This window comes from Lepus europaeus, chromosome 21, assembly GCF_033115175.1.
Source record: "Lepus europaeus isolate LE1 chromosome 21, mLepTim1.pri, whole genome shotgun sequence".
NCBI classification, from domain to species: Eukaryota; Metazoa; Chordata; class Mammalia; order Lagomorpha; family Leporidae; genus Lepus; species Lepus europaeus.
In genome coordinates, this window is record NC_084847.1 from 43,425,779 (window position 1) to 43,497,867 (window position 72,089).

The window sequence follows — 72,089 nt, forward strand, 5'->3', positions numbered from 1 at the left end:
CCCAGATACAAGGGACAGTTTCTTCAAAAAATGGTCCTGAGAAAACTGGACCTCCACATGCAAGCTATGAAAGATGTTCCATACCATACACCTTATACAAAATAACTAAAAATAGTTCAAGGAACACAATCCAATCTAAAACCCAATCTCATCAAAGTACTAGAAAATATTGGGGAAAACTGAAAGACATGGCATAGGCAAAGATTTCTGGGAAAAGACAGCAGAAGCACAAGCAATAGCAGCAGAAACAGAAACAGACAAATTGGATTCCATCAAGCTGAGAAGCTTCTGCACTACAGAACAAACACTCTCAGCAAAGTGAACAGGCAAACAAAAGAATGGGAGAAAATAATCTGCAAACTATGAAATGGATAAAAGTTTAATATCCAGAATCTACAAAGAGCTCAACAACAAAACAAAAAAACACAGTTAAGAAATGGGCATAGAATTTGAACAGGCATGTTTCAAGAGAGGAAATTCATATGGCCAACAGACACATGAAAAAAATGCTCAGGATCACTAGCCATCAAGGAAATGAGAATCAACATGACAATGAGGTTTCACCGCACCACAGTCAGAATGGCTCTCATACAGAAATCAGCAAACAATAAATGCTGCTGAGGACTTGGGGAATAAGGTACCCTGATCCACTGTTGGTGGGAATGCAGACTGGTAAAGCCATTGCAGAATACAGTATGGAAATACCTCAGGAAGCTGAAAATAAATCTACCACATGGCTCAGCAATCCCTCTCCTGGTGATTTACTCCTAGGAAATGAACTCAGCAGCAGATTCGAAAGGGTTATCTGTACCTCCACGTGTACTGCAGCTCAGTTCACAATAGCTAAGATATGGAATCAAACCTGATGTCCATGAACTGATGACTGGATAATGAAATTATGGCACACATACACTATGGAATACCATTCCTTCTGGAACACAGAAACGCTGTCTTTAGCAACAAAATAGATGTAACTTGAAACCAGTATATTTAGTGAAATAAGTCAGTCCCAAAAGGGCAACTAACGTATTTTTCCCTGATTTGTGGTAATTAAGAGAGTACCTAAATGTATTGTGCAGGAGAGAAAATGACATTTGGAGATAAGAAAGTTTCTTATAGTTGTTGTCTCACTTTAAAGACCAGTGTTATTTTCTTTATGCTGTTTGTTGAACAAACTTATTGAAGCATTAATCATATAAATATATAGTTAACTGAAAATAGATAATTATAAGAAGAGTGGTCACAAGAGTGAAGAAGAAGAAGGCTTGGAGTGTAGCATGGGAAGAAGTATCAGTTTGAATCTGTATATTAGAAATATGAGATTTACATACCTGATATAAAATTTTAAAAAAGTGCATAATCTTCTAACCAGACTAACAAAAATGATAAAAACTCCAGTAAATAAAATTACAGACATAATAACCAGCAGACATCATAACCAACATCACTGAAACACAAGGATTCAAAGAAACTGCTATTCTGTACTATATGCTAGCAAAATGGAAAACCAGGAAGAAATGGAGAAATCCCTGGATAACAAGTAGACCTGACCTATTAAGATTAAATCCAGAAGATATAGACATCCTAAAAAGACACATAAAAATCAATGACAACTAAAACACCCACCAGAAACCCTGCTAGAACTGATGGAATAACTAGGGCACAGGTTACAAATAAACATACCTTGGAACCCGCAGTCCTGTCCTCCAGCGGGAGCCCAGCCACCCGCTTCTCAGCTCAGCCACCGCCCGCCCCCACGGCCGCCCAGCCTGAGGACCTGAGTGTCTACACTGCTCCGAGGCGCCAGGACACCACCACCCCCCATCCCCCGAAGTCCCAGGCCTCTCACTGTTCCATAAGAAAAACTCACCTTCACTCCCGCACTCTCCGGGCCAGTACCACTGCCGAAAATGCCTCCGGAAGCCAACAATTCCAGCAGCCGACAACATGCCGCCACCGCCGGATACATCCTCTCCATCTCCACCAGGCCGACTGCGCAAGCGCCCTCCATCTAGGACCCGCCTCTTCCTCCCAGTAAGCACAGCGGCACCGGAAGCAGCAACAGCATCAATGAAGTAAGTGACAGCCCAGCGGCTCTGCTCACTAGGCTAATCCTCCGCCTTCGGCACTGTTACCACGGGTTCTAGTCCCGGTTGGGGTGCTGGATTCTGTCCCGGTTGCTCCTCTTCAAGTCCAGCTCTCTGTCTCTCTCTCTTCCTCTCTATAATTGTGACTGTCAAAAATAAATAAAATAAAATAAAATAAAAAGAAGTGGGTGACAGCTGTCTTGGCTTCAGGCTTGGCTAGCGGGCCTGTGTTGATCTCCAATGTGCTCCAGGTAGGTAACCTTTACCGATACAAAAAACAAAAAAATAAAAAACAAAACAAAACAAAACGTAGTTTACAAACAAATAAAAAGGATTCAAATGTAAAGTCTTACACTTTGTGAAATAAGCCTTTTCAAAAAAGACAAATACCGTATATTCTCCCTGATCACTGGTAACAGAGTACCTAAAAGGTGATCTATAGAAGTGATGTTGACACTTTGACGTACAATGATTTTAAAGAACCCTCCTCTTGCAGATATAAGGATTTTAAACAGCCCTTGTCTTGCCTGTAAAGGAACAGATATTTTTTATTCTTCCATAATGTTTGTTGAATTCTTTACTTAGTGTAGGGTTTATGTTATGAGTATAAAGTTGATTGAAAATAGATTTTTCTATAAAATAAGATGGAGGATGAAGAGGGATAGGGAGCATGAGTGGGTGGGTGGGACAGAGGGTAGGGTGGGAATAATTAATGTTTCTCAATTTGTATATATGAATGCATCAAGTTTGAATACTTTAAATCAAAAGTTTCTAGGTAAAAAAGAGAAGTAAATTTTTTAACAATTCGTTATGAGAGAGATAGCAAGAGGTAGTTCTCATCTACTGAGTCACTCCCCAAATGCCCACAAGATGGGAATGAAGCTGAGAAGTACAATCTTGATCCACATGCTTGACAGGAACTAATGCCTTGAGCCACCGACACCGCCCTCCAGGGTGTGTAACAGCAGAAGCTGGAGTCAGAGTCAAGAGCCAGAGCTGGGTATTGAACCCAGGTACTCCATGAAATACCTGGAATGTGAGCATCATAACTGGCATCTTTACTGCATCTTAACTCCCACTCTGAAATACATCTTCCTGATAGCCGTAGTTGCAGCACTGTTAATGTGTTGTCCTGAGGCTGCCCCAAATGGACAGCTGTCCCTTTTACCAGTTCCCATCTCTGCAACTTGCTGTCCATGGCTAACCCATGGCCAACCCCTGCCCAGAACCAAACCTTGTGTTTGCCCAGTGTGGTTCCCAGTGTCTCATTTGGTGGCATCTTATTGGTGATCATTCCTTCTCCCCATCTGCCACCTTGTGAAATAAATATATGTTAGCATTTCCCAAAGCAGTCTTGTCAGTGTTTTGATTCCTCCAGAATTCCGGGCTGGATGGGGAGTTGGGGAGATGCAGTGGGGAGGGGGGTGGCTTTATGGATTGGTCTTACAGAAAGCAAAAAGCCCTTGGAGGTTGGGGCTGAGACAAAGAGAATATTCCATGGAAGAAGCTTTTCCTGCAATGCAGGGTGGAACGTGGCACCTGACCCTGGATCACTGGCTCCTTGTTGACCTGGGTTAGGAGGGTCAGGTTGCTGTAGAGGTTGTCAGGAGGAGGAAGGCACTGACTGGAAATCACTGGCCAGCTGGTCCACCCCCTCCACTGCCCGCAGCAAACTCTGCATCTCGAGAGAGTGGAAGCAGGTGCCTCTTGGATGTCATGGACTGTGACTTTCAAGTAAATAAACAAATATGTTATAGATTTCTAAATTATTTATTTATTTATTTGAAAGAGTTACAGAGAAAGAAAGAGAGGCAGAGCGAGAGCGAGAGAGAGAGAGAGAGAGAGGTCTTCCATGTGCTGATTCACTACCCAATTGGCTGCAATGGCTGGAGCTGCACTGATTGGAAGCCAGGAACCAGGAGCCTCTTCTGGATCTTCCCATGCAGGTGCAGGGGCCCAAGGACTTGGGCCATCTTTCAGTGCCTTCCCAGGCCATAGCAGAGAGCTGGATTGGAAGTGGAGCAACCAGGTCTAGAACTGGTGCCCATATGGGATGATCGCTACTGCAGGTGGCGGCTTTACCTGCTACACCATTGCACCAACCCCAATAAATAAATCTTAAAAATAACTTGCCACATGGGCTGGCGCTGTGGCGTAGTAGGCTAAGACTCCACCTAGAGCTCCAGCATCCCATATGGGCTCAGTTCGTGTCCCGGCAGATCCACTTCCAATCTGGCTCTCTGCTATGGCCTGGGAAAGCAGTAAAAGATGGCCCAAGTGCATGGATCCTTGCATCCACGTGGGAGAAGCAGAAGAAGCTCCTGGCTCTTTCCTGGCTTCAGATCTGTCCAGTGATGGCTGTTGAGGCAATTTGGGGAGTGAACCAGCAGATGGAAGACCTTTCTCTCTGTCTCTCCCTCTCTGTGTCTGTAACTCTGTCTCTCAAATTTATAATAAAAAATAAAGATATTTATTATAAAAGCAGAGCAGGGCTGGGGAGAGAGAGATCTCCCTGTTGCTGGTTCACTTCTCAAATGCCTACAACAGCTGAACCTGTGCCAGGTTTCCTGTGCCAGGAAACTCAGTCTCAGCCTCCCATGTGGGTGGCAAGGACCTAAGTGCTTAAGCCATCTCTCCAGGGATATGGATTAGCAGGAGCCCGGAATCAGAAACAAATCAGGAACTTGAACCCAGGCACTCAGATATGGGGCAGAGGCATCATAAGTGGCAGCTTAACCACCGCATCAAAAAAAACATCCACCATGTCATTTGGGTGCTTTGAGAATCAGGGTCTACAAGCACATTGATTGGAAATGTTGCTGTTGGAGGAGTTTGTCCCCTTAACTATCAGTCTCCTGGGAATTGGAAAGGAAGCCCTGTGGGATCAGGGGAAGGTGGAGATGGGAGCCCATGGCCTCCAGAACAAGCAGAGAGTCCATTCAGTGTTCTTGCAGCTCCATTCTAACCCCAGTGGCTGCACCTGTGATGTGGACCTCAGAAAGGGTCCTGGAGTTAGGGAGCAGAGTCCCTGTTTAGGAGCACAGAGCAGGATGCTGTGGCTGGGTTTGCTTGTTTATGTGGGGCGGGAGGGGGTGCTGGTTTAGGGCCCTTGGGATGCTCTTTGCCTCTGGGCACCTGTATGTGGACACCTGCATGTGGGCACCTGTGCATCTCAGCACCAGCCCTTGGTCTCCAGTCCAGGAGCCTAGGCTGTGCATGCAGTCAGCACCCGCTGCCAGCAGCTTCCTCCCCAAGGCCATGGGGCTTTGGGAAGTCCGGCCAGAGCAGGAGGTCCCTATAAGGGTTGGCACCCTCCTTACTGTCTCAGGATCATGCCTGGGAGTCACCAGGGCCCAAGGCAGAGAAGAGGAATGGTTGAAGCAAGAGAGAGGGGAAGAGGAAAAAGTGCCCTGGGAGAGCTGCTGTGCCCGGGCCGTTTGGGAGAATTGGACGGTTCTAGCGACTCTCTCTCTCTGTGCGCAGACTGTCTGGGCAGCATCTCCAAGCATGGGGGAGAAGCTCACACTCCTTCCAAGGTTGGCAGTTGGCACCACCTGTGATTTTAGAAGTGACAGCTTTGCTTCCCGCCCATCACTGTCACCTTGGCCACAGGGCAGTTGGGACAGAGGAGGCTGGGCTCTGCCATTCTTTGCTCATCCCCTGTCCACTCTGGCTCTCCTCGGTGCCCCTATCTTGTAACCATTTCTTCTCTTTTGTCTAATTTTTTCCCTTCAATTTATATGGCAAAAAAAAAAAAAACCCACATCTGCTATTTCTGATGAATGTCCAAACTGTCAATTGCATGTATGTGAAGGTGTTATGTATCCTGTAGCATTTTATCTGGAGCCTCTGTCTTGTAGCCTGTGTCCTGTGGCCTATGTCATGTCTCCTATAGCCTGAGTCTTGTAGTCTATGGCCCATGTCCTGTGTCCTATGTCCTGTAGCATGTGTCTTGTGACTTCAAGACTTTATCCTGTGTCCTGTAGCCTGTGGCCATTGCCCTGCAGTCTTTGCCCTGTGTCCTGTGTCCTCTGTCCTATAGTCGGTATTCTGTGTCTTGTTTCCATTAGCCTGTGTCACATAGCCTCTGTCCTGTAGCCTGTGTTCTATGTCCTGTAGCCTGTGTTCTGTAGCCTCTGTCCTGTGTCCTGTAGCACATATCCTGTAACATCTGTCCAATAGCCTGTGGCATATTTCCTATAGCCTGTGCCCTGTGGCCTATGCCCTGTGTCCTATGTCTTGTACCCTGTGTTCTGCAGCCTGTGGGCTGTATCCTGTGGCCTGTAACATGTGTCCCATAGCCTGTGCCCTGTGTTCTGTATTGTGTGTCCTGTATCCTGTGTCCTGTGTTGTCCGGGATATGTCCTGTAGCCTGTGTCCTGTGCCCTGTGTCCTGTGTCCTGTAGCCTTTGGCATATGTCTTGTAGCCTGTGTATTATGTCCGGTAGTCTGTGACATAAGTCACACAACACAAGCTACAGGACATAGGCCACAGGCTACAGGACTCAAGAAACAGGACAGAAGACACAGGCTACAGGCTACAGGACACAGGACCCAGGACGTAGCAGAGACAACACAGGACACAGGATATAGGACACAGAATATGGAACACAGGACACAGGCTGGAGGACACAGGCTATGGGACACAGGTTACAGGACACAGGACAGAGGCGACGGGAGACAGGACACAGGCTACACAACATAGGACACAGGCCACAGGACAGTGGCTACAGGACACAGGCTACAGGACATTCTATCCTATAACCAGTGTCCAGTGTCTGGTTGCCTCTTTGCATCAGCCTGTGTTGTGCAGCCTGTGCCCTGTGTTTGTAGCCTGCTGCCTAGATACTGGCCATTGTAGCCATTTGGGGAGAGGACCAGCAGATGGAAGATCTTTCTATCTCTATCTCTCTCTGTCTGTAACTTTGCCTTTCAAATACATAAAATAAATCTAAAAAAAGTTCATGAAAAACGTGTATTATGGAAAATCTATTAATGAATATAAAAATATTTTTTTCTGAAAAAAAAAGTTTTCTTTTAACTCCATTTTCCTTGAACATTTTAAAGCACCTTGGAAGCTTAAGGGGCTTGAGGACAGGACATGATTTCTTCCAGGTCGCACAGAGAAATGGGGTCAGCTTGCGTCCTCCTGTTCCAACCTGCCCAGGCACCCATATGACAAAGGGCAGTGAGCACAAGGCACCACTCAGCGGCCACTGACATCTGCTCCTCACACCCAGACTCTCACCCCAGACACTCTGGTCAGTGGGAGGAGGGCACTCATTATTTCACTAAAATCCAATACATCCTGTCCATGTTGACCAGAGTACCTACCTACCACTAACTGTAAACAGAGCCTCTATTGCCTTTGAGACTCAAATTTTCCACCCCAAGAAATTAAAGAATTCACACAGAAAAACCAGAGCATTCTTAATGAAAACGAGCTGTTGCCTCACTACAGAAGCAGAAAATCCGACGACCAGAGCTTCAGACCATGAACAGCTTCCAGGGCATTTGCCATTCCATGAGCTGACGCCGGCAAGAAAACCAGCACGTCAGGATTATACAGTTCACTCCTGCTTCTCCCCAGGAGAGAAACTGAATTTCATTTAGGGAGCCTATGCTTGTGTCTTGATTGTCGATTCATGTTATAATCTCTGCCTCGTAATTGAGTTCCTTATACCATTTATATTTAATGTAATTAATGAAATAGCTGAGTTTAAATTAATCTCCTGGTTAGGTGTTTCCTATCTGTTCTATGCTCCTTTTTTCTTCTTTACCTGCCTACTTTTAGTCAGTTTCTTTTCCATGATTCCATTTTATTTCTTTTGTGGGTTAATTATACCCCTATTAATTTAAATTTCATGGCTTCTTTAGATTTCATGGTATATATTTTAAATTTATCACATTTATCTTCAAGTGACATTGTACCATATCAAATGGTGTATTTCCATTTCTCTCTCCCTACAGTTGTACTACAGTTGCCACACATTTAACTTTAAAAAGCTATAAACTCTATGCTACATTTTTAGTAATTGTGCTGTAAAAAAGTCATTTATCTTTTAAAGTGACTAAATAGTTTAAAAATATGTATACATTTAACCATGTAGCTTTCAATTCTCATGTTTTCATCTTTTGTGTTGATTCAAATACCCACTTAGTAACATCTTCTTTCTCCCTATGGGACTTTTTCTACTATTTCTGGTAGTGTGGATCTGCTGGTGATGAATTATTTCTGTGATTCTATGTCTGGAGTCTTTATTTCACTTTCACACTGGAAAGGTATGTTCACTGTGCAAAGAATTCTATGCTGACACTCCTTGTCTTTCAGTACTTCAAAAAATTTCTCAGTTCTCTTGTAGCAAATGTTGTTTCTGATGTTAAAACTACTGCCATTCTTTTCTTTTAAAAGATTTATGTATTTATTTGAAAGGCAGAGTTGCAGAGATAAAGAAGTGGGGGGGGGGTCTTTGATCCAGTAGTACACCTCCCAAAATGGACACAATGGCTGGAGCTGGGCCAATCCTAAGCCAGGAGCCAGGAATTTTTGGGGGTCTCCCAACCTGGGGATTTTACTTAAAGCACTAGAACAGCAAAGTAAATCTTAAGAAAGTGGAAGGAGGAAAAAGACACAAACTGAAATAAATCCAATGGAATAGAAAATATCACAACAGAAATTCAGTGAGACCAAAATACAATTCTTTGAAAACTCAGTGACACAGACAAAACAATTATGCACAGGAAACAAGGGAAAAAAGGGAACAGACTCAAGTGACTTCACAACAGAAACGACAGAGAGGACATGACTACCCACCTTACCAAAATAATAATCAGAAAACACTATGGAAAGCTAAGGCACCAAGAATTTGTTCAATGTCGATACTGTGTGGACTGATTCTCAGAAAGACACAAACCGCTAAAACTGAATACAGTAAAACAAAAAACCCTAAATACACTTATAATTTGAAAAGAGACTGCAGTAGCGGGATACAAACACACACACATGAAGAAAACTCCAGGACCAGACAGCTCCACCAGTGAAAACTCCCATTTAAAGGATAATTATAATCCGTTGTTTGTACACCCTTCCAAAAAGGAAATGCAGAGGAAAAGCCTTCCATTTTATTTCATCAGACCAGTGTTATCCCAACATCCTAACAAACACATCATAAAGAAAATGGCACATAAATATCCATCATGAATGTGTCACATGCCTCAACAAAATATTATCAAATGCAATCCGGAAGCACAACCAAAGCTTAGCACACTGTGCACAACTGAGAGTTACTCCGGGAATGCAAGGATGGCTACCATACAAAAGCAATATATCCCAAAACAGAATCAACATGGGAAAAGCCCACAAAGTATCCCAATAGACACAGAAAACCTAGTTCACAAAACCTTCATTACTTTGCGGTACTAAAAAAATAAAATCATCAAATTAGGAACAGAAGTCACACCTTGGCCTGACAAGGCTCTTTCATTAAAAACCCACAGAGCACTAACAGCACACCAAACAGGAGGAACCCGAAACTGTCCTCCTAGACCAGGACACAGACACACATTTTTGCTTTCGTCCCTCCAGACAACACTCTCAGAGGTCTAGAGCAGGGCGGCTAGGCCCTCAAAGAACAAACAGAGGGGAACGCGGGGCCATTCTGGGAGCAGACCAAGCCACCTCTGCTCTCGCACAGTTGCTCGCAACCTGGGGACCCGTCCAGACCGTCCACACAGCATGACCGTGACTCCACCTGTGCCTTCAGGACCCAAGGGCAACAGGCACGCCAGCATCCAAGACCCCCAGTGGGAAATCGCAACAGCTGCACTTTACTCACCTCCAAGGGCACCTGGGCTGCTTGCTGGACAGTGGCCTGCCAAGGCCGTTGCTTCCGGAAGGGGCCGAAGAAGAGAACCGCGCCTGGGAAATGGTGCGGCAGCCTCAGACATGCAGCTCTCCTGATGCCGCCTGACCCGGAGGCTGCTGGGTCTCCCTCGGGCTTGGCCAGCAGCATCGAGGACAGCTCCTCACTGCTTGTGCAGGCTCTCTCGGGCAGCAGCAGACGCTGTGCTGACTCCCACAAAAGCGCTAGCGGGGCAGTCTGGGCCAGGAGTGCGTGCAGATGCACATCTGGGTCACAGCGCCAGGCGCAGGTGCACTCCCCACTGGCCGTCACCATGGCGCCACGGGATGCATCTGTGCACTGCCACATCCAGCGTTTGTCTGATGCCCCAGGCCCGCTTCAGTCAGCTGCTTCTGCTCCAGGTGTGACCCAGCCAATGCAGTTTCAGGCCAAAGCTAGAAGCCCAAAACTCAAACCGGGTTTCCGCATGAGTGGCAGGGACCTAGGGAGCGCATTCACAGGAAGCTGGATCAGATGAAGAGGAGCCTGAACTCAAACCAGAAACTCCAGTATGGGATGCAGGCATCCCACTGCACCGGATGGCTGCAATTTCCATCTGTTAACCAACGTCTCCCTCAACACTCACTCATGTATCCATTTCAAACACAGCCCTATTTCCATCTGAAAAGGAAAGAGGCAGGGAAAAAAGGAAAAAAAAGGACATTTGGCTTTCTCTACCACACTTTCCCTGTGAACACATTCCCTATCCTGCCCCAGATGTTATCTCCCAGGATCTCTGTGGACAGGAGGGCCCTGCAAGGACAGCGATCCCAACAAGGAAATCTCCTCCAGCCACCAGAGTCACCTTCCCTGCCTCTATCCCCTGCTCCTCGGGCAGCCAGGTTCAGCCCATCGTGGAAAAAACCCAGCTGTGTGAGTCACTACAGCCATCCCAAGGGGCCTGGGCAAAATGCAGAGTACAGCTGGAAACAGCTGTCATGAGATCAACTACCACTGGGAGGGAAGTCAGAAAAAAAGGATGAATTCATTGTTTATTACCACATGAGCCCCTCTGGCCTCAGAAAAGCTGGTTTTCATTTTCCCTCTCCAATAAAAAGAGTCTTTTCCCATCTTACTTATAATTCTTCTAATGAACAAAGCAGCACGTTACTCACCATGGAAGACTCCCTGAGACTAGAATCCAACGGGGGACACCTCCCCCCACTCAGGCATCTCCTAAAACACAGAGGAGAAACAAAACTCCATCAGGAGAGGAAATAATTATTAGGAAGAAGCTATAAATGCAGATACCTCTAACTTGAATAAACTCTTAAAGAAAAAAACAGCACCAGGAAACATGAGGCGGCTGAGATCCAGCAGAGAGAGGTCCAGGGCAGACGTTCCTCTATGGTTCCTACGTGCCCATGACATCAGGAACACTCTGCATTTAAGGAAGACATGCACAACCAGCCTCAGGACTTCTAAGTCCTCCTCCCACGGGTCTCCCCACCCATCAACCCAAGAGGTCCTGAAGAAAACAGGGCTGAGGCCTGGTCCAGGTGCAGAACTGACATGAAGAGCAGATGCTTCTCCTAAACAGAAACGTCTGTGTCTGATGGGGATGAGAAGAGGGCTCTCCCGGCGCTTAGTGCAAACCAGCCTTGATTTCACGGCTCTGGCAGCAGGAGACACAGGGAAGTTGGCGCATTCTCCTCTGCTGCATGACACCCAAACGTCCATCAAGTCTGAGGCTCACACTTCAAATGATGCCATCAACACACCCTCCAGGTGCTAAGCCATGGGGTCTTTCAGTCAGCTCCGACACTGACACCGAGGCAGCAGTCCCTGCCCTTCAACTGTCCAGCCAACCACACAAGGGAGAGGATGAATGGCTGCTCCGGAGAGGTCTAGAAATATTTGCTGCACCGCCAGCAAGGACACACACCCCATTTCTCACGCAGAGCACTATGATTCCAAAGGGCTCCACACACTCCTTCCTCCTGAGTGTCATCTTCTCACAGCAGGATTGTGTTTATTTCTCCACCAGTACGAAGCAGCTAATATGACATCATGCTGCAAGACCTCGAGGCCGCTGCAGAGCCTGTGTGAGCTGGAAGGAAGTGAGGCAGGCAGGGAGTGGAGAGGAAAGTCTGAGCCAGCTTTGGGGCCAGAGGAGAGCTTCCCTTCACCTCTCAGGTTTAAGATTACACAATTAATGGGAATTTCATTTAAAAAGAATGCAAACGTTATTAAAACTTTTCCAGTTGCCTCAGCAGTCATTGTTTCTCATTTCTAAGTGTAAAACAAAAATCTAGAATTTTACAATGTATTCTCTTTTTTCACCAGCAAGATTATCAAGGTAACACCTTATACCATATTTTACACCATCAACTTTCAGTTAGTTGGGTTCAATTGCTGTACCAGCTGCCCAACTAAGTCAAATGCCCTGACAGAGTGTCTCTGGAACTTACACCTCCTGCCCAACCCATCTCACACAGAGCAGAACCTCCAAGAACACATCTTGTTCAGATTCCACTTCAAGTGCAGGGATGAGCTGGAGAGACTGGGAGAAATATGCATACAATGAGAAAGCAGTAAGAGCGAGCCACCCTCCAGAAATGGGGGGAGGGAAGGGGCTTTTCATCAAATCTGGACAGTCACCCCTCCCCCTAAAGCAGCCAAAGCCACAAGTCCTCTGTCCCCTTCTCCTGTGGTATGTACTTCTTTAAAAAAAGACAAAAAAGATCTATTTACTTATTTAAAAGTCAGAGTTACACAGAAAGAGAAGGAAAGACAGAGAGGGAGAGGTCTTCCATCCTCTGGTTCACTCCCCAGTTGGCCACAACAGCCAGAGCTGGGCTGATCTGAAGCCAGAAGTCAGGAGCTTCTTCCAGGTCCCCCACATGGATACAGGGGCCCAAGGACTTGGGCCATCTTCTACTGCTTTCCCAGACCATCGCAAAGAGCTGGGTCAGAAATAGAGCAGCCAGGTCTCGAACCGGCACCCACATGGGATGCCGGCACTGCAGCTGGTGGCTTTACCCGCTAAGCCACAGTGCTGGCCCTGGTTGTACTTCTGATGACCACAAAACTTCCTTTCCAATTAGTGCTCTGACAACCAAGACCAGGGTAACCAACAATGACATTCATCAGTCTAGTCATCTGTTTTTTTTTTTTAAGATTCATTTATTTGTTTGAAAGGCAGAGTGACAGAGAGGCACAGGCAGAGAGAAAAGTCTTCCATCCACTGGTTCACTTCCCAGATGGTCACAATGGCTGAAGCTGCACCAATCCGAAGCCAGGAGCTGCTTCTTTTTTCAATGTAGGTTCAGGGGCCCAAGCACTTGGGCCATCTTCTATAGCTTTCCCAGGGCATAGCAGAGAGCCGTATTGGAAGTGGAGCAGCTGGGACTAGAACTGGAGCCCATATGGGATGCCAGCACTGCAGGTGGCAACTACCCACTATGCCACAGATCCGGCCCCTAGTCATTTGTTTTCAAGAACAACTTGAGGAAGCCAACAGATGAGAATGTCCCAGATCATCTCTGGGGAAACCTGAGGTTGAAAACCTAATGGGTGCCAGCGCTGTGGCTCAACAGGCTAATCCTCCGCCTAGGGGCGCCAGCACACCAGGTTCTAGTGCAGTGGAGAATGGCCCAAGTGCTTGGGTCCCGCACCCCATGGGAGACCAGAAGAACCTGGCTCCTGCCTTTGGATCAGCGTGGTGCACTGGCAACAGCGCGCAGGCCATGGTGGCCATTGGAGGGTGAACCAACGGCAAAAAGGAAGACCTTTCTCTCTGTCTCTCTCACACTGTCCACTCTGCCTGTCAAAAAAAAGAAAGAAAACCTAATGGGGCAGGCACTTGGCACTGGCTTGAACAACTACATCCAAATCTCAGTGCCTAGGTTCAAGTTCCAGCTCCACTACTGATTCCAGTTTCCTGCTACCATGTCCTGTGAGAGGAAGCAGGTGGTGGCCCACGTAGCTGGGCCCTTCCACTCACAGGGACACAAGGAATAAGTTCCTGGTTTCTGACTTTGACCCAGCTCAGCCGCCCCAATCATTTTAGGAGTTGGGGAGTAAATCAATGGATAGGAGTGTTGATGTCTGTGTATCTTTTTCTCTGTCTGTGGCTATGTCTCTTTCAAACAAATAAAATAAATAAATATTTTTGAGTGAGAAGGGGTTTGTGGCAGGGCATTATCATCGACTAAAAGGTCAAAGTGTATTCAACTTCAATGCACTCATGATAGTAACTACAACACTGATTTTTCTTTTTGAGATAGAGTTACAGACAGAAAATGGGAGAGGGAGAGAGAGAGAGAGAGAGGTCTTCCATCCCTGGTTCTCTCCCCAAATGGCCACAACAGCTGGAGCTGGGACAGTCGGAAGCCAGGAGCCAGGAGCTTCATTCGGTCTCCACACAGGTGCAGGGGCCCAAGCACTTGGGCAATCTGCTGCTGCTTTCCAGGCCATAGCAGAGAGCCAGATTAGAAGTGGAACATCCGAGACTCGAACTGGCACCCATATGGGATGCCAGCACGGCAGGTGGCAGCTTTACCAGCTATGCCACAGCACCAGCCCCCACATGATTGATTTTTAAATGTTTTTTTCTTTTCAATCAAAACAAAACCAAAAAATCATAATTAGAGCTTAAGAGCAAAGTACAAATAGCTTTATAAAAATAAGTTATAAAGGGGCCATCACTGTGGCTTAGCAGGTAAATCCACCACCTGCATCCCATCAGGGTGCCAGTTCGAGTCCTGGCTGCTCCATTTCTGATCCATCTCTCTGTGATGGACTGGAATAGCAGTAGAAGATGGCCCAAGTGATTGGGCCCCTGCACCCACATGGGAGACCCAGAAGAAGCTCCTGGTTCCTGACTTCAGATGGGCCCAGTTCCAGCTGTTGCAGCCATTGAGGTAGTGAACCAGCAGATGGAAGCCCTCTCTTTCTCTTTCTCTGCCTCTTTGTAACTCAGCCTTTCGAATAAATCTTTTAAAAAAGTTATGAACATAATTGACAATTATACTTTAGAAGGACTTGCCTCAGGAGAATTTGGCTAACTACACATTCCTGGGGAGGTACTACTGCTAGAAGTCAAACATCCCAACTCAAGGTCACACAAAAGACAGGTACCCAATGACAGAAACTAGGTTTCATTAAGGCATAACTTATAAGAACTCTTGGCCGGTGCCACGGCTCACTAGGCTAATCCTCCGCCTGTGGCACCAGTACTCCAGGTTCTAGTCCCTGTTGGGGCACCGGTTCTGTCCCGGTCACTCCCCTCCCAGTCCAGCTCTCTGCTGTAGCCCAGGAAGGCAGTGGAGGATGGCACAAGTGCTTGGGCCCTGCACCTGCATGGGAGACCAGGAGGAAGCACGTGGCTCCTGGCTTCGGATCAGTGCAGCACGCTGGCCATAAGGGCCATTTGGGGGGTGAACCAAGGGAAGGAAGACCTTTCTCTCTCTCTCTCACTGTCTAACGCTGCCTGTCAAAAACAAAAGAACTTTTGTCTGAGATATAAAATATAGAGAAATACATTGTTAATTTTATATATTTAACATCCAAAAGCAGGAAATGCAAAAATTAGTCCTGTTTTTCTTAAGGTTTATTTCATTTATTTGAAAGCCAGAGTGACAGAGAGAGGGAGAGAGACAAAGAGAGAGATATCTTCCATTCGTTGGTTCATTCCCCAGATGGCTGCAGCTGCCAAGGCTGACCCACGCCAAACCCAGGAGCCAGGAGCCTCCTCTGAGTCTCCTACATGAGTGGCAAGGGCCCAAACACTTGGGCCATGTTCTGCTGCAGGTAGCTGGATCAGAAATGGAGCATCTGTGGCACAAACTAACACTGACCTGAGATGCTGGCAGTGAAAGCAGCAGCTTTATCTGCCTTGCCACAATGCCAGCCCCCAAAATTATGGTTGTTATAATAATGCTAAAATACACACACCTTAAGCCAAGAATGTTAGAGCTAGAAGGGACTGCTAGAAAATATATCAATTTAACAGTAAAAGAAGTAAAACTTTGGAAACTTAACTTTTGCATTTTCCCATTTGTGCTAATTCATATAACTACTCTAGTGTACTTAATTTTATTCTAAACATAAAAAAGAAGGAAACTGGGGTAAGTGGAAGAAGAAAAGGAGAAAAAGAGAAAACAGAAGGAAATGAGCAAAGTACCCAAAATGCTTTTATCTCCTTGATATGAAGGCATCCTTCTCGGGTCCTCAGAATTAGCTTCCTGTGCCCACCGTTACCCTTGGTTTTCCTTCTGTCCTCTAGGGTCTTACACATGAGAGTGTGTGTGTGTGTATGTGTGAGCCTGTGTGCCAGTGTGTGCCTATGTGTTCACATATGTGTGCCTGTGTGTACCATGCATGTGTCTGCAAGTGTCAGTGCCTGTATGTATGAGTGTGTGTGCAGTGTGTTCCTCTGTATATGCCATATGCATATGTGTGCCTGTGTGTCCACATATGTGCCTGTGTGAGTATGCACTGTGTGCATGCCTGTGTGTGTCATGAATATGCCTGTGAATGTGAGTGTATGTGAGTGTGCGCCTCTGTGTGTGCCATGTGCATGTGTGTGCCTGTGTGTCATATGTGTCCACATATGTGCCTATGTGAGTATGCACTGTGTGCATACCTGTGTGGTCATGTGTGTGCCTGTGAGTGTGCATGCCTGTGTATGCCATTAGTATGCCTGGGAGTGTGAGTATGTGCAGTGTGTGCAAGTATGGGTTCACAGTGCTGGCTTTTCTCTCCAGCCCCCTTTGTGCTTTTCCCCATCCTCCTTCCATGCCTCCTTCCTGCTTCTCCTCCTTCCCTCAACCTGCCTCTGCTCCACAAATCCTCACAACACAAAAGATACAAACAAGAAATTCTAGAACTGAAATTTCTTTACAATGCTACATATCTCTTATAACCCTTTCGATATGGAAAACTGACATTCTGAAAGGTTACATACATAATTTGCCCAAAGTTGCAAAACTAATAAATGACAGAATCAAAATAAAAATCCAAGGATTCCCATTAATGCACCGAAGGAACGCACAGAAAGTTATTTTTAAATCCCACGTGGGGAAGATCTTTCTCAGAAACAAGATGTAAAGGTTTTTGAATAAATACCTTACATATTTTATTGCGTTAAATATTTTCGTCTGGCCCAAATCAATCTCTCTCTCTCTCTCTCTCTCTCTCTCTCTTTCTCTCTCTCTCTCTCTCTCACACACACACACCAAACTCAAAACAAATGTCAAATTAAATGGGAAACTTTGCAACACAAATGACAAAAGCTAATTTCCTTAATTTATAAAGTGTTTACATAACAATAATGAAAACTTCTTTTAAATGTAATTTCATGATGAAACAAATTCAAATGAATTTTAGAGATTTTTTTAAATCCCTTTAAATTAAATAAATACAAATTAAAAGCCAACCTACCATTTTTTCATCTATACTGCTGAAAAGTCAAAGTAGTAACATACAGAAAAGTCATTCTAATTCACTGTTCCCTGAGTCTAAATCTCTGGGGCTGACTGGCCATATGCCTATCAAAAGATTCAACGTGCATCCACTTAGGAAGTCACCAATCCCACCTCTCAGACTGTGTCCTCCCATACTTGCCTCACATGCACAGGAACAAGCTGAGGTGTTCATAACAGCAAGACTGGAAACAACCTAAATGTCCAGTGACAGAAAACCTTTAAACAATCATTTTCCAAACAACAGAATACCTCACATGGAATATCATGCAGTCATTAAAAGAAGGAGGCTGATAGGCATAAACTGAAGAAAATGTCCCCCCAAAAGACTCATTTAGTGAAAAATACTGAAGCTTCTTTAATATAAAAGGGGATGTATATGTGGACTAAGATGCACACACGGAATTCCCCCAAACACAGAGGGACCACTAACAGTCCATCACACCAAAACTCCAGAGGAACCTTCAGACTCTTCTAGTTCTGAAAAGCTCTTATCTTAATAAGCCCCTCCCACCATGAAACTGCCTTAGCCTTCCTCAAGAATGCCCTTGACCTCGTGAACATTACACAATGAAGGTCTCTGTTCCTTCTGAACCCATCCTTCCTCCTACCAATTCATCAACTGGGACTTCTTTCTACACCCCAGCAACTCTGAATCTCTCTTCATGGTTTAATACTTCTTCCATTCCTGGTATCAACTCACTGTTCCCATGAACAAACCTTAGCCTTCCAAAGTCTGCCGGCCATAACTCCAAGTTGACATTCTTTGTGCTACCCAGTGATTCTTTTCTGATTCATTTCATTCATTATCTCAGCAAACATTTACTGAGTGACAACTGTGTACCAGGATCCTAAGTCAAAAAAGAGAAACCTGACACCTGGTCCCTGTCTTAAGAAATCTGCAGCTTAAGACAATTTTTCAAAATTTCATATGCCTGGGGGCTGGCACTGTGATGTAATAGGCTAAGCCTCCATCTGCGGTGCCAGCATCCCATATGGATACCAGTTCGTGTCCCGGTTGCTCTTCTTCCTATCCAGCTCTCTGCTATGGCTTGGGAAAGCAGTGGAAGACGGCCCCTGTACCCATAAGAGAGACCTGGAAGAAGAAGTTCCTGGATCCTGGCTTCAGATTGGCCCAGCTCCAGCCATTGCAGCCAACTGGGGAGTGAACCAGTGGATGGAAGAACTCTCTCTGTGTCTCTCCCTCTGTCTGTAACTCGGCTTATCAAATAAACAAGTACATCTTTTTTAAAATAATTTTTTTTAATTTCATATGCCTCTACAGCATATAAGCAGGAAAGAATCAGATGTAGGGAAGCAACCATCACATGTCTGGCTACAGCAACCAAATACAGGAAGGAACATAGACTGAAGGTGGTGGTCAAAGTAGGTACCAGTTTTGTATGCTGGCATTTTTGGGGTCTTATTTTTATTTTTATTTATTTTGCGGGTTTTATTTATTGGTAAGAATATATTTCTATATTTACATGCAATTTAAAATAAGCATTAAGAAAGAGGTGATGGGAGCCAGCATTGTGGCATAATGGGTAAAGTTACCACCTGGGACACTGGCATCTCATATGGGTACCAGTTTAGGTCCTGGCTGCTCCACTTACAATCCAGCTCCCTGCTAATGGCCTGGGAAAAGCAGTGGAAGAGGCCCAAGTGTCCGGTCCCTGCCACCCACATGGGAGACGTGGATGAAGCTCCTGGCTCCTGGCTCCAGGCTTTGGCGCCCCAGCCCCAGGCATTGCTAGATAAATCTTTTAAAAACGGAAGAGGGAATACCTAACGTCTATACTCTGAATGCTGCATAGCATGGTGCCTGACACATAAATGGTGCTCTGAAAATGGTCACTGAAGGAGAGAAGGGATGGATGCACAGTTCCACAAAGCAGAGTAGCGAGAAAAGAAACAACCATGCTCAACAGTTGATTACTGCCTTTACTCAACAGCGTTTTTAAAGTTCATGTTGGGCTTCTCACTACTGATATTTTGGACTTCACTTTGGGAGACCTTCCTGTGCATGTTAGGGTGTTAAAGCTGCAGGCCTGGCCTCTAGCTGGCCAGTAACACCTCCACTATTGTGAAAATCAAAAACTTCCCCCAGGGAACATGAATTGGCCTAGCAGCCAAGAGAAAGGTTACATCCAGGGGGCTCTAATTCCACCACAGGCTACAACTTGGATCCTGGGGCATCACCACCCAAATTCTTTTGATGTCAAGATCCCAAACCCACATCACAAGCTCCTATCCTTCATATTCTCCCACCCGAACCTGGATATCCAGCTAGCTGATGGCTCTTGGCCCTGAGTGGTGTGCACCTGACTGCCACCATGGGCTTCTAAGCACTCTTTGGCTAAGTTGAGAAAACACCAGGACCACCTCATCCCAAGCTGTCATTCAGCTGAGATTCAGAATCTGCTCCCTGCACTCTGGATGACTTCCTGTTATACTAAATCTGCAGCTACTTCTGAAACGTCTCTCCTTTCCTCAAGGAGTCAACAACACCTAAGCCACTGCCCTTCTTCTCCAAAGAGTTCCTCCGAGATAATCTCTATTCAATGTCCTTTCCTAAGACATCTTAGGTGCTTAATAAATATTTGTCAAATTTAGGAAGGAAAAAAACAGCATAGCTTATGACTAGGGAAAAAACAGCTCTACATTTCATTCTTATTCAATAATTTTTTCTTCAATTTTAAATAACCTTAAGGAAAGTCAACACCATCCTCTCTAGTTGCTCAAGGCTACCGGCACTGTTGCTGCAAAGAGATCCCCGGGATGACCATTAAAGTGTATTGAGATTTTAGAAGAAGGCATAAAACTGCAATGCTAATTGAACAAATGAACTGCAATGCTGACAACAAACGTGAGCCATTCTTAACTCCACAAGTCAATGAGATGCAGAAAAGGAAGGCAGCCACGTGACAGAGCACCAGGGCAACTGCACAGGCTAAGGACCTGCCCCGGCATGCAGCAGAGGCTCACCAACATCTCCTGAGGATCCGAACTGCTCTGCAGCAGAAGAAGCAGACCTCAAATAACGTAACCAGTAAAGGCAGCTGTGCAATAGCTTCAGAATCATGTGCTCCCTTTCCACCTAACCCTAGTGCCTTCCCTGGGTTCCAGTTTCTCGTCAGAAGAGAGAGGTAGGAGCCGGCACTGTGGTGTAGTGGGTGACGCCATCACCTGCAGTGCCAGCATCCCATATGGGCACCAGTTCCAGTCCTGGCTGTTCCACTTCCCATCCAACTCTCTGCTGTGGGCTGGGAAACAGTAGAAGATGGCTCAAGTCCTTGGGCCCCTGCATCCGCATGGGAGACCAGGAGGAGGCTCCTGGCTCCTGGCTCTGGATCGATGCAGCTCCGGCTGTTGCAGCCATTTGGGGAGTGAACCAGCAGATGACCTCTCCCACTCTCTCTGCCTCAGCCTCTCTATAATGCTGCTTTGCAAATAAATGAATAAATCTAAAAGAAAGAAAGGAAAGGAAGAAAGAAAAGAGAAGCAGTACTACGTTCCACTTCAAGACTAAGTCCCTGCTGAACCCAAGCACAGCAATTTCCACCAGCTTTTGTCTCACAGGGTAATTATGGAATAAGCAGCTTGGCAAAAGCTCTCGCAAAACAGCCAATCATTTCTCAAAATGTGTTCTAAAGTTTTTTCTTGATCTTTAGCTTATGGTAGCTTAGACGAGTATCTTAAAAGCATTTTTAGTCAGCCATTTTTGGTAAATTGTGAGCAAGATTATTTTAGCCAAAAAAGTATATTTCAATCCCTCTCTCCAAACTGAGAACAAGCATCTGACCAGGTTTATTTAGTTCAAGCTTTCCAGAGTAACATGTCTCTGGATGGTTTCTGAACATTAGGAGATCACAGCTGCAAAGAAAAAAGCTTTGCCCTTAAGCGGTATGAACGACCCAGCACGCTACTACACGGGAGGTGCAAGGGCTGGTGCTGGCCTGCACAGTGCCTTCCCCATCACTCTATGGAAGTAAAGCACTGAGCACACACAGCATTTTTTGAAAACCTCTGACAGACAAAACGTTGTTGAGAGCATTCCATGTTATGAAGGGCTGGGTATGTGCCCGCATGGTAGAGAGTGTTTCACACAGAGGTCGGTGTTATGGTGTAGTGGTAAAAGCTACTGTCTGTGACGCCAGCATCCTCTATGGGCATCAGATGGAGTTATGGCTGCTCCACTTCCAAATTAATTCCCACCTCATGCACCTGGGAAAAGCAGTGGATGATGGCCCAAGTACTTGGGCACCCACACACACGGTAGGAGACCTGGAAGAAGCTCCTGGCTCCTGGTTTTGACCTGGCCCAGCCCCAGCCAATGTAGCCATCTGGGGGAATGAACCAGCAGATGAAGATTCTCTCTCTCTGTCTCTCTCTCTCTCTCTCTTCCTCTCTCTCTCTCTCTGTGTGTGTGTGTGTGTGTGTGTGTGTGTCTCTCTTTCTCTCTCCCCCACCTGGTCTCTCTGTAACTGACTTTCAAATAAATAAATAATTTTTTAAAACGGAAGGAAGGAAAGAAGGAAGGAAGGAAAGGAGTTTCACACAAATCCAAATACAATAAGAAAACATATGTCATAAGAGTTTCCATTCAGCCTCACACCAGGAGTGCAAATAGGGAGAGGGGCTCTTCTAGGATGAAGACAGCTGAGAAAAGGAAGAAAAGTGCCTCCAGTGGGGTGCACAGGTGCACACAAGCACAAACGAAACAGCCTCCCTAGTGCAGGAGTCCCTGTTCTCTCCTGCTTCCAGTGCAATGCCTCACACCTCAGCAGGAGGATGCCCTTGGAGCAGTGGGGTAACCATTCACTATCACAGGGCAGCGTGGTGAACCATGGCACATGACTGCCAGGGCCTAGCTGCCTATGGGAACTATGCACCATGGGCACTCTGGGAAAATCCCCTGCCCTCACACCTTCTACCCCAGCCACCCTGGTCCACTCACAGTTCCTCTCCGGCTTTGCCCCATATACAGCGTTTTCATCTAAGCCCAGCTCCTGCCCTCATCCTCAACACACCTCCTGCAGCATGTCTGCCTCGGGCCCTCATCTATGCTGCCAAGAATCCCTCCATCCATCCACTGTAACCCACAGAAACACTGGGATCACCCCATCAGGGTGTACCAGTGCCTCTGTTTACCATCAGGGTAGCTCCTGGAATGAAAGCTTGCTCCTCAGCCCATATGTTTATAAAATTCAGGGCAGGTCTCTGGCACAGCGGTTAAGCTGCTTGGGACACTGACATCCCATATCCATCCCATATCCTGGTTTGAGTCCAGACTATTCTGTTTCTGATTCAACTGCCTGCTAATGCCTGAGAGGCAGCAGATGATGGCTCAATCACCTGGGATCCTACCACCTACATGGGAGACCTGGACTGAGTTCCAGGCTCCTGGTTTCCATCAGCCCAGCCTTAGCTGTTGTGTGTATTTGGGGCCTGAACTGGCAGGTGGAAGATCTCTGACTCTCTTTCGGTGTCTCTCTGCCTTTCAACTAAAAATGATAAATTTAAACACAATCAAAATAAGAAATTCCAATGTGAAAAAAAAAACGAAGCAACCCCATAGGGGACCTTTCTTAAGAAATCCACAGAGGTTTATGGTAATGGCTCTGACTTTTGTTTCTTCTGAACCCACTTCAAGATCTGAACTTGACCCTTTAAAATTGTTTGTTCTGAATGATTCATCCTGTATACAAACTCAACATTCATCATTTCTAATATTACTTTCCATTTTAAACCCCTTCATTTATCCACTCCTTTTCAGCATTTTCAGTTAGCAATAAATATAATTTTACATAGTTTATAAGTATATAAATACATACTATGTAGATATATAAATACATGAGTGATAAATAACTGCAAGCCCTAGAAACCCTCTCTACACTAATAAACAATGTGACAGACAACATTAAAATGATCATGCGCCACCACTAGCACTACATTTTGTCTCTGATAAGCAGAATTGGCACACCTTTGGTCCAACACATACCTTCATTCATTTCTATGAAAATAAGGCAGTTCAAGGATCATAAGCCCTGAAGTTATTCCTATGTAATTATTTTTACAACTTATTTTACTTATTGAAAAGGCAAACACACAAATCCCTCTATGGCTGGTTCACTACCCAGATGCCTTCAACAGGCATCTGGGTAGAACTCAGTCTAGCTCTCCCACATGGGTGGCAGGGACCCAACTACTTGAGGAAGCTGGAATCAGGAGCTGAACCAGGAATCAATCCCAGACACTCCAATATGGGATGCAAGCATCCCAAGCAGCATCTTAACCAGCATACCACACACCTACTCCCTTACATAGTTCTAATAATTTTATTTATAAAATAAACATGTAATGCAAAATCAAAAGGTATACAATCAAAATGAAGTCTACGCACCTATTCTTCCACCACTCAGTTCCCCTCGCCAGAGCAATCAAAGTTACTAGAGTTGGAGTTTTGCTTGACAGACAGCCTAGTATACAGACATACGCCCTTTTTTTCTTTAAGATTTGTTTATTTATTTGAAAGTCAGAGTTATAGAGAGAGAGGGACAGAGAGAGGTCTTCCATCAGCTGGTTCACTCCCCAAATGGTCACAACAGCCAGGGCTGGGCCAGACCAAAGCCAGGAGCCCAGAGCTTCATCCAGCGTCTCCCACATGGGTTCAGGGGCCCAGCACTTGGGCCATCTTCCCCTGCTTTCCCAGGTGCATTAGCAGAGATGGAAGTGAAGCAGCCAAGAAGTGAATGGGCACCCATATGGGATGCCAGGCATTGCAGGCGGTACCTTTACCTACTGTATGACACACTGGCCTCTCTCTTCATTACATAACTCGTAGCAAATCAAACACTTTTCTGCATACAGATTTTTACACTGACTACATTTGGAGAATACTCTGATCTGCTCATACAGACCAGAGCAGCCCCACTCCTCTTTAATGGCTACACGACACCCAGTGTGTGTAGTTACTTCAATGGCTACGTGACACCCAGTGTGTGTAGGTACTTCAATGGCTACGCGACATCCAGTGTGTGTAGGTACTAAAATGGCTACGCGATACCCAGTGTGTGTAGGTACTTCGTTTTACTGATGTGATTTCCTGCTGGAAAGCATTTTGGCTTTGTCCAACCTTCTATTAGTTCAAATGATGATGCAATGCATATTCTTACACCCATATGCAACAGCAACTGTAAGATAAAGTCTGAGCCATGGAACTGCTGGGTCAAACAATATGTTCATTTCACATTTTAACAGATACTGCTAAACAGTATTTTTCACTTATACAAGCAATATGAGAACCTACTTTTCTATTTAAGGCTCTTACCAATAAACTACACTATTAAATTTTCATTCTTTTTTTAAGATTTATTTATTCATTTAAAAGGCAGAGTTTACAAAGAGAGGGAGAGACAAAGAGAGACATCTATCTGCTGGTTCATTCCCCAAATGGCTGCAATGGCTGGAGCTGGGCTGATCCGAAGCCAGGAGCTTCTTCTAGATCTCCCACATAGGTGTAGGCGCAGGGGCCCATGGACTTGGGCCACCTTCTACTGCTTTTCCAGGCCATAGCAGGCAGCTGGAGCAAAAGCAGAGCAGCCAGCAGCCAGGACTCAAACAAGCTCCCCACAGGGATGCCAGTGTCACAGGCAGCAGCTTTACCTGCTATGCCACAATGCCGCCCTAAATTGTCATTCTAATGTATAGTTTTCCCTCAAATCTTTCCCAAAAAGCCTCAAATTCCACAAGAACACTAGTCGAACTCTGTAACTCCAGGGTTCAGCAATCCTATGTATTCAAATGTTGTTAGAAGAATGAATGACCAAGCAAAAGGTAAGGTTTATTTTGACTATCATAAACAAATATTCCTAAAACATTGGCCATTTTTCCCCTTTCAGAAGGGGAGGAAGAAAGCAAAGATGAATGGATTGATTCTTCTATAAAATTATGTCTCCTATAGGTATTAAAAGAACAGAAAGGGCAGGTTGTGATGCAGCAGGCTAAGCCACCACTTCGCTCGTCCACATCCGATCAGAGCCACCAGCTCAAGACCCAGCGATTCCACTTCCTATCCAGCTCCCTCCAATGAACCTGGGAAATAGCACGTGAAGATTCAAGTACTTGAGTTCTCACCCCCAAGAGGGAAACCAAGATGGAATTCCAGGCCCTTGGCTTGAGCCTGGCCCAGCCCTAAGTTGCAGGCCTTGGGGGAATGAACCAGTGCATGGGTGATATCTGTATCTATTTCTATTTCTCTCTCTCCCTCTCTCGCTGTGCCTTTCAAATTAATAAATATTTATGTATTTAAAAAAGAAAGAAAAGAAAACATCATCTGTATTCCTCAGGTCTGTACTTCTCATTCCCTACACTGATATTCATCCACTCCCACATGGCACTATTTCCCAAGGCCCATCTCTTCTAAGGTAAGAGCTACATCTCAAATGTGGGCTGCTTCCCTGGAGATGCTGACCAGATCTCCCCAACTGCCTTCAAAACACTCTGGGAGCCCTGAAGAACTGCAGAAACCTGCACCATTCCTGCTGTGAAGAACTCTAGCAATACAGCTCGTACACGTGCACACACACACACACACACCAGCTACCAGCCCAGATCAGTGGCTCTTATCAGAAACACGAGTAACTTGAGCCACTGGCTAACCCATCTCTTGACTGCTAGGACACGCACTTTCTGCTATTGGGTTGCACAAATGCCTGGAAACCTTACACCAGCTGTGAAGGAGAAAGCAATAGGTGAAGCGGCATGGCATATGGTGCCCCTGCCCTTCCATTCACTGCTTGGGGAATGAGTGCTAAACTGTGCAACTCAGGCCTACGCCACCCACTGGGAAGCCTGGGACCACAGCAATCCTGAAGTAAGATTAGGATTAAGCGGAATTCAATGTTCATCGAGAGTGGGGAGCCTGCCCCAAAGGCCTCATTCTCCCTCTTCAGAAACCCAGCTGGAATGCTTCATCTGCCACAATGTCCTCCTGGAGACAAAGGTTGGCTATAGAAGCCAACTCTGAAAAGCATAACTTTAACAATCAGGCCCAAGCTTGAAATACTTAATTCCATGTCTGAACCAGAATCCACTACCATCCAGTGAGCAAAAGAAAAATAGTCCTTGTTTGTGGAGCCGTAGCACTTACTTCCCATCCAGGCTCAGTCACGGACATCATACTCCACAGAAGTAGAGCACTCACTCAATCCTGGGACCTCCCACTAGCAGAGTGGCAGAGTGCAACTCATCAGATGGCTGACCTGGGAACCCCTATCAGGAATTAAACCCTCCTTTCTCACAATTCAACACCAAACTTGGTTCACTGACAGCCTCCCAAGAGCAGTGAGATTCGATCAGGACAAACCCAGGCACTTGAGATCTATCTGTCTGGCAGACAAGATGTCACACTGAATAAAATCATATTGCGGTTAGAATCCATGTGCACGCACTCCAGGCAGATCCTTAGCATCTTTACTAAAGCAATGACAAATAAGATCTTGGACCCACAATGAGCCCTACTAGTGCAAAAAGACCAAAGCAGCCAACTGGATAACTATCTTTTACTCAGAGATCTTTAAAAAGTACCAGCAGCCAAGGATTTACAGGGTATTCACGTAAACAACACAGATGCAGATTCCATGATTCCATAAAAATGCAGACTCATGCCACATGAGTCCTGTACCAATCAGACATCGTAACCACAGATTTTCAGATAAAATTATCTCAGTAGGACCAGAACAGCAACAGAGTCTGGACACCTGAATGAGCTGCTGCAGGTCTTGCTCAGGCCCCTGCACTTCTGCTGCACATGCTCAATGCTGCTTGGTCCCTGGCTTCTTGCTCCCACCTCTGATTATGTGATAAAAAGCTCACCAAGCACCTTAAGACTCATGAACATCTCTCGACCCTCACGGGCTGTGACTGAAACAGACTGGGAGAAGTGGTGGCAGAGGACACAGGGCTGCCAGGCCCCCACAGAAGCAGACCCATAGCCACTGGAAGGGTGGGAAGGACAAGGGCACAGTTGTGACTTCCCAGCTCCAGGACAGCCATGGGGCCTGGGGACTATGTAAACGCATTAGTCCAACATGGGCGCACTCAACACCTGTGTATTGAACGCCTACTGAGCATCAGCCCTCCTGGAATCCGTTTCGATGACCCTGTGAGGTAGAATCTATCATTGCCCCATTTTAACAGAAGAGGAACATGAGGTTGGAAACTCATCCTTCCACGACATCTCCCCCAGCTACCAAACCCTTAACCACCGGGAAATGTGGTGTGTTCCTCAGATTCATGGCACAAGTTGAAGGACAGAAACAATCAAGAAAGAAAAGCAATGTAAGTGCCCCGAGGTGGAAGAGAACTTGGCACCATCACAGAACTGAGAGGCCAGTATGGATAGGGCAGAAGAGGAAACTGCGTAAGGTCAGAATTCAGATAGGTCCCATGAGGACACTCCTGGTGGTGCCTTGGGACTCATTCTGCCCCACCAGCCTCACTTCTCTGCTCACAAGGACTCACTTCCTGATTAGGCAACACACGCACCATCATGCTGTGTCACCATGGGCAAGTCACTCAGCCTCTCTGAGCCCCAACTTCTGCATGTGAAAATGAGAATAATGTGTATGGAGCAAAAGCCTCACTGTAAAAAAATGGACTGCCTGTGACATTCACCAAGGTGGAACCCAGAGAGGTAGTCCTGCCCTTCATTTCCAAAATGAATTCCAAGACGACCATGTCATGGGGAGGTGGGAGGGTTCACAAAGAAAAATAACAAAACAGAGGGAATGGTGGCTGTAACTCAGTGAGAGAAGGCAGTAAAGTAACACAGCGGTGAACAAAGCACTTCTGCCTCCGGGTGCTGTGCGGGTTGGCTGGGGACTCCTCACTCACCCAGCACAGCCGTGACCCCGTGGCTGGTTAGTTAGCAATCACTGTTTTCTCCTATCTTTGGATGCCTGTGCGTGGTTCCAACTGTTCCCGCAGGGGCATGCCATCATGAGAAATGTCACCTCCCTGGGGCCTGTAAAGAACCCACTTTCCTAATCACCACAACCGCCACAAGATCAAGCATGGCAGAGAAGCACCTGTGCCAGCAAGTACAGCCCAGGTGCCTATTGCAACTGCCTGTGTGCTGCACTGATTCACAGGGCACTCAGCCCGTATCTCTGCTACTTTTTGCTCAGAGAAGGAACTGTAGGAACTGTCAAGAGGCGCCACACTCCTGCCCTCAGAGTCCCATCTCCAGATGGCCCAGTGGTGTTGGTGCTCAAGCAGAAAACTGGGCAACCCTGAAAGGTCGAGGCTTGGGCCTGACAGAGCCACACATGCCCAGGTGCTCCAGGACCCTCCCCGTGCCCAGCACGCACTCACCGCTCACAATCACCCATGCAGTGCAGCCCGGGAGTGGGAGTCTCTGCAGCTGCCATGTGGCCTGGGAGTCCACTGCTACGGGGGGACCCTGTGCCCAGCTCAAGCCAGTGGACACCTTCTCTCCAGCAGCAACAGTGGTGTGCCTGGAGCTTGAAGAAAGTTTTAAAGAGTCAGGAACAGGGCAGAGGAGCCGTATCCCAGCCTGGCCCCACTGTGTCTGGTGCTGCCCCACACATCCAAAGGTTCCCATGGGAGCACCCACCCCCCTCAGCCAAGCTGTGGCCCTCTCCCAGATGCAGTCCTGTGTGGGTTTGTCTCCAAGAAAGTGGCCAACCAAGGACCATGGGCACTTACAGGCCTGATAGCCAGGAGTTGCGGTCCCTTGGTCCGTCCCTCCTCACCTGGGGGACACAGGGAGTTGTACCCCTAGCTCACCACCTATGGGAGGCTGGCTTCTTGACAGGCCCAGCCCCCATGCTCAAAGACTGGAAACCTCCAGCTTCCCCAGGATGTCTGCATAGATCTTGCCTGGGGCCCTATCCTTTCTAGAGCAATTAGTAGACAAAACATGTAAGTTTCTCAAAAGAGGCTGCTTGGCCTCCCCTGGTGCATGTCCTGGATACATTGTTTCGAAAAGCTGAAATACAAGTCTTCCAAAATTCACCTTTGGTAAATTAAGAAACAGGTAAAGCTACTGCCATGTGGGCTTTGTTCATCAAGACTCTGAAAAGCAAAAACAAGGCTGCAGAAGCACTCAGAGTTGAGTTTGCCTGGTAAGCTCCCAAGCAGGAAATAAGGAGAGGCAAAAAGCCCTTCTTATTCATGCTTCAAAGCCCTGGAGAAACAGCAAATTCCATGTGCCTGTCTTCCTAACCCTTTGCCATTTATTCATTCTTCTTTTTTTTTTTTTTTGACAGGCAGAGTGGACAGTGAGAGAGACAGACAGAGAAAAGGTCTTGCTTTGCCATTGGTTCACCCTCCAATGGCCTCTGGGGCCGGCGCACTGCGCTTATCCGAAGCCAGGAGCCAGGTGCTTCGCCTGGTCTCCCATATGGGTGCAGGGCCCAAAGACCTGCGCTATCCTCCACTGCACTCCCGGGCCACCGCAGAGAGCTGGCCTGGAAGAGGGGCAACCGGGACAGAATCCAGCACCCCGACCGGGACTAGAACCTGGTGTGCTGGCACCGCAGGGGGAGGATTATTCTATTGAGCCAAGGCTTTGCACACTGTGCACAACTGAGAGTTACTCTGGAAATGCAAAATCAATCTATCACAGAACAGAACAAACATGGGGAAAGCCCACAAAGTATCCCTACAGACACAGAAAACCTATTCCACAAAAACTCCTGTGACTTTTGCGATACTAAAAAACAAATCACCAAATTAGGAACGGAAGCTACACCTCGGCCTGACAAGGCTCTTTCATTAAAAACCCACAGAGCACTAACATCACACCCAATGCCAGGAACCCGAAACTGTCCTCCTAGACCAGGACACAGACACACATTCTCACTCTCGTTCCTCCTGTCAACAGTCTCTGAGGTTAGAGCAGGGTGGCTGGGCCCTCAAAGTGCAAATAGACGGGAACATGGGGCCCTTCCAGGAGGAGACCGAGCCACCTCTGCTCTCGCACAGCTGCTCCCACACTGGGGACCCTTCCAGATCCTCCGCACAGCACGACCGACCACAACTCCACCCGCGCCTTCGGGACCCAAGAGCAACCGTCACGCGGGCAGCCAAGACCCCCAGTGGAAACCGCAAGAGCCGTGCGTCACTCACCTCCAAGGGGGCCCGGTCTGCTGGCGGCACAGAGGTCCGTGAAGGCCGTTGCTTCCTGAAGGGGCCGAAGAAGAGAACCGCACCTAGGAAACAGCGCGGCAGCCTCAGACATGCAGCCTCTCCTGATGCCGGCCTGACCCGGGGGCCGCTGGGTCTCCCTCAGGCTCGGCCAGCAGCGTCGAGGATGGCTCCTCTCACGCGTTGCACAGGCTCCCGGGCAGGAGCAGACACGGCACTGACTCCCAGCGGAGCACTGCCAGGCAGTAGGGGCCTGGCGTGCGGGTGCACTTCCGGGTCACAGCGCCAGATGCAGGCGCACTCCCCAAAGGCCATCACCATGGCACCCCAGGATGCATCTGCACATGCTGCATCCAGTGTCCGCAGCCCCAGGGCCGCTTCCAGTCCCGCCTCTCCAGGCGGTGACCCAGGGAAGCAGACGCTGATAGCGCACATTCTCTGGACCCCACCTCCATGCCTCTTGGGAGTCCTAATTGGAGCTCCTGCCTCCTGCCTCATGCCTCCTGCCTCCTGCCTCCTGCCTCCTGGGTTCTGCATGGCCCAGCGCTGGTCATTCATTGAAGCTGCTTGGGGAAAGAGGCAGTGCAGGGGGCATCGCCAGCACTCTCTCGCACTCTCGCTCTCTCTCTCTGAGGGATCCTCCATGTGGGTGTTCACCTTCGAGATGGCTACAAAGGCCGGGACTAGGACAGAAGCCAGGGGCTGAAGCAGAAGCCAGGGACTTTTCTGCTGATCCATTCTGGGTTCAGGGGCCTAAGTCCTTGGACCTGAGGGAGGGGCTCGGTGCTAGCAGGGGAATAGGTACCTGATGGAGGTCCCGGGGCCAGCAAGGTTGAATAGGGACCTGAGAGAGGTGCTGGGGGTCAGCAGGGTATGGGGACCTGAGGGAGAGGCTGAAGGCCAGCAGTGGAACGGGGTCCTGAGGGAGGGACCGGAGGCCAGCAGGGAACAGTGACCTGAGGGACGGGCTGGGGACCAGCAGGGGAAAAGGCACCTGAGGGAGGGGATTGGGGATAGCAGGGTACAGGGTCCTGAGGGACAGGCTGGGGGCCAGCAGGGGAACAGGGACCTGAGGTATGGGCTGGGGGCCAGAAGGGGGACAGTGACCTGAGAGAGGGGCCAGGGGCCAGCAGGGTACAGTGACCTGAAGAGGGGCTGGGGGCCAGCAGGGTATGGTGACCAGAGAGAGGTGCTGGGTGCCAGCAGGGTACAGAGACGTAAGGGAAGGCCTGGGGGCCAGCAGGGGAACGGGGAACTGAGGGAAGCGCTAGGGGCCAGCAGGGGAACAGGGACCTGTGGGAGGGGCTGGGGCCAAACAGGGGGAACATGGTCCTGAGAGAGGTGCTGGGGGCCAGCAGGGTTGAACACGGACCTGAGGGAGATGCTGGGGACCAGCAGGGTTAGAGGTCCTGAGGGAGGGGCCGGGGTCAGCAGTGGTGAACAGGGACCTGAGGGAGGGGCTGGGAGTCAGCAGGGAACAGGGACCTGAGGGAGGGGCTGGGGGACAGAAGGGTACAGGGTACTGTGGGAGGGTCCGGGGGCCAGCAGTGTTGAACAGAGACCTGAGGGAAGGGCTGGGAGTCAGCAGGGTATGGAGACCTGAGAAATGTGCTTCGGGCCAGCAGGGTACAGGCACCTGAGTGAGGTGCTGGGGACAGCAGGGTACGGGGACCTGAGGGAGGGGCTGGGGGCCAGCAGGGCAAGAGTCCTGAGGGAGGGCCTGGGGGCCAATAGTGTTGAACAGGGACCTGAGGGAACGGCTGGGGGTCAGCAGGTTACAGGGTCCTGAGGGAACGGCCGAGGTCATCAGGGGTGAACCGGGAACTGAGAGAGTGGCTGTGGGCTAGCAGGAACAAGGTGGCTGGGTGCTAGACTGGGAATAGGGAATTGAGGGAGGAGCCAGAGCCAGCAGAGTATGGGGTACTGAGGGAGGTGCTGGGGGCCAGCAGGGGTGAACAGGAACTTGAGTGTGGGGCTGGGGGTCAGAAGGGGAGAATAGGGACCTGAGGAAGGGGCTGAGGGCCATCAGGGGGACAGGGATCTGATGGAGGGGCAGGGGGCCAGCAGGGGTGAACAGAGACTGTAGGGTGGGTCTGGGGGCCAGCAGGAGAACAGTGACCTGAGAGAGGGGCCGGGGGCCAGCATGGGTGAACAGGGACTTGAGGGGAGGCCATGGGCCAGCAGGGGGAACAGGATTCTGAGGGAGGGGTTGGGTGCTAGCAGGGGAATAGGGACCTGAGGGAGGTGCCGGGGGCCAGCAAGGTTGAAGAGGGACCTGAGAGAGGTGCTGGGGGTCAGCAGGGTACGGGGACCTGAGAGAGGTGTTGAGGGCGAGCAGCATATGGGGATCTGAGGGAGAGGCTGAAGGTCAGCAGGGGAACGGGTTCCTGAGGGAGGGGCCGGGGTCCAGCAGGGAACAGTGACCTGAGGGAAGGGCTGGGGGCAGCAGGGGAACAGGGACCTGAGGGAGGGGCTGGGGGCCAGCAGGGTATGGGGTCCTGAGGGAGGGGCCAGGGGCCATCAGAGGTGAACAGGGACCTAAAGAAAAGGCGGGGGCCAGCGGGGTACAGGGTCCTGAGGGAGCGGCCGCGGGTCATCAGGGGTGAACAGGGAACTGAGAGAGTGGCTGGGGGCCAGCAGGAACAAGGACTTGAAGGAAGAGCCGGGGGCCAGCAGGAACAAGGAACTGAGAGAGGGGCTGGGAGCCAGCATGGGAATAGGGACCTGAGGGAGCAGCTGGGGCCTAACAGGAGTGAACAGGGACCAGAGACAAGTGCTGGGGGCCAGCAGAGTACGGGCACCAGAGGGAGGTGGTGGGGGCCAGTAGGGGTGAACACGGACCTGAGTGAGGGGCTGGGGGCCAGCAGGGAAATGGGGAATTGAGGGAGGGGCTGGGGGCCAGCAGGGGAACAGGGACCTGATGGAGAGGCCGTGCGCCAGCAGGGGAACAGATCCTGAAGGAGGGGATGGGGGCAAGCAGGGGAACAGGGACCTGAGTGAGGGGTCCAGGGCCAGCAGGGAACAGGGATTTGAGGGAGGGGCTGGGCACCAGCAGGGGAACATGGACGTGAGGGAGGGTCCAGGGGTCAGCGAGGGTGAACAAGGACCTGAGGGAGGTGCTGGGGCCAGCCGGGTATGGGGTCCTGAGGGAGGGGCTAGGGCCAGCAAGGTACAGGGTCCTGAATGAGGGGCAGGGGACCAGAAGGGTGAACAGGGACATGTGGGAGGGGCTGAGGGACAGCAAGAGAACAGGGAGCTGAGGGAGGGGCCGGAGACCAGCAGGGTAGGGGTACATGGTGGAGGCCTTGGGCCAGCAGGGTTGAACAGGGGCATGAAGGAGGGGCTGGGGGCCTGCAGCCTATGCGGAACTGAGGGAGGGGCTGGGGAAAAGGGAGTAAGGGGACCTGAGGGAGGTGCTGGGAGCCAACAGGATACGGGGACCTGAGGGAGGTTCTGGGGGCCAGAAGGGGTGAACAGGGACCGGAGGGGGGGCGTTGGGCCAGCAGGTGAACAGGGACCTAAGGGAGGGCACAGGGACCAGCTGGGGTGAACAGGGACATGAGAGAGGGGCCGGGGGACAGCAGGGGAATAGGGACCTGAGGGAGGGGTTGGGGGTCAGCAGGGTAAGGGGTCCTGAGGGAGGGCATGTAATTCAGCAGGTGAATGGGGACCTGAGGGAGGGGCTGGGAGCCAGCAGAGTCATAGGGACCTGAGGGAGGGGCGAGGGTGAGCAGGGTAAGGAGAACTGAGGGAGGGGCCACGGGCCAACAGGGAACAGGGACCTGCGGGAGTGTCTGGGGGTCAGCAGAGTACGGGGTCCTGAGGGAGGGGCTGGGGACCAGTAGCAGAACAGAGAAATGAGGGAGGCGCTGGGGGCCATCAGAGGTGAACAGGGACCTGAGGTAGGGGCTGGGAGTAAGCAGGGGCACAGGGACCTGAGGGAGGGGCTAGGGTCAGCCAGGAAAGGGGACCTGAGGGAGGGATCGGGGCCAGCAGGGAACAGGGACCTGAGGGAGGGTCTGGGGGGCAGCAGGGTACTGGTTCCTGAGGGAGTTTCCAGGGGTCAACGGGGATGAACAGGGAACTGAGAGAGAGGATGGGGTCAGCAGGAAGAAGGACCTGAGGGAGGATCCGTGGGCCAGCAGGGGAACAGGGGCCTGAGGAAGAGCTGTAGGCCAGCAGGGGTGAACACGGACCTGAGGGAGGGTCCGTGGGCCAGCAATGGTGAATAGGAACCTGAAGGAGAAGCCGGGGGCCAGCAGGGAACAGGGACCTGACTGAGGGGCTGGGGGCTAGTAGGGTACGGGGTCCTGAGGCAGTGGCCAGGGGCCAGCAGAGGTGAACAGGGACCTAAAGAAAGGGCTGGGGGCCAGCAGGAACAAGGACCTAATTTAGGAGCCGTAAGTCAGCAGGGAAACAGGGACCTGAGGGAGTGGCTGTGGGCCAGCACGGTACGGGGTCCTAAAGGAGGGGTTAGGGACCCGGAGGGGTGAACAGGTACCTGAGAGAGGTGCTGAGGGCCAGCAGGGTACGGGGACCTGAGAGAGAGGCTGTGGGCCAGCAGGGGTGAACAGGGACCTAGTTAGGGGTCGGGAGCCATCAGGGTCAACAGGGACCTTAGGGAAGGGCCGGAGCCAGCTTGGTACAGGGATCTTAGGGAGGGTCTGGGGGTCTGGAGGGGAACAGGGACCTGAGGAATGGGCTGGGGGCCAGTAGGGGAACATGGACCTGAGGGAGGGGCCTTGGGCCAGCAGGGGTGAATAGGAACCTGAGGGAGAAGCCGGGGGCCAGCAGGGAACAGGGACCTGACTGAGGGGCTGGGGGCTAGCGGGGTACGGGGTCCTGAGGGAGGGGTTAGGGACCCGGAGGGGTGAACAGGGACCTGAGAGAGGTGATGGGGGCCAGCAGGGTATGGGGAACTGAGGGAGGTGCTGGGGTCAGCAGGGTACATGGAATTGAGAATGGAGGTGGGGCCTAGCAGGATACGGGGACCTGAGAGATGGGCCAGGGACCAGTAGGGTACAGGGTCCTGAGGGAGTGGCCAGGGGCCAACAGGGGTGAGCAGGGACCTGAGGGAGGGGCTGCAGGACAGCAGGGTACCGGGACCTGAGAGAGATGCTGGGGGCAGGAAGGAATGGGGACCTGAGGGAGGGGCTGGGGGCCAGCAGGGGAACAGAGACCTGAGGGAAGGGCTGCAGGCCAGCAGGGTACTTGGACCTGAGAGAGATGCTGGGGGACAGCAGGGTACGGGACCTGAGAGAGAGGCTGTAGGCCAGCAGGGGTGAACAGGGATCTGAGTTAGGGGACGGTGGACATCATGGTTATCAGGGACATTATGGAGGGGCTGGGGGCCAGCTTGGTCCGGGGATCTGAGGGAGCGTCTGGGCGTCTTGAGGGGAACAGGGGCCTGAGGAAGGGGCTGGGGGCCAGCAGGGGAACGGGGACCTGACGGAGGGGCCGGGGGCAGCAGGTGTGAACAGTGAAGTAAGGGAGGGGCCTTGGGCCAGCAGGAGAACAGGGACCTGAGGGAGGGTCCGGGGACCAGCAGGGGTGAATAGCAACATGAGGGAGGAGCCGGGGGCCAGCAGGGAACAGGGACCTGACTGAGGGGCTGGGGGCTAGCAGGGTACGGGGTCCTGAGGGAGGGGCCGGGGGCCATCAGGGGTGAACAGGGACCTAAAGAAAGGGCTGGGGGCCAGCAGAAACAAGGACCTAAGCTAGGAGCCATCGGTCAGCAGGGGAACAGGGACCTGAGGGAGGGGTCCAGGGCTAGCAGGCGAACAGGGTTTTGAGGGAGGGGCTGGGCACCAGCAGGGGAACATGGACATGAGGGAGGGGCCAGGGGTCAGCGAGGGTGAACAAGGACCTGAGGGAGGTGCTGGGGCCAGCTGGGTATGGGGACCAGAGGGAGGGGCTAGGGCCAGCAAGGTACAGGGTCCTGAATGAGGGGCAGGGGGCCAGAAGTGTGAACAGGGACATGTGGGAGGGGCTGAGGGACAGCAAGAGAACAGGGAGCTGAGGGAGGGGCCGGAGACCAGCAGGGTAGGGGTACATGGAGGAGGGCTTGGGGCCAGCAGGGTTGAACAGGGGCATGAAGGAGGGGCTGGGGGCCAGCAGGGGAACACAGACCTGAGGGAAGGGCTGCATGCCAGCAGGGTACGGGGACCTGAGAGAGTTGCTGGGGGACAGCAGGGTACGGGACCTGAGAGAGAGGCTGTAGGCCAGCAGGGGTGAACAGGGATCTGAGTTAGGGGACGGAGGACAGCAGGGTTATCAGGGACATTATGGAGGGGCTGGGGGCCAGCTTGGTACAGGGATCTGAGGGAGCGTCTGGGCGTCTTGAGGGGAACAGGGGCCTGAGGAAGGGGCTGGGGGCCAGCAGGGGAACGGGGACCTGACGGAGGGGCCGGGGGCAGCTGGTGTGAACAGTGACATAAGGGAGGGACCGTGGGCCAGCAGGGGAACAGGGACCTGAGGGAGGGTCCGGGGGCCAGCAGTGGTGAATTGGAACATGAGGGAGGAGCCGGGGGCCAGCATGGAACAGGGACCTGACTGAGGGGCTGGGGGCTAGCAGGGTACGGGGTCCTGAGGGAGGGGCCAGGGGCCATCAGGGGTGAACAGGGAACTAAAGAAAGGGCTGGGGGCCAGCAGGAACAAGGACCTAAGCTAGGAGCCGTCGGTCAGCAGGGGAACAGGGACCTGAGGGAGGGGTCCAGGGCTAGCAGGCGAACAGGGTTTTGAGGGAGGGGCTGGGCACCAGCAGGGGAACATGGACATGAGGGAGGGGCCAGGGGTCAGCGAGGGTGAACAAGGACCTGAGGGAGGTGCTGGGGCCAGCCGGGTATGGGGACCTGAGGGAGGGGCTAGGGCCAGCAAGGTACAGGGTCCTGAATGAGGGGCAGGGGACCAGAAGGGTAAACAGGGACATGTGGGAGGGGCTGAGGGACAGCAAGAGAACAGGGAGCTGAGGGAGGGGCCGGAGACCAGCAGGGTAGGGGTACATGGAGGAGGGCTTGGGGCCAGCAGGGTTGAACAGGGGCATGAAGGAGGGGCTGGGGGCCTGCAGCCTATGCGGAACTGAGGGAGGGGCTGGGGAAAAGGGAGTAAGGGGACCTGATGGAGGTGCTGGGAGCCAACAGGATACGGGGACGTGAAGGAGGTTCTGGGGGCCAGAAGGGGTGAACAGGGACCGGAGGGGGGGCGTTGGGCCAGCAGGTGAACAGGGACCTGAGGGAGGGCACGGGGACCAGCTGGGGTGAACAGGGACATGAGAGAGGGGCCGGGGGACAGCAGGGGAATAGGGACCTGAGGGAGGGGTTGGGGGTCAGCAGGGTAAGGGGTCCTGAGGGAGGGGATGCGAGCCAGCAGATGATTGGGTACCTGAGGGAGGGGCTGGGAGCCAGCAGAGTCATAGGGACCTGAGGGAGGGGCGAGGGTGAGCAGGGTAAGGAGAACGGAGGGAGGGGCCACAGGCCAACAGGGAACAGGGACCTGAGGGAGGGTCCGGGGACCAGCAGTGGTGAATAGCAACATGAGGGAGAAGCCGGGGGCCAGCAGGGAACAGGGACCTGACTGAGGGGCTGGGGGCTAGCAGGGTACGGGGTCCTGAGGGAGGGGCCGGGGGCCATCAGGGGTGAACAGGGACCTAAAGAAAGGGCTGGGGGCCAGCAGGAACAAGGACCTAAGTTAGGAGCCGTCGGTCAGCAGGGGAACAGGGACCTGAGGGAGGGGCTGGGAGCAGCAGGGTACGGGCTCCTGAAGGAGGGGCCAGGGTCCAGGAGGGTTGAACAGGGACCTGAGAGAGGTGCTGGGGACAGCAGGGTACGGGGAACAGAGGGAGGTGCTGGGGGCCAGCAGGGTATGGGGAACTGAGAAAGGATCTGGGGGCCAGCAGGATACGGGGACCTGATAGATGGGCCGGGGACCAGTAGGGTTTGGGGATCTGAGGGAGGGGCCAGGGGACAACAGGGATGAACAGGAACCTGAGGGAGGGGCTGCAGGCCAGCAGGGTATGGGGACCTGAGAGAGATGCTGGGGGCAGCAAAGTATGGGGACCTGAGGGAGGGGCTGGGGGCCAGCAAGGGAACAGGGACTTGAGGGAGTGGCTAGGGGCAGCAGGGTCCAGGGTCCAGAGAGGGGCTGGGGGCCAGCAGGGATGAATAGGGGCCTGAGGGAAGGGCTGCGGTCCAGCAGGGCACTGGAATCTGAGAGAGCTACTGGGGGACAGCAGGGTATGGGGACCTGAGAGAGGGGCCAGGGGCTAGCAGGGGAACAGTAAACTGAGGGAGGGGCCGGGTGCAGCAGGGTACAGGGACCTGAGGGAGTTGCTGGGGGCCAGAAGGGTACAGGTACCTGTGTGAGGTTCTGGGGGCCAGCAGTTGAACAGGGAACTGAGGGAGGACCCGGGGGCCAGCGTGGGTGAACAGGGACCCGAGAAGTGGTTGGTGGCCATCAGGGTAACAGGGACCTGAGGGAGGGGCTGGAGGCCAGCAGGGGTGAAGTGGGACCTGAGGGAGGGGCTGGGGGCCAACAGGGTAAGGTGACCTGAGGGAGGGGTTGGGGGCCAGCAGGGAATAGGGACCTGAGGGAGGGGCTGGGGGCCAGTAGGGGAACATGGACCTGAGGGAGGGTCCGTGGGCCAGCAGGGGTGAATAGGAACCTGAGGGAGAAGCCGGGGGCCAGCAGGGAACAGGGACCTGACTGAGGGGCCGGGGGCTAGCAGGGTACGGGGTCCTGAGGGAGGGGCCAGGGGCCATCAGAGGTGAACAGGGACCTAAAGAAAGGGCTGGGGGCCAGCAGGAACAAGGACCTAAGTTAGGAGCCATAAGTCAGCAGGGAAACAGGGACCTGAGGGAGTGGCTGTGGGCCAGCAGGGTACGGGGTCCTAAAGGAGGGGTTAGGGACCCGGAGGGGTGAACAGGGACCTGAGAGAGGTGCTGGGGGCCAGCAGGGTACGAGGAACTGAGAGAGAGGCTGTAGGCCAGCAGGGGTGAACAGGGAATTGAGAATGGAGGTGGGGGCTAGCAGGACACGGGGACCTGAGAGATGGGCCAGGGATCAGTAGGGTACAGGGTCCTGAGGGAGTGGCCAGGGGCCAACAGGGGTGAGCAGGGACCTGAGGGAGGGGCTGCAGGACAGCAGGGTACCGGGACCTGAGAGAGATGCTGGGGGCAGGAAGGAATGGGGACCTGAGGGAGGGGCTGGGGGCCAGCAGGGGAACAGAGACCTGAGGGAAGGGCTGCAGGCCAGCAGGGTACTTGGACCTGAGAGAGATGCTGGGGGACAGCAGGGTACGGGACCTGAGAGAGAGGCTGTAGGCCAGCAGGGGTGAACAGGGATCTGAGTTAGGGGACGGTGGACATCATGGTTATCAGGGACATTATGGAGGGGCTGGGGGCCAGCTTGGTCCGGGGATCTGAGGGAGCGTCTGGGCGTCTTGAGGGGAACAGGGGCCTGAGGAAGGGGCTGGGGGCCAGCAGGGGAACGGGGACCTGACGGAGGGGCCGGGGGCAGCAGGTGTGAACAGTGAAGTAAGGGAGGGGCCTTGGGCCAGCAGGAGAACAGGGACCTGAGGGAGGGTCCGGGGACCAGCAGGGGTGAATAGCAACATGAGGGAGGAGCCGGGGGCCAGCATGGAACAGGGACCTGACTGAGGGGCTGGGGGCTAGCAGGGTACGGGGTCCTGAGGGAGGGGCCGGGGGCCATCAGGGGTGAACAGGGACCTAAAGAAAGGGCTGGGGGCCAGCAGGAACAAGGACCTAAGTTAGGAGCCGTCGGTCAGCAGGGGAACAGGGACCTGAGGGAGGGGCTGGGAGCAGCAGGGTACGGGCTCCCGAAGGAGGGTCCAGGGTCCAGGAGGGTTGAACAGGGACATGAGAGAGGTGCTGGGGACAGCAGTGTACGGGGAACAGAGGGAGGTGCTGGGGGCCAGCAGGGTACGGGGAACTGAGAAAGGATCTGGGGGCCAGCAGGATACGGGGACCTGATATAGATGGGCCGGGGACCACTAGGGTATGGGGATCTGAGGGAGGGGCCAGGGGACAACAGGGATGAACAGGAACCTGAGGGAGGGGCTGCAGGCCAGCAGGGTATGGGGACCTGAGAGAGATGCTGGGGGCAGCAAAGTATGGGGACCTGAGGGAGGGGCTGGGGGCCAGCAAGGGAACAGGGACTTGAGGGAGTGGCTAGGGGCAGCAGGGTACAGGGTCCAGAGAGGGGCTGGGGGCCAGCAGGGATGAATAGGGGCCTGAGGGAAGGGCTGCGGGCCAGCAGGGCACTGGAATCTGAGAGAGCTACTGGGGGACAGCAGGGTATGGGGACCTGAGAGAGGGGCCAGGGGCTAGCAGGGGAACAGTAAACTGAGGGAGGGGCCGGGTGCAGCAGGGTACAGGGACCTGAGGGAGTTGCTGGGGGCCAGAAGGGTACAGGTACCTGTGTGAGGTTCTGGGGGCCAGCAGTTGAACAGGGAACTGAGGGAGGACCCGGGGGCCAGCGTGGGTGAACAGGGACCCGAGAAGTGGTTGGTGGCCATCAGGGTAACAGGGACCTGAGGGAGGCGCTGGAGGCCAGCAGGGGTGAAGTGGGACCTGAGGGAGGGGCTGGGGGCCAACAGGGTAAGGTGACCTGAGGGAGGGGTTGGGGGCTAGCAGGGGAACAGGGACCTGAGGGAGGGGCTGGGGGATAGCAGGGGAACAGGGATCTGAGGGAGGGGCTGGGGGCCAGCAGGTTAAGGGGACCTGAGGAAGGGGCTGGGGCTAGCAGGGTATGGGGACCTGAGTGTGGGGCTGGGGCAGCAGGGTACAGGGAGCTGAGGGAGGGGCTGGGGGACAGCAAGGGTATGGAAACTGAGAGATGGGAGGGGGCCTGCAGGGGAACAGGGACCTGAGTTAGAGGCTTCGGGCCAGCAAGTTATGGGGTCCTGAGGGAGGTGCTGGTGGGCAGCAGGGGAACAGGGACCTGAGGGAGGGGCTGGGGCCAGAAGGGGTGAACAGGGATCTGAGGGAGGGCCTGGGGGCCAGCAGGTGTGAACAGGCACCTGAGGGAAGAGCTGGGGGCCAGCAGGGGTGAATAGGGAACTAAGGGAGGGTCCTGGGGCCAGCAGGGTACGGGGACCAGAGAGAGGTGCTGTGGGATAGCAGGATACGGGGACCTGAGGGAGGGTCTGGGGGCCAGCAGGGGAATGGGGACCTGAAGGAGGGGCTGGGGGCCAGTAGGTGAAGAGTGACCTGAGGAAGGGTCTGGGGCCAGCAGGGGAACAGAGACCTGAGGGAGGGACTGGGGTCAGAAGTGGTGAACAGGGACCCGAAGAAGGGGCTGGGGGCCAGCATGGGTGAACAGGGTCCTGAGGGAGGGGCTGGGGGCCAACTGTGTAAGGTGACCTGAGGGTGGGGTTGGGGGCTAGCAGGGGAAGTGCCTGACCTCAACCTTTGTCCTCCCGAAGACTGAGTGGCCAAGGCGCGGCCCCGCCCATCTCACCCCTCCCCGCCACCTCCAATCATCGCTGTGCCCCCCCCCAAAGGTGGTGCTGGGCTCCCGGCCCGTCCTGCTTGGGTGCCGGGGTGGGTTCCGGGGCAACCAGCGTGCGCCCCCAGCCTCCTCCGCCAGTGCTTTACATCTTGGAGCGTCAAACCCCCGGTACCCCCCAAGCCCGATGGGGACCACCATTTCCACTTACACCCTTCCACCCAGCGGTGCGCAGCCCGGGGTCCCAAGGAGCTGGGGGGGGGGGGGGTCGTGCGGACCCCTGCTCAGAGGGTGATGCCAGGGCTCTGGCGGGAGGGGGCGGGGCAGCGTCGGCAGTGGTGAGGGGGTCACACGCGTTTTTCAGCTGAGCTGTGACTAAAACACTAAGTGAGGGACCCGGACCCCATCCTCACCCTCACCCCTCCTGGCGAGGGAGGGGAAGCCGGCGAAGGCCGTGAGGTGTCTTAGGTCCTGTAAGCCCGGATGCGGGGGGCCCTCCTGTCCTCTGCAGACTTCTTCCCGCCAGGCAGAGAGGGGGTGGGGGGCCGTGTCCCCGCCCCTCCTCCCCCAGCGGCCCCCAGCCCGGCCTGGGCGAGCCCCCTCGTCCTGAGAAAGGCCCGAGACCCCGGCCCAGCTGGCGTGGTCCCTCTCCTAGTGGTGCATGGTGCTTGGCGCTGGAGAGTGCAGCCTGGCTCCTGGCACGGGACACCTGCAGGGCAAACCGGCCTCGCCTTCCCTGCCCAGCTCCTCTTACAGAACAAAAACAAACAAAAAAAGATACAAAAAATAAAATAAAAATAAAAAAGCAAAATAAAAAGAGCCCCAAACCTCCGTGTTTCCTGATTTGCAGGGATTTCTACCACTTGAGGTGCCTTGCCTTGGAGAGGGCTGCGTGCCCTCTCCAGTCCCAGCGCTGATGCCATTGACGCCGGCCGTGCAACGGATGTATTTATGTATGTAGAAGCACACGTACGCGTTCTGGAAGCTTCTTTCTCATAGGTCCCACGCGGTCACGTTTGATTCCCTCTCGGCCCTCCGCCCCCCCCAGCCTGTCGGGGAGCAGCCCCTCCCCCACCCATCCATCCCCCTGCGGGGGGAGGGATGCGGAGCGTCGCCAGCAGGAGTTGCCGCTATACCAGAACCGACTCTTGCTAAAGCTGTGCCTCACTCTCTGCTGACGCGGCTCAGCCTTCCTCCCCCCCCCCCATATGTCTATATAGTCAATCCAAATACGAATGCCAGTTTAAGTAATGGCTACTCTGCTTCCAATTCACCTTCTTGCTAATGCATCTGGGAAGACAGTGGAAGATGGTCCAAGTACTTGGGTCCTGGCACCCTTGCAGACCTAGATGGAGTTTCCGACTCCTGGCTTTGGCCTGGCCCAGACCTGGCTGTTGCCATTTGAGAAGTGAACCAGAGATAGAAGATTCTCTCTCTCCTCCCCCTTCCTCTCTCTCTCGCTCGCTCACTCTCTCGATCGCTTGCTCGCTCTGTGTGTGTTTCTTCCTCTCTGTCACTTGCCTTTCAAATAAATAAATAAATCTTAAAAAATAAACTCTATAGCCACTAGCAAACATTCCCACTTTCTCTTGCTCTCTCAGCTAACTATTCCCTCCCCACTTCCCAACCCTGACTCCCAGTCCCAAGAAGTCGCTTTTCTAGTTTGTGCCTCTCTATATTTCTCTCTGCTGGGCTTTTTACCTCTCCTAACTGTAATTATATTTCCTTTGGCCATATCCCACCTTTCCCCTCCCCACTGGCCACACAAGCCTCTGGTAATCACCATGCTATTCTATCCTCTACAAGATTGGATGTCTTAGATTTTACACCTTAGTGAAATCATGAAGTATTTGTCTTACCGTGTCTGCCATATTTTATTTAATGTAATATTTCCCAGGTTCATCCGTGCTGTTACAAAACTGGATTTCATTCATTTTATAGCTGAATAATATTCTATTGTGTATATGTATGACATTTTAATGATCTCTTCATCTGTTGATGGGCAGTTGACGGCATGTCTCAGTTATTGTGACTATTACAGCAATAAACACAGAGTGCAGATGTCTCTTTAACCTACTGGTTTCATTTCCTGGGCATATGTACACAGAAGTACAATGGCTGGACCATGTGGAAGTTCCATTTTTAATATTTTGAGGAACCTCTATACTGTTCATAAAGGCTTTTTTAATTTCCGATTTCACCAACAGTGTACAGGGTTCTCTTTTCTCCACATCCTTGCCAGCACATGCCATCTTTCGTCTTCTTGGTAATAGCCACTCCAATAGGAGTGAAATGATATCTCATTGCAGTTTTGATTTGCATTTCCATTATGATTAGTGAAGTTGATCATTTTCTCCGTATGTTTTGGCATTTTCTATGTCTTCCCTTAGTAAATGTTGGTTTAGGACTTTTGTCCATTTTTAAATTGGATTATTTGTTTTCTTGCTATTGAACTATTGGAGTAACTTGTGTAGTTCGTATGCTAACCCACTTGCAGAAGCATAAGTCACAAATATTTATTCATATTTGGTAAATTCTCTCTTCATTCTGTAGATTGTTTCTTTTGCTGTGCAGTAGCTTTTTATCTTGATGAAATCATTTTTGTCTTTTTTTGCTTTAATTGCCTTGCTTATCAGGTCATATCTAAAAAATCACTGACCAGACGAATGGCATAGAACTTCTCCATATGTTTTCTTCTACTAGTTTTATCATTTCTGGACTTAGATTAAAGTCTTCCATTCATTTTGGCTTAATGTCTGCAGTACTGGGAGCAAAGGATCTAATCTCATTCTTTGGAATGTGAATATCCATTTTCCCCAAGATATTTGATTAAAGAGAACATCATTTCTCCATGTGGATTTCTGGCACAATTGTTGAAAATGAGTTAACTAGAAATGCATGGTTTTACTTCTGGGCTATCCATTCTGTTCCATTTCTGTTTGTATTCATGTAAACACTATACTGCTTTTGGTTATTACTGCCTTGTAGTATATTTTGAAGCCAGGTAGACTGATGCTTTCAACTTTGTTCATTTTGTCCAGTACTTCTTTCACACTAGGGGTCTGCTGTGGTTCCTTGCAAATTTTATTCTTCCTTTTTATATTTATATGAAACATATCATTGATATTTTTATTGATATTGCATTGAATATATTGGGTGCTTTGAGTAGTATGGATATTTTAATGTATCAATTCTTTCAATCTATGAACACAGAGTATCTTTTTTTGTACATTCTTCAATTTCTTTTCATCACTGTTTTATAGTTGCAATGTAGAGATCTTTCACCTCATTGGTTAAATTTATTCACAAGTACTTTTTAAGTTATTGTGAATGGGATTTTTAATATTTCTTCATCAGATAGTCCACTGTTGGTGAACAGCAGTGTTACTCATTTTTGTTATTGATTTTGTATCTTGCAACTTTACTGAATTCATTCATTAGCTCTAACAGCTCTTGGTGGAATCTTTTCAGTTTTCTGTAATATGATCATGTTGGGAAAACAGGGACAATAAACTTCTTTCTGTTCAATGTGGATACCTCTTATTTCTTTCTCTTGCCTAATTTCTCTGGCTTTCACTTCTGGTGCAAAGTGATGAAATTAAAAGAAAAACTCAAATTTTCCCCATTCAGAATGATGTTGGCTGTGGATTTGTCATGTTTGTATGACTTTTATTATATTGAGATCCATTCTGTCTGTATTTAATTTCTTGAGAGTTTTTTTTGAAAGGATGTTGACATTTGTAACATGCTTTTTCTGTGTCTGTTGAAACAATTGTGTGTTTTTTTTTCCTTCATTCTGTTAATGTGATGTGTTACATTCATTGAGTTGTATGTGTTGAAATAATCTTGCATCCCTGGAGTGAATCTCACTTGATCATGGTGTATGATCATTTCAATGTGCCTCTGGATTCAGATTCTATGATTTCCGTTGTGTTTTATTCTTGTTGTGCCTTTGGTTTGGATATCATGGTAATGCCAGCCTCATAAAGTAAGTTTGGGGATATTCCATTCTCTTCCTTCTTTTTTAACAGTTTGAGAATTGAAATTAGTTTTCTTTTAAATATTTGATAGACTGGGAACTATGAAGTGACATAGGAGGCTAAGCTTCGCCTCACGGTGCTGGCATCCCATAAGGGCACCAGTTCCAGTCCCAGCTGCTCCACTTCTGATCCAGCTTCCTGCTAATGGCCTCAGAAAGCAGTGGCTCCTCACACATGTAGGGGACCCAGAGGAAGCTCCTGGCTCCTGGCTTCTGATCAGCGCAGCTCCAACCATTACAGCCATTTGGGAAGTGAACCAGCAGATGGAAGACTTTTTCTGTCTTTCCCTCTCTTTGTAACTCTGCCTCTCAAATAAACATATAAAAGTTTTTTTAAAAAATATATATTTCACAGACTCCTGGACTTTCTTGTATGGGAGACTTTTAATCACTATTTTCATGTCTCAACTCATTATTTATCTGTTTATTTTTCCTGTTTCTTCATAATTTGATCTTGGTAAGTTGTACATATCCAGGATTTCATCCATTTCTTCCGATTTAGCCAATTCATTAGCATTGATTGTTATAGTAGTTTTTTTTAATTTGACAGGTAGAGTTATAGGCAGTGAGAGAGAGAGAGACAGAGAGAAAGGTCTTCCTTGCATTGGTTCACTCCCAAATGGCCGCTACGGCCAGTGCTGCACTGATCTGAAGTCAGGAGCCAGGTGTTTCTTCCTGGTCTCCCATACAGGTGCAGGGGCCCAAACACTTGGGCCATCCTCCACTGCCCTCCTGGGCCACAGCAGAGAGCTGGACCAGAAAGGAGCAACTGGGACTAGAACCCGGCACCCATATGGGATGCCAGAGCCGCAGGCGGAGGATCAACCCAGTGAGCACGGCACCGGCCTATAGTAGTTTCTTATGATTCTTTATATTTCTGTCATATTAGAGGCAATGTCTCTGTTTTCATCTCTGATTTTATTAATTTGTGTCTTCTTTTTTTTTCTTAGTCTATCTAAAGTTTTGCCAATTGTTTCTTTTTTCAAAAAAATCTATTTTTTCTAGTGTTTATTTTTTTAATCATTTGTTTTTGTCGTGATCTTTATTATTCCTTTCCTTCTAATAATTTGGTTTGAGGTGTTTTTTTTACGATTTTACTTATTGAGAGTTAGAGTTACAGTCAGAGGAGAAAGAGAGGGAGAGAGAGAGAGAGAGAGAGAGAGAGAGAGAGAGAGAGAGAGAGATCCTCCATCTGCTGGTTCACTCCCCAGTTAGCCACAACAGCCAGAGCTGAGCTGATCCGAAGCCAGGAGCCAGAAGCTAGGAGCTTCCTCCAGGTCTTCCACATGGGTGCAGGGACCCACACACTTGGACCATCTTCAACTGCTTTCCCAGACCATAGTTGAGAGCTGGATCAGAAGAGGAGCATCTGGGACTTGAACCAGTACCCACATGGGATTTCAGCACTGCAGGCAAAGTTCTAGCCCACTATGCCACAGCACTGGCCCCAAGGCGATTTTTAAAAATATTTATTTATTTATTTATTGTAGTTACAGAAAGAGTAAGAGAGAGAGAGAGAGAGAGAGAGAGAGAGAGAGAGAGAGAGAGAGAGAATGGCCAGGGTTGGATCAGGCCAAAGTCAGGAGTCCATCCAGGTCTCCCACATGGGTGACAGGGGCCAAAGCACTAAAGTCATCTGCTGCTTTCCTAGATGCGTTAGCATGGAGTTGGATCAGAGGTGGAGCAACTGGGATTTGAACCAGTGCTCATATGGGATAACCCACTGCACCACATGCCAGCCCCTGATTTGAGTTTTTCCTCATTTTTTATAGTTCCTTGAGTTGCAACATTGTGAGAGGTCTCTGTTCTTTTCTGATGTAGATATTCATTGCTGTTATCTTTTTTTTTCAGAATTGCTTTTGCTGCATTCCATCCGTAGCTTTTAGTATGTTGTATTTTCATTTATCTTAAGAAAAATTTAAATTTCTTTTTAGGTTCTTCACTTACTCATTGGCTTTTTAAAAGAAATATATTGTTTAATTTTTGTGTAAATGAGATCTAGTTTTATATAATTGTGGTCATAACAGATACTTGATTTGAATTCAATCTTCTTAAAATTGTTGGGCTATTCTGTGGGCTCACATATTACCTATCCTGGAGAATGCACCATGTATAGTTGAGAAGAATTGTATTCTGCAGCTGTTGTATGGAATGCTCCATAGTTGTCAGTTAGGTCTAATTGATCCAGAGTACAATTTAACTCTGAGGAATCTTTGTTGATTTTCTGTCTAGATGATTTGACCATTGCTGAAAGTGTGGTGTTGAAGTCCTCAACTCTCATTGTATTGCAGTTCATTTATACCAGTTTGGGCCACAGCTGCTCAACTTCTGATCCAGCTCCCTGCAAATGGGCTGGGAAAAGCAGTGGAAGATGATTCAAGTTTGGAGGTCTTGTCACCTGGCTCCTGACTTCTGCCTGGCCCAGCCCTTGGCCATTGCAGCCATCTGGGGAGTAAACCTTTTCTTTCTTTCTCTCTGTAATTCTGCCTTTGAAATAAATAAATAAATCATAAAAAGCATCATTTTAATATATGTGTGAAGACTTGTTTCTGGAGATTCTGTTCTGCTTCACTGTTCTATATGTCTATTATAAGCATCACACTAGGCTTGTAGTAAGTTTTGATAATGGAAACTGTGAAACTCATAATTGTGTTCAAGAATATTTGGGTATTCAGAGTCCCCCAAGATTCCATGTTAATTTTAACATGGATTTTTCTATTTTTGGATAAAATATTGATATTTTCACAGGAATTGCAATATATCTGCAGATCATTTTGGATAATATTAATATCTTAACAATGTTCAGTTTTAAAAAAAATAAACAGAATTTTTTCTTTTTACATGGATCCTCTTTCATTTCTTTTATCAGATATCTTTGATTAAGCTAAAACTTTAATAGATTTGAAAAAATATTGGGGGCTGGCATTGTGGTGCAGTGGGTTAATCTGCCACCTATAACACCAGCATCCCATATGAGGAACAGTTCTATACCCAGCTGTTCCATTTCCAATCCAGTTCCCTGCCAATGCACCTGAGAAAGCAGTGGAAGACGGCCTATGTGCTTGCATCCCTGCCACCCACGTGAAGCTCTTTGGCTTCTGTCTCTTGGATTCTGCCTTTGGTATAGCCCAACCTCAGCCATTACAACCATTTGGTAGGTATACCAGTGGTTGGAACATCTCTGTGTGTTTCTCTTTTCTCCCTCTTTCTGTAACTCTGCCTTTCAAATAAATAAATGAATATTTAATTAAAAAGGAAGAAAAATTATAATTCTCACTAAATTTTCCTTTGTAAAATATACTTACTGCTCATAAAACGATATTACATTCATATTACTAGGCAAGGAACTTAATATTTTTATGTTATAATGAAACAGTTAAAATTTTCTATTTCAATTTCTAATAGTGTAAATATTTCTACACATAGCCCTTTAAAAGAATCTTTTACCCAGAGTGCAGTGAAACATCACAAGTTACGGACACAGTCACCATAAGACTCGTTTCACGACTGTAACTAGTCCACAGTTCAAGCGTTCCCATGGACATCTTCAGTTCTGACTATCCTTTCTTTATTTTTTTATTATTTAAAGATTTATTTATTTACTTGAAAGGCAGTTACAGAGAGGCAGAGGCAGAGAGAGAGAGAATGCTTCCAATCAAGTGTTTACTCCCCAAATGGCTGCAACAGCTGGAGCTGGGCCGATCCAAAGACAGGAGCTTCTTCCAGGTCTCCCACATGGGTGCAGGGGCCAAGGACTTGGGCCATCTTCTACTGCTTTCCCAGGCCTTCAGAGAGCTGGATCAGAAGTGGAACAGCTGGGATTCAAACAGGCACCCGTATGGGATTCCAGCATTGCAGGTGGCAGCTTTATCCACTACGTCAACACTCCAGTCCCAACTATCTTTTCAACAGATGTTCTTGAAGCATTTAAATATATACAACGTGAAACCTCCACCTCAGCTCAACACCTGAGGTTCTGGTGAGTAGGTCATCTGATGCTTTGGTGTAGAGTTTTAATTAGGGCTCAACCACATGCTGACCACCTGGCTGCCTTTAGTCTCCATCCCCTCCTGAAAGTTTGAACTAACGCCTTCAGTCTCCAGTTCCTCCAGGGGTTGGAAACAATTGGGCATGTTCCAAAGGTCCCAACACAAGTCACAGTGGTGGACTGCCAGCTGGTAAACTCCCAGGCAAAGATCCCAGCAGGCAGCACATTCTAGGAGACCACCACCCAGTAGCAAAGGGCAAAGGTCAGATTTCCATTTTCCCTTTAGATAGATGATGCCACATATGGGTTTTATTTGCATTTTTCTGATGGCTAGTGATAGTGAGCATTTTTTCTGTATGTTTGTTGGTCTGTTGTATTTCTGCTTTGAGAAATATTTATTCAGATCCTATACCTACTTCTTATCTGTACTTTTTCTTGCTGTTGTTGTTGGTGGTGAGTTTTTTTTTTTAAATTTTTTTATTCTGGATGTTAATCCTTTCTCAGAAGAACAGTATTCAATATTTTCTCTCATTCTTGTGGTTGTCTCTATACTATGTTTATTGTTTCCTTTGACTTGAGAAGATTTTCAGTTTGATATAATTCCATTTGCCTATTTTTTTACTTTTATTGATTATACTTTGGAGGTGTTTCAAAAGTGCCTTTGCCTGTACTAATATCTTTTTTTAGAAATTATTTTTTTATTTGACAGGTAGAGTTATAGACAGTGAGAGAGAGAGAGACAGAGAGAAAGGTCTTCCTTCCACTGATTCACTCCCCAAATGGCCACTACGGCTGGCGCTGTGCCGATCTGAAGCCAGGAGCCAGGTGCTTCCTCCTGGTCTCCCAAGTGGGTGCAGGAGCCCAAACACTTGGGCCATCCTCCACTGCCTTCCCAGGCCACAGCAGAGAGCTGGACTGGAAGAGGAGCAACCGGGACTAGAACCCGGCGCCTATATGGGATGCTTGCACCACAGGTGGGGGATTAATCAAGTGAGCCATGGCGCAGGCCGCTGTACTGATATCTTGAAGTGTTCTCCCTATGTTTTCTTCTAGAAGTTTCATAGTTTCAGGTCTTACATTTAGGGCTTTGATCCATTTTGCGTCAATCATTGTATGGTATGAAACATAGAGGTCAAATTTCAATTTTCTGTATGTGAGTGTTCAGTTTTATCAGCACCATTTATTAAAGAAACTCTTTTCTCCAAGGTGAATCTGATGACATCACATAGCTGAGATGTGTGGACATATCTCCAGGATCTCCATTCTGCTACATATGTCCGTTTTTATGCCAATATTGTGCTGTTTTAGTCAGTATAGTATGCTTTGAGATCAGGCGTTGTGATGCTCCCAGCTTGTTCTTTTGGCTCAATAGTGCTTTTGCTACTCAGGGTCTCTTTTGCTTCTGTGACTATTAGGATTGTTTATTTTGGGTCCAAAGCTGTGGTGCAGCAGGCTAAAGCCCTGGCCTGCAGTGCTAACATCCCCTATGGTATTGCTTCAAGCCCCAGCTGCTCCACTTCCAATCCAGCTCCCTGCTAATACACCTGGGAAACAAGAAGAGGATGGCCCAAGTGTGTGGGCCCCTGCACCCACATGGGAGACCCAGAAGAAGCTCCTGGCTCATGGCTTCAGCCTAGCCCAGCCCTGGTCATTGCAGCCATTTGGGGAGTGAACCTATGGATGTAAGACCTCTCTCTGTGTCTCTACCTCTTTCTATAACTTTGCCTTTCAAACAAATCTTTTTAAAAAAGGATTACTTATTCTATTTTCATTAAGAATGCCATCCATATTTTGATGGTGACTGTATTAAATCTGTAAACAGCTTTTTGTAGTATGGACATTTTAACAATATTTTTCTCCCAATCCATAAACAGAGGAGAATGTTCTTCTGGGCTGGGGGTGTGGGGTCTTCTTCAATTTTTTCAATAGTGTTTTGTAATTTTTTATTATAGAGGTCATTCACCTTCCTGGCTAAATTTGGTCCTATGCATTTGACTGCTTTGGTAGCTATTGTAGGTGGAAACACTTTTATAGTTTCTTCCTTCCTCAATAAGTTTGTTATTGATTTATAAATTGCTGTGGTTTTTTTTGTATGATGATTTCGAATCCTGCATGTTTCCTGCATGAATTCATTTATTAGTTCTAATAGTCTGTTGGCTGAATTTTTCTATGTGTCAAATCATCTGCAAGTGAGGATAATTTTATTTCCTCCAGGCATATTTCTGTGCCTTTTATTTCTTTCTATAGCTTAATTGTTTTGGCTAACACTTCTGTTATCGTGCTGGATAAGAATGGTGAGTGCAGACATTCATTTCTTGTTCCATATTTTAGAAGAAAAGTTTTCATCTTTTTATTTTTAAGATTTATTTATTTATTTGAGGGCAGAGAGAGAGAGAGAGAGAGAGAGAGAGAGAGAGAGATGTTCCATCTGCTAGTTTATAGTTTACTCCCAAAGGCCACAATGGGTGGAGCTATGTCAATCTGAAACCAGAAGCCAGGAGATTCTTCCAGGTCTCCCACATTGGTACAAGGTCCCAAGTATTCGGCTGCCTTCTGCTGCTTTCCCAAGCACATTAGCAGGGAGCTGAACCAAAAGTGGAGCAGCTGGGACTTGAACCAGCACCCATATGGGATACTAGGGTTGCAGGTCGCCGTTTTACCTGCTATGCCACAGTGCCAGCTCCAGAAGTTTTCATCTTTTCCCCATTCAGGGTTATGTTGGTTCTTTGTCTTACTCAGAAAACTTAACTCCTATGATGTTGAAGTCTGTACCTGCTATCCGTACAGATGGCTATGACTGCCCTGGACCTGGGATTCCCCAAAGCCAGAGTCATCAGGTAATACTGGGCATCAAGGTTTTATCTGGTAGAGAGGCAAATGACCTTGTGAATCTAGTCATTGGAGCCTGTGGGGCCAGCTGTCCCACTCTCTCAAGTCAGAGTTAATTTTAATGCTTTCAAAAGGCAGGGCAAGGATACTTGAAGCTAAGGGAGGCAGGCTAGGAGACTGGGGCCTGAGTCTGCATTCAAAGTACTGATTAGGGGATTGATTTCACTTTCTTTTTTTTCCTTAATCTGTAACTGCAGTAAATACATTTTTTTTCCTCTTTACACATTCTGCTTACCAAAAGCTAATTTTCTGACCTTGTGGCTAATTAAAACTATGTTTAATTCAACAGAAAAAAAAATAAAACTTTCCTAAGAATTTTGGAACTGGGGCTGGTGCTGTGGCTCAGCAGGTTAAGCAGCCACCTGTGATGTCAGTATCCCACATGGGAGCAGCAGTTTAAGTCCCACTGCTCTGCTTCCAATCCATTTCCCTACTGATGCACCTGGGAAAGAACCAGAAGATGGCCCAAGTTCTTGAGCACATGCTAACCATGTGGGAGACCCAGATGGAGTTCCAGGCTCCTGGCTTCAGCCTAGCCCAGCTCCAGCTATTGCCACCATTTGGGGAGTGAACCAGTAGATGGAAGATCTTTCCTTTTTCCTCTCTCTCCCTACCTCTCTCCCTCAGTATCTCTCTGTCATAGCTTTTTAAATAAATAAAAATTTAAAACAAAAAGAATTTGAGGACTGACTACTGGAAAATGGCTACAACCACAAGACTTCAGATAAGGAAGGAACCACACTATCCCCTTGTAAACAATCAAGCCCTACATTGAAGGAACCACCCCCAACTGCTTTCAAGCTGGCCTTCCCAGTTCATCCATTATCCCCTCTCACTTCCTCCAACTCCTTTTCTCCTTTAAATGTGCTCGTTAACTGACAAGACAGGAAAAGCATTGACACAAAGCTGTCTGCTTCTCCCCCATGACTGCTAGCCTCTTGCATAAACCTCTTTCTTTCTTTTCTTTTCTTTTTTTTTGGACAGGCAGAGTTGGACAGTGAGAGAGAGAGACAGACAGACAGACAGAGAGAAAGAAAGGTCCTCCTTTTTCCATTGGTTCACCCCCAAAGTGGCCGCCACGGCCAGCATGCTGTGCTGATCTGAAGCCAGGAGCCAGGTGCCTCCCCCTGGTCTCCCATGCAGATGCAGGGCCCAAGGACCCAGGCCATTCTCCACTGTATCAACTCTTCTAGCTGGTAAACTGTTGTCCAGTGACCAACAGCCCAGCCCTAGTTTCTCTGGTGTCAAGTCCAGCCAACTTTACCTTTCCAGAACCATTTATTTCATTGATCTTTGTGTGCCTTTTAATTTCTGTTTTATTGATTTCTGCTCTGATCTTTCTTTCCTTTACTGTGAAGGATCCCAAATCTGGGAATCCAACACGCTCGGGTGGTCGCCCAAAGACCCAAAACTCCAGCCCACTAGATGCAAGATCAAGAGGATTTTTATTAGGCGTTTGCGCAAACGGTCTCCCCAGCACTACAGGCGGTCGAGAGAGCGAGAGAGCCCCGAGCAGGGGTTACATGCAGTTTTTAAAGACAGTAGCCACCTGATTAACATATGTATGCGGGGCGTTTGGTGATTAGCTATTTTGAAGGGCAAACTCTTGTTGCGATTTTAGCAAGGGAAGGGGTAAGTTTATACAATGGTCACAGAACCTTATAGCAACTCTTTTCCGGACTCCTGCAAGCGTTATGGCGTGAGACAGTTACTCAGAGCAGTTTCACAAGGCAGTTTCCCAAGGTTACTCTGCAGGCAGGTGGAGACACAGTTATTTTAAGGGATGTCTACTGCCAGCAGCTAAACTTTTTAACCCTTTACTAAAATATTATTTTAATATTTACTTTCAGGAGGGGTCTTACAACTGATTTTGGGGTTTTTGTTGTGTTTTGCTTTTCTTGGTCCTTGGGATATATTGTTATTTTTTAATTTAGGCATCCATTCCTATAAACTTTCCTTTGAGTACTTATTTTGTACCATAAGTTTTGGTATATTGTTTTCATTTTTCTTTTTTAAATTTTTAAATTTAAATTTTAAATTTTTTGTTTAATTTCTTTAATGACCTACTGTTCCTTCAATGCCATGTGGTTCAATCTCCATGTATGTGTATAATATCTACTGTTTCTATTGTTGATTCTCAGTTTTTCCATTGTGGTCAGAAAAGATTGATGTTATGATTTTGATTCTTTTGAGTTAGTTGAGACTTGTTTTGTGGCCTAATATATGATTTATTCTTGGGACTATTCCATGTTCTGATGGAAATTATGTATATTCTGCAGCTGTTGAATGAAGTGTTCTGTAAATGTTAGCTCTGCTTGGGCTATAGTGTAGTTTATCACTAATGTTTCCTCATTGAGTTTTTTCTGGATGACCTGTCCATCAATGAAGGTGAGATGTTGAAATGTCTCACTATTGTTGTGTTAGATTCTATCTCTGCCTTTAGATCTAATAATGTTCTTTTAAAACTACTAGGTGCTCCAGTATTAGGTATATTTTATATTTACCATCATAATAGTTTCCTGTTGAATTGATCCCTTGATATGCTGGCTACCTTTGTCTCTTTTTAAAGCTTTTGTCTTAAAAACTGTTCTCAGTGTTAGGATGGCTGTTTCTACTTGATTTTTATTTCCATTGCATGAAGTATCTTTCTTCAACCCTTCAGTTTTAGTCTGAGTCTTTACTAGTAATGTGAGTTTTTTATTCATGGAATATCTATGGGTCCTATTTTTATATCCACTCACTCAGTCTGTATCAAGGTTGTAATTATGCAAAGACCCCTATATTTTTCCTACATTTCTTCCATTTTTAAATATATTTTGTTCTAGTCTTGTTTTCCTGTTGTTTATCTTAATGATTTAGTCACTTACTGTATTGAAAAGGATTTATTCTTTTCTGATTCTCTTCTGTGCATCTGTTCTTATGGATTTAGTATTTACATATATTTTTATGATGGTAGTTATCTTTCACTTCTAGAATTAGTACCTTTCGTAAGGTTGGCTTTTGATTATGAAATCTCTCAGTGGTTGTCTGCCTTGGGAAGTCTTTTTTTCACCTTATTTCTAAAGGATAGTTTTGCAGAAAATTTTCTTTAAGAATATGTAATATGTCGTTGCTGAGAAATCTGCTATTAATATAATGGAAGTTCCTTTAAATGTGACTTGGTATTTTTTTTCTTGCTCCTTTTATAATTCTACCTTTGCCTTGCACTTTTGACAGATTGATTGTCATATGCTATGGCGAGTATCTTTTCTTCTCATGTCTATTTTGGTTCCTGTGGGACTCCTGTACTTGAATAAGAGTATCTTCTCCATGATTAGGGAAATGATAACACTCTTTCATTGAGTAGATTTCATATACCTTCTCCATTTTCTTCCCTTTCATGGACCTCAAACTTAGAATATTTGTTCATGGAATGTTGTCCCAATGATCTCTGAGGCTATCTTTATTCTTTAGTTCTGAATATCTGAGTAGAACATTTCATGAGACCTGTCTTCAAGTTAAATATTTTTTCTTCTCTTGAACCAAGCTGTTGTTAAGGGTTTCACATGTATTTTTTATTTACGTTATTGAATCCTTCACTTATAAGTTTTCTATTTTGTTCTTCTTTACTATTGGCGTGTTTTTGTTGAGCTTATTACTCATACCATGTATGATTTTGTTGCACTGTCTGTACTCTCTTTTTAGAAATTATCTATTTATTTCAAAGAAGGAGAGAGGCAGAGACAGAGGGAGGGAAGGAGAGAGGGAGAAAGAGAGAGAAAGGAGATTGCAAGGAAGAGAGAGATCTTCCATCCACTGGTTCACTTCCGAAATGGCCAAAACAGCCCGGTCTGGGCCAGGCCATAGTCAGGATTCGTGAACTCCATTCTGATCTCCCACATGGGTTGCAGGGACCCAAGCACTTTGGCCATCCTCAGTCTTCCCAAGTGCATCAGCAGGGAGCTGGATCAGAAGCAGAGCAGCTGAGACTCAAATTGGCACATTAATATGGGATGCTAGCATTGCAAGCAGCAGCCTAACCTACTGCACCACAATGCTAGCCCCTGTCTGTACTCTCTTGAATATCACTGCTTCCTTAAAACATTCTTTTGAACGTATTATCAGGCATTTCATCAATGTGGTTTGGGGATGGCGATTCTGTTTCTAGAAAGTTATTGTATTCCTTTAGAACCATAAATTTCTTTGTTTCTTTCATTTGTCTTGTGATTACATTGAGATTTTCACATCTGGTGGACTGGCTGTTTCGATCAGTTTTATACATTGGTTTTAATAGAAAATAGCTAATCCCTGGAGGTGCCTTGAAGTATCAGTTTGATGGGGTACATTCGATTTCCTTCCAGTTGGGTGCCATATTGTAGTCTATCTGTATCTCTTTGGGCTGCAATCTATGGTCAAGTCAGGAAGACCCATTGTCTCTGGAGACCACATAGCGGGGACAACATTGTAGCAGTCCAGGCCAATGTAATGCACACAACAGTGGATCTGGGAGCCTGCTGTGTGGCTACTCTAGCAGTAATAGCGGGTATATCACAAGAATGGTATGTGCTTCCTCAGGCAGCATAAGTCAACTGTACTGTTGGCAAGGACCTTCAGCATTATTCTGAGTCCCAGTATTTGTGTGAGACCATGAGAATCTTGCCATGGAAGACGCAGCAGCTGGGGAGTGCAGTGCCCACTCTCAGTCCCAGTGATTTGGGCCAATGAGCAGCAGCTGGCTACAGGGGGAGGTGGTGACCAGGGGAGGTGGGTGTTTAAATAGCTTCAGTTAGTCTCAGAAATGATGGTGTGGGCCTGCTAGTAGCTGGCCATGGGAGGAGGTAGTGGCCAGGGAGTGCACCATCTATCCTAAGTTCAAGTACTAGTGAGGCCTCACAAGCAACTGGTCATGGGAAGAGGCAGCAGCAGGAGAATTCAGTATATGTCCTCAGTCCCAGCAGTATGAAACCATGAATGTGTGGCTTCAGATGGAAATTGTACTGGGGGATGTACAATACTCACTCTCAATCCCAATGATGGTACAGGCCCATGGGCAGTTGTCTGTGGGAAGCAGCGGTGGTGAGTGAAGGAAAGCAAGCTTCAGGTCCCAGAAGACAAGTGCCTTGGTGTCTCACATCTCAACACAGCACCCCCCACACTGAGCTGAGCCACCTGTCTCCCATAACGAAGGGCTCTGTGCAGGCTTGGGTCCTGGGCTCACACCTGTTCTTCTGGACCAAGTTGCATTTGAAGGCTGCTGTTCCCCATGCTTGTGTGGTAGAATGTCTCGGATCTGGGGATGCTCAGGAATGGGATATTCACAGGTTTCTGACCCCTAGAACAGTAGGAATTCAGACCATGGCTTTCTTCTTAAGATGCTGTTGGGCTGTCATCCTGGGCTCTGGAGCTTGGGAGGTGTAGGAGACAGTCTTCTCTAAAGGAAAGCTATTGTGATTGTTCTCAGTAGCTCTCCAACTGAGCTACAGCTGTGATGATTTGGAAAATCTTGGATAGCTAGAATTGATGGCATGGCAATGGAGTCTCCTGAGATTCTCCTGCCCACCCTTTCTCCTGCAATGGGAGTGGAATGAATATATTTTATGTTGTGAGATGGACATGAATCTTTGTGGGCCGAGACACAATGTTTTATTTTGGATAGTAGTTTGCATGTCTCTGAAAGATCCATTTATTAGAGACATTTTTCCTCAATATCTTAATTGTTAATAGATTAAGGATGGAACTTAATTATTGTATCTACAAGTTGGGCCATGGAGAGTGATTAGATTAAATTGCTGTGATTTTTGCATGTGATTGAATCCTGCTGGCTTTATAAGGGAAGAACATGTAGACAATGGTAGGTGAAGGGCATGTTCCCTTTCTGTCTTCTTTCTGCTTCATCATGTGATCATCCATCCACCACCCTCCAGCCTCAATAGCTCCCTAAACCAATGAGGCAATTTGATGTTAGACTGTAAACTTCCAAAACTGTAAGCTGAAATAAACCTTCTTTCTTATGTAGCTCCTCTCAGGTAGTTTAGTTAAGGCAAAAACAAAAGCTTTCTAATGCACAATTACTACAATGAAATAGCTGTGCAGCTAATGTTATAAAGGAAATAGTTTATTTAGCTCACAATTGTGGAGGTTCAAGTCTAAATCAGGTGGTCCTTTTGGCTGGGCATCTGGTAGGGGTAGCAAATGCCAATCACAGAGTGTATGCAGACAAAACAGTCACGTGACAAGTCAGGAAGCAGTGGCTATCTATGGTCAATACGGCTTTTATATTCAACCTTCTTGTGAGAACTGCCTTCTGAGGGCATATCCCCAATTTTCTAAGAACCTCCAGCTAGTCCTACCTCCTAAACACCATAATTGGATTAAGTTTCCACTTTGTAGCACCATTAACTTATGATTTTGTCATTAAAAATCATGTAGGAACTTGGAAGCCAAGTTATGTTTTAATAATAAGATCTATGTTTCCTCTCCTGTTAAAATTTTATGAAGAAATGCTTCAGGTTCTTGATCCCACAAAAGATTATTAGGCATTATTATGAACAAGTAAATGCCAACAAATTGGAAAACCTAGAAGAAATGGATAGATTTCTAAACCTATATAATCTGCTAAAATTTAACCATAAAAACAAAAAAAGAACACAAATAACAAGTTATGAGATTGAATCAGTTATACAAGTTATACAAGTTATACAAGTCTTCCAAATAAAGAAAAAAACAGCCTGAGAACTGGCTAGACAATCCCATGGCATGGAGATCTGAGGCACTGTTACTTGTTAAACAGACATGTTGAGGCGCACACAGTTCAATTAACAAATGCGCTAACATTTTGCATTACTCTGAAATTAGTGATTCGGGTTTCATTAAATATTTGTAACATCTCTTTTTGATAAGACAACAAATTTTTTAGCGGATGGAACACGGTGGGTAACCATTTAGCCATAATGATAGTAGCCTATTACTATCTGTAATTGTTACATTCTTGTAGGTTTGTGCAATCTTAACTATTTGCAGCATATTTTGATTTACAATTTTTTGTAAAGCAAACCAAGCATAATCTGTTCAAGCATTTCTATTAATAATAGGGTAGAGTTAACACATAATACAAAAATAGAATGGGTAGTCTGGACACTTTGTTACCACAATTTCTCATTTTACATAGTAATGTTAATTTTACAACAAGTAACATTTACTTTAAGTAAAATATTTAAATACAGGGTGAGGGCTGTCCAGTGTACACTGATTTATATTTTTTCCCCAGTGTTTCTTATTTACAATACCCTCTTCAGCAAACCAAGGACAATTTTTTTTTATTTTTAACAGCACTGATAAATTGCTCTACAGTTTGTTTCTTTAACCCTATCCTCTACATTTGCAGTAAAGTTTTTCCAGCCTTTGTCACAGCTTGTTTTGTTTCTTTAAATGCACATTTAAAAAATTTTTGAGTACATTTTAATGTTGTTCATCCACGACTCCTTCTGCGAACCAAGGACTGACTACTCCTATGGCATCAATGAACTGTTCTATGGCTCACCTTTTTTTAACCCGACTCGTGCCTTGACCTGTGAGATAATAGAAGAGTCAAAAGTTCCATCCCGTGGCCACCCAACATTGAAGGCTGGCCAGTCGGAGGTACAGAAGACCGTCCAATTTTTCTTCCGCACTTCCACAGACAAGTTCTGGGCCCGTTCTCGGACCTCCTTCCAATGATCTAAAGTGAGGCTCAAAGGTGTAGTTAGCCCCTGTCCCATGTTAACGACAAAAGGCAAGTAAACTATAACACAGAACACAATCACAAGACAAACAGAGACACTGCGCGCAACAACAGAACAGGATGAAAGTGAAACCAAAATTTCAGATGGGAGCAGCTGCCTAGCCAGCCTCTCCCGGGGAAGGAGGAAGACCAAGTCCTTTCCTTCTTCCCTACCAGGTGGGAGCGGCTGCCCAGCAAGCCTCTCCCAGACCACCGCTGGAGCATCCTCCAGGGCTTGAGCCAGGGGTCCCGGACACGTCTGTCCCTTCCTACTACTGGCTCTCTGCTCTTTCGAGCTACAGGTTCGGCGCCTAACACCCGTACGCCTGGCGTCCGGGTAGATAGACAATAAAACACACGCAAACAAAAACATATAAAACAGAAAAGACTTACCTCCGATTGAGAGATGGAGGGTGGATCTGGGGTTTCAATTTCCCGGCCAATGCACCAAGAAATGTAAGACCCCTTAAGCAGGCGTCCCACAAACCGGACCCCAGAAACACAGACTCCACTCCAATCAATGCAAAAGGCAAGAGGAAAGTTTATTACATTTGCAAATGGGCCGTCTCAGCAGCACCCTCTGGTAGGGTGCAGAGAGAGAGCAGCCCCGAACAATAGCTTTACAGAGTATTTAAAGCTAAAAACCACAACATTAGCATACTTAATTGTGTTACAATCCTATTGGGCAAGCTACAGGTTACTAGCATTTTATTGGGTAAGTTAATGGTTGCTAGGTAAGGGGCTTGGGAAGGGGGTCATGGGCAGTTTCTTCTTATCAGCTGAAGCAAGCAAGGACGAGGATGGCAGTACAGAACCTTATTGTAACTCTTTTCCGGACTCCTGCAAGTGTTATTGCGTGAGACCGTTACACAGAGCAGTTTCACAAGGCAGTTTCCCAAGGTTATTCTGCAGGCAGGTGGAGACACAGTTATCTTAAGGAATGGCTACTGTCAGCAGCCAAACTTTTTAACCCTTGCTAAAATTATTTTAATATTTACTTTTAGCAGGGGTCTTATATTATAAGAAAGAAAAAAAAACGATGAAATAGCAGCAGATATTATCAAGAATATAGCTGCTCAATAAAATCATTAGATTTTCATGCCCAGGTAGTCTGAGATAATAGAATTTCTCTAGGTTGCTTACTAACAGAACAAAGAGAAGTATGTGTGACATCAAATACATCTGTATCAACACTTCTGGGGCAGTGCAGAAGTAACAAAGCATGAACACCAACATTATTTAGCTGCTTACTCACAGAGAAAGCTTCCATATTCAGGAAAAAAAAAGCAAGGATTCTGACAGTTTCACTTTGTATCTTTCTACTTTTTTTGTCATTATACCTTGTACTCCCTGTCTTTCTAACTTTTGTCTATCTAGGAACAAAATCTCTGCCTATATTATAATTGTCCAACAAGTTGCATTGACTACTATGCTTTCCAGAAAAAAAAACTGAAGCTTGGTATTTTTCTCCTATGCCTAAAGACATTCCTCTGCAGAATGGACGGGCCCTCAGTCAAATAAGTTTCTTCGTTGTTCCTTGGCATTTTCTCTCAAGACCTTTTTCTGCACACCTCTTAGAATCACCAAATCTTTCTCTCTTCCATGGGACATAACTTCCTGGAAATGACCAGTGCCTGGGATTCCCCTGAGCAGTGGGCAACACTGACTCCTGACATAACTTCATCTACATGGTCTTCTATGAAGACCTTTGAGGAAAAGTGAGAAATGGAAAAAGAAAAAAGTCAGCATGAGTGCAGAATGCTGAAGAGGAAAGCCAAAATCCGTTTGTGGGCCTTTACAGATGTGCTGGGGGGAACAAGTTGCTGCTACTATAGTGTGTTGAGAACGTAAAAGGCAACAGTGTTACAGATTTTGTCAATACTCAGCAGACCTTGGGAGATTCCAGAGAGAACAGTCTGTTCCTTTCCCAGATGTTTGAGCTGACTTGCAACTTTTGTAACGGCTTGATTGGAGCCGGTTTCCAAACAGCAGGCTCACTCCATCTTGTTCATCTCCAAAGGCAGCTCAGCTGCCCAGTCCCCCGTTCTAATTTCTTAAACAAAACCTCAGTTTTTCTCAGTTCTAAATGGAACCCGAGTCTCCCTGTTGGCAAAATTGTTCTTCAGAAACAAAACTGCCTTTGGTTTCAAGTCGTGTATGGTTTTTGGTTCCAGATGAACCTCTACAATCCTTTTGGTGAGCAGGGTGCAGTAGTTTTGAATCCCAATTAAAAGAAATGTTATCCTCATTAAAAAAAATCCATTCTTCTCAACATGGCTGCCCAAGGATAAATGTGGCTGCTGCTGGGTGCCGTGTGGGGTCCCCAATGAGTCGGAGGCAGCAGAGCTGCAGGAGGGAGGAAAAGTCGGTGGCGGAGGGGAGTGGAGCTGAGGGGACAATGACGCTGCAGGAGCTGGGGGCCACGCTGGGGGCCCAATGATGTGGCGGGAGCAGGGGTGCAGGCAGAAGGAGACCATGGTGGCCTGGAACCTAGCAGTGAACCCAATGATTTAGCAGCTGCTAGGACGCGTGCAGAGGATGCTAGACATAGTGGCCATGGCAGTGCCCTAGGAAGGAGGCGACAGCAGCTGGGTCCACGCGGGACCTGTTTAATGCAGCGGCACAGGGATGCCCAAATAAGGAAGCAGCAGTGGCAGCGTGAGTGCCCAAGTAAGGAGGTGGTGGCCGCTGGGGGCTGCACTATGGACCCCATGATGCAGCCACAGCAGGGGCTCAATAGGAAGAAGGCGGCAGAAGCAGCGGAGGCTGAGAGGGACAGTGATTCCCCAGCTGCTGGTGACAGCTCTGGGTGCTCAAGGACCCAGTGGCGGCTAGTGACCACACAGGGGGCCCAATGATGCTGCTGCAGCTGAGGTACCTGAGGAAGGAGGTGGTGGTGGCGGCCCCGGACAAAGCCATGGCCCCATGATGTGCTGGCTACTGTGGGCCACGCAGGGGACCATAGAGTGGCCACAGTGGTGCCCCAGGAAGGAGGCAAAAGTGTCTGGGGGCCACGCGGGGGGCCCAATGACATGACGGCAACAGGTGTGCCCAAGGAAGGAGGCTGTGCCTGCTGGGGTCCATGTGGAGGCCAAATCTGCGGCAATAGTGGGGGTGCCCAAGGATGGAGGAGGAGTGGCAATGCTGGGTGAGGGAGGCGGTGGCAGTGGAGGCTGAGGGGGTCTGTGCCGGCTAATGGGGAAAGTGCTGGGTGCCCAATGACCAGGCGGCAGTGGGCTGCCAGAAAGGAGGCTGCAGCTGGTGGGCTGCGTTGGGGCCCAATATGCAGTGGCAGCTTGGGTCAGGAGGCAGCGGTTGCTGAAGACCACACCAAGGACCCAAGACTTACCACTGCTGGATCCCCGCAGAAGCCCAATTGCACAGTGGCAGCTGAGTTGCCTGAGGAAGGAGCCAGTGACAGCCAGGGATTGCTTGGGAGGCCCAAAGATGAGGCAGCAGCAGGGGTGCCCCAAAAAGGAGGTAGCAGATGCCAGGGTCCGCGTGGAACCGAAGAGGCAGCAGCAGCAGAGGCATCCAAGAAAGGAGGAGGCAGAAGCAGCAGTGAGTGAGAAGAGCAACAATGCCACAGCTTCTGGGGACAGAGCTGGGTACCCAAAGACATGTTGCAGTGGGGGTGACTGATTAAGGAGGTTGCAGTGGCCGGGGGATGCGCAGGGGACCCAATAACACAGAGGAAACAGGGCTGCCCAAGTAAAAAGGTGGCTGCTGCTGGGGGCCCCAATGAATCTGCAGCAGCAAAGGTGCAAGAGGGAGGAGAAGGCTACGGCAACGGTGGAGGAGGGTCTGAAGGAGCAATGATGCAGTGGGAGCTGGGGGCTGCACTGGGGGCCCAATGAGGTGGTGGGAGTAGGGGTGCCCGCGGAAAGAGGCCATGGGGCCGGGAACCTAGCAGTGGACCCAGTGACTTAGCTAGCAGCTGTTGGGACCCACGCAGAGGGCTTTAGACACAGCTGCAATGGTGGTGCCCTAGGAAGGAAGTGGCAGCTGCTGGGTCCATGTGGGAACTGTTTAATGCAGCGGCATGGAGATGCCCGAGTAAGGAGACTGCAGCAGCAGCCGGGGGCCACATAGGGGTGCCTAATGACAAGGCAGCAGTGTGGGTGCCAAAGGAAGAGAGGAGGGACACTTGGGAGCTGCACTGTGGGACCAATGATGCAGCCCAGCGGAGGCACTCTAGGAAGGTCACAGTGGAAGCAACGGGGGCTGAGAGGGACAATGATGCTCCAGCTGCTGGTGGCAGCCCTGGGTGCCTAAGGACCCAGTGGCAGCGGGTGTGCCCAAGTAAGGAGCTGACAGCTTATGGCTACACAAGGGTCCCAATGACGCAGCTGCTGCTGGGGCCACAAAGGGGGCCATAGGCACAGTGGCCATGGTGGTGCCCCAAGAAGGAGGCAGCTGAGGCAGGGGCCAGGTGGGAATGTCCAATGACAAGGCAGCAGCAGGTATGCCCAAGGAAAGAGGCTGTGCCTGCTGGGGTCCATGTGGAGGCCAAATCTGCAGCAGTAGTGGGGGTGCCCAAGGATGGAGGAGGAGTGGCAGCGGTGGGTGAGGGAGGTGGTGGCAGCAAAGGCTGAGGGGGTCAATTATGCACAAACTAATGGGGAGAGTGCTGGGTGCCTAATGACCAGGCGGTAGTGGGGTGACAGAGAAAGGAGGCTGTGGCTGGTGGGGTCCTTGTTGGGGCCTAATATGCAGTGGCAGCTTGGGTCAGGAGGTGGTGGCTGCTGGGGACTGAGCCAAGAGCCCATGACTTAGTGGCTGGTGGGTCCTCGCAGCAGCCCAATAGCACAGCTGCAGCATGGATGCCCTCCTAAAGAGGTGGCCCCATGAGGGTCCCTATGATGCGGTGGCAGAGGTGGTGCCCAAGGATGGAGGCTGTGGCTGCTGGGGTCCTTGTAGGGGCACAATATGTGGCAGTAGCAGGGGTGTGAGGAAGGAAGGGCGCTGAGTGAAGGAGGTAGTGGTGGGGTTGGTGTTTGGACCCAACACATGGTACTCCTTGGGTAAGGAGTCAGCGGATGCTGGGAACCACACCTAGGGTCCAAATCTCAGTGGCTGCTGGGTCCGCGCAGGGGCCCAATAACACAGCAGCAGTGGGGATACCCTCATACAAGGTGGCCACGGTTGGGGGCTGCGTGGGGAGCCCAATGACTCGGCAGCAGCTAGGGTGCTCCAGGGTGGAGGCTGTGGCTGGTGGGATCCGTGTGGGCTGCACAATATGCCGCAGTAATGGGGGTGCCCGAGGAAGGAGGAGGTGGTGAATCAGGGAAGCAGTGGCAGCCGAGGTAAAGGGGGCAAAGACACGGTGGCTGATGCGGACAGCGCTGGGTGCCCAAGGACCCGACGGCGGCAGGGGTGATGGAGAAAGGAGGCTGTGGCTGTGGGGGTCCCCTGGGGGCCCAATATGCGGCTGCAGTGTAGGTGTAAGGAGGCGGTGGCATCTGGAGGCGGCACCGTGGGACCAATGATGCAACCTCAGGAGGGGTGCTGGAGGAAGGATGTGGCAGCTGCTGGGGGTTGTGCGAGGAGCCCAAAAACGCTGGAGCAGTGGGTGTGTCCCTGTATGGAGGCAGAGCAGCTGGGGCCGCATGAAGGCCCAATAAGGCTGTGGCAACGGGGCTGCCCAATGCAGGAGGAGACTGAAGCAGAGGGGGGTGCCCAATAATGCAACATTAGCGGAGGGTGCACAAGGAAGGAGGTTGTGGCTACTGGGGTCCATGTGGGGGCCCAATATGAGGCAATAGCGGGGGTGCCCGAGGAAGGAGGCAGCAGTGGCTGGGGGCCGCATGGGGTCCCCAATGACGCAGTGGCAATGGGGGTGCCCAAGGATGGAGGAGGAATGGCGGAGGTGGATGAGGGAGACAGTGGCAGCAGGGGCTGAAGAGGTCAGTGACATAGCGGCTGCTGTGGACAGCGCTAGGTGCCCATGGACCTGGCGGCAGCGAGTGATGGAGAAAGGAGGCTGTGGCTGGTGGGGTCCGCTTTGGGGCCCAGTACACGGCAACGTCTTGGGTCAGGAGGCGACGGCTGCTGGGGCGGCACCTAGGGCCTAAAACTAAGCGGCTAGTGGGTCCACGTGGAGGCCCAATAACACAGCGGCAGTGGGGATGTTCTAGTAAAGAGGTGGCCCCGGCTGGGGGCCACATGGAGAGCCCAATGAGGTGGCAGCCACGAGCCTGCCCTAGGGAGGAGGCTGTGTTTGCTGGGGTTCATGTTGGGGGCCACGATATGCGGCAGTAGCATGGATGCCTGAGGAAGGAGGTGGTGGTGAGTCAGGGAGGCAGTGACAGCACAGAGTACTCGGGGCAACGACATGGCTGGTGGAACAGCGCTGGGTGCCCAAGGACCCAATGGCAGCGGGTGTGGTGGAGAAAGGAGGTTGTGGCTGTGGGGGTCTGCCTGGGGGACCAAATCGTGGTGGCAGTGTGGGTGCCCTAGTAAAGAGGCGATGGCATCTGGGGGCCGCACCGTGGGACCAATGATGCAGCCTCAGGAGGGGCGCTGGAGGAAGGAGGTGGTGACTGCTTGATGTCCTGAGGGGAGAAAAAAGATGCTGGGGCAGCAGGGTGTCCACGTAAGAGGTGGTGCGGCTGGGGCTGCACGAAGGCCCAATAAGGCAGCAGCAATGGGGCTGCCAATGCAGGAGGAGACAGAAGCAGTGGGGGGTGCCTAATAACGCAGTTAGCCGAGGGTGCCCAAGGAGGGAGGCTGTGGCTACTGGGCTCCATGTGGGCTGCACAAGACGTAGCAGGAGTGGGGATGCCTGAGGAAGGAGGCGGCAGTGAGTTAGGAAGGTAGTGGCAGCAGGGGTTACGTGGGACAATGATACGGTGGCTTGTGAATAAGGAGGTAAGGAGACAGCAGTGTCTGGGGTGCGCAAGGGGCCCTATAATGCAAGGACAACGGGGTTTCTAGGGAAGAGGCAGCAGCTCCTGGGAGCCCCACGGGGTCCCCAATGAGGAGGCGGGAGCAAGGGTGCCCGAGGGGTGAGAAGGAGGCGTCGATGCTGCGTGGTTGGGGTCGGGGAGCATTGACACAGTAGCTGCTGGTACTAGCGCACAGCGCCCAATGACGCAGTGGCAGCTGGGGTGTCCAAAGAAGTAGGCGGTTTCAGCTGGGGACCACTAGGGGAGCCCAAAGATGAGGTGGCAGTGGGGGTGCCCAAAAAAAGGAGGTGGAGGCTGCTGGGGACCGCCCATGGAACCCAAAGAGGTGGAGGCAGCAGAGGTACCCATGGAAGGAGGAGACAGAAGCAGCTGGGAGTGAGAAGAGCAATATGCCGCAGCTGCTGGGGACAGCGCTGGGTGCCCAAGGACGCAGCCGCAGCGGGCACCCCTGAGTAAGAAGGCAGCAGCGACTGGGGGCCGCACAGGGGGCCTAAGAATGCAGAGGCAACAGGGCTGCCCAAGGAAAAAGGTGGCTGCTGCTGGGGGCTGCGCGGGGGCCCCAATGAGTCAGCGGCAGCAGAGGTGCAGGAGGGAGGAGAAGGCGGCGACAGTGGTGGTGGTGGGGGTTGCTGAGGGGGCAGTGACGCAGCAGGAGCTGGGGGCCGCATGAGGCTGTGGGAGCAGGGGTGCCCGCAGAAGGAGTCAGTGGCGGCCGGGAACCTAGAAGGGGACCCAATGACTTAGCAGCTGCTAGGACCCGTGCAGAGGGCTCTAGAAACAGAGGCCCCTAGGAAGGAGGCGGCAGCTGCTGGGTCCACCGGGGATCCGTTTTAATGCAGCGTCTGGGGGATGCCTGAGTAAGGACTGGCGATGGCTGGGGGCCGCATGTTGGGGGGGCTAGTGGCGCGGCGGCAATGGCTGTGGCCACTGGGGTCCACCTGGGGGACCGATACACGGCGGCTGCTGGAGACCCCGCTGAGGACCCAAGGCTTAGTGGATGCTGGGTCCACAATAACGCAGCAATTAGCAGAGGATGTCCAAGGAAGGAGGCTGTGGCTACCGGGGTCCGTGTCGGGGCCCAATACTCGGCAATATCGTGGGGGACCGCGGAAGAAAGCGGCGATATCTGGGGGCCGCGTTGGGGGCCCCAATGACAGGGCGGCAGCGGGAATGCCAGAGGTCGGAGGAGGAGTGGCAGTGGTAGGTGAGGGAGACAATGGCAGTGGGGGCTGAAGGGTTCAATGATGCTGCGGCTGCTAGGGACAGTGCTGGGTGCCCAAGGACCCGGGGGCAGCAGGTGAGAGAAAGGAAGCTGTGGCTAGTGGGGTCTGCGTTGGGGCCCTATACACGGTGGCAGCTTGGGTAAGGAGGCGGCGGCTACTGGGGACCCTGCTGAGGGCCCAAGATTTAGCGACTGCTGGGTCTGCACAGGGGCCCAATAACACAGCCGCAGTGGGGATGCCCTCATAAAGAGTGGCCTGGTTGGGGGCCGCGTGGATAGCCCAATGACGTGGCAGCCGCAGGAATGCCCTAGGGAGGAGGCTGTGGCAGCTGGGGCCCGTGTGGGCTGCACAGTAAGCGGCAGTAGCGCGGATGCCCGAGGAAGGAGGAGGCAGTGAGTGAGGGAGGCAGTGGCAGTGCGGGGTACGGTGGACAACAACATGGCGGCTGCTGGGGACAGCTGTGGGTGCCCAAAGACCCGATGGCAGCGGGGGTGATGGATAAAGGAAGCTGTGGCTGCTGGGTCCGCCTGGGGCCCCAAATCGCGGCGGCAGCGTGGGTGCCCCAGTACCCAGAGGCAGTGGCATCTGGGGACCGCGCTGTGGGACCAATGATGCAGCCTCAGTGAGGTTGCTGGAGGAAGGAGGCGGCGGCTGCTGGGGTTCCACGCAGGTAGCCCAGAAACGCTGGGGCAATGAGGGTGTCGTGTAAGGAGGCGGCACGGCTGGGGCCTGCTTGAAGGCCCAATAACTCAGAGGCAACACGGCTGCCCGATGCATGTGGAGATTGAAGCACTGCGCAATGGTGCCGCGGTTGCTGGGTAAAGCGCTGGGTTCCTAAGGATGCGGAGGCTGCGGGGGTGGCTGAGAAAGGAACGGGTCAGCGTCTGGAGTCGTGCAGGGGGCCCTACAATGCACGGACAACGGGGTTTCTAAGGAAGAGGTGGCAGCTGCTGGGAGCCATACCGGGTCCCCAATGAGCTTGGGGGAGCAGGGGTGCCCGTGAGGCGGGGAGAAGGAGGTGGCTACGGTGGGGGTCGGGGGGAGCATTGACGCGGTGGCTGCTGCTATCCGTGCAGGATCCCAATGACGCAGTGGCAGCTGGGGTTCCTGAGGAAGGAGGCAGTGGCAGCCGGGGACCTCTCAGGGAGCCCCAAGATGAGGCGGCAGCGGGGGTGGCCAAAAAACGAGGTGGCAGCTGCAGGGAACTGCCTGCGGACCCTGAAGGGGTGGCGGCAGGGGAGGTGCCCAAGGAAGGAGGAGGCAGAAGCAGCGGGGAATGAGAAGAGCAATAATGCCGCAGCTTCTGGGGACAGCACTGGGTGCCCAAAGACCCAGCGGCATTAGGGGTGCCTGAGTAAGGAGATGGCAGTGGCTGGGGCCACACAGGGGGCCCAATAATGCAGAGGCAACAGAGGTACCCAAAGAAAAAAGTGGCTGCTGCTGGGGGCTGCACGGGGGCCCCAATGAATCTGCGGCAGCAGAGGTGCACCAGGGAGGAATACTTGGCAGCGACGGGGGCTGCCAAGGGCAGCCAAGGGCGGGGGGCTGAGGGGGCAATGATGCAGCATGAGCTGGGTGCCACACTAGGGGCCCAATGAGGTGGTGGGAGCAGAGGTGCTCGCAAAAGGAGGCGGTGGTGGCTGGGAACCTAGCGGGGGACCCAATGATTTAGCAGTTGTTGGGACCAGTGCAGAGGGCTCTAGATATAGCGGTCATGGCAGGACCCTAGGAAGGAGGCGGCTGTCAATGAGCTGCTGTCCATGAGGGACCCATTTAAACGAAGCGACATGGGATGCCTGAGTAAGGAGGCGGCGGTGGCTGGTGCCGCGAGGGGGTCCCAATGACGCGGCGGCCGCGGGGTGCTCAAGGAAGGAGTCTGTGGCCGCATGGGTCCACCTGTGGGCCCGCAACGTGGCGGCAGCGTGGATGCTCAGGCAAGCAGGCGGTGGTGGTTGGGGGCTGCATTGTGGGACCAATGATGCAGCTACAGCGGGGGCGCTCTGGGAAGGGGGCGGCAGAAGCAGCGGGGGCTGAGGGACAATGATACTGTGGCTGCAGTTGACAGGCCTGAGTGCCCAAGGACCTGGAGGCAACGGTTGTGCCAGAGTAAGGAGGGGCTGCTGCCATAGTTTCTGCGATGGTGCCTGAGAAGGAGGTGGTGGTGGCTGGGTGCCTTATGGGGGCAGGTGCCCGGGGAAGGCAGGGGCAGCTGATAGGGACAGCGCGGGTGGCCCAGACACATGGTGGCAGCCAGAGTACCCGAATAAGGAGGCAGTGGCGGCGGTGGCTGGGGCCCGCGCGTGTCGCAATGGTACTGGGATGTCCAAGGAAAGAGAAGGTGGGGACTGGGTACAGCACTGAGGTTCCAGAACTTAGTCACTTATGGGTCTGTGCGGAGGCACTCAACAGCAGCGGGGATGCCTGAGTAAAGAGGCGGCGGCTGGGGGCTGCGTGGGGAGTGGGCAATGAGGCAACCACAGCGGAGGTGTCCGAGGAAGGAGGCAGTAGCAGCGTGGGGTGAGACGGGCAATGATGCTGCGGCTGCTGGTGACAGCTCTGGGTGACCAAGGACGCGGCGGCAACGGGGTGCCCGCGAAGAGAGGTGGCGGCTGCTGGAGGCCATGCAGAAGGACCACTAAGGCTGCGACAACAGGTGTGCCCCGGGACTAAGGAGGTGGATGCTAGGGACAGTTCAGAGAGCCTAATGACTTGGAGGCTGCTGGGGGCCCCGTGGGAGGGTCCTAAAGACGCCAGGGCAGTAGGGGTGCCCAAGGAAGGAGGCTGCTGCTGCTGGGGGCCACGCAGGGGGCCCAAAAATGAAAGGGCAGTGGGGGTGCCCAAAAAAGAAGTTGGCGGCTACTGGGGACCACACGCGGAGCCAGAAAAGGCAGCAGCAGCGCCCAAGGAAGAGGAGGCAGAAGCAGCGGGGAGTGAGAGGAACAGTAGTGCTGCAGCTGCTAGGGACAGCGCTGGGTGCCCAAGGATGCGGTGGCTGCGGGGGTGCCCGAGGAAGGAGGCGGCAGTGTCTGGGTGCCGCACAGGGCCCTATAACACAATGGCAATGGGGTGTCTAAGGAAGAGGTGGTGGCTGCTTGGAAGCGTGCTGGGTCCCCAGTGAGGCGGTGGGAGCAGGGGTGCCAAAGGTGGGAAAAGGAGGCGGCGACGGTGGGACGTCAGGGAGAGCATCGATGCGATGGCAGCTGGTAGCCTGGCAGGAGGCCCAATGACTTGGTGGCAGCTGGGGCACCTG